This window comes from Sapajus apella, unplaced genomic scaffold (assembly GCF_009761245.1).
Source record: "Sapajus apella isolate SASKATOON/1434 unplaced genomic scaffold, GSC_monkey_1.0 scaffold22, whole genome shotgun sequence".
Taxonomy (NCBI): Eukaryota; Metazoa; Chordata; class Mammalia; order Primates; family Cebidae; genus Sapajus; species Sapajus apella.
In genome coordinates, this window is record NW_022436962.1 from 10,235,818 (window position 1) to 10,306,513 (window position 70,696).

At 48.2% G+C, this 70,696-nt stretch overlaps 1 protein-coding gene and 1 pseudogene across 1 annotated transcript; one reads left to right on the forward strand and one right to left on the reverse strand.

Moving 5' to 3' along the window:
- Positions 1 to 7,832: 7,832 nt before the first annotated feature.
- On the forward strand, positions 7,833 to 55,568 carry MAPKAPK2 (MAPK activated protein kinase 2). Its single transcript, XM_032289033.1, has 10 exons — positions 7,833 to 8,442; positions 49,744 to 49,883; positions 50,070 to 50,134; positions 50,428 to 50,507; positions 51,038 to 51,164; positions 51,715 to 51,790; positions 52,149 to 52,273; positions 52,629 to 52,714; positions 52,832 to 52,912; positions 53,883 to 55,568. Exons 1-10 carry the CDS (start codon positions 8,161 to 8,163, stop codon positions 54,024 to 54,026), a joined length of 1,206 nt encoding a protein of 401 aa, XP_032144924.1. The 5' UTR covers positions 7,833 to 8,160; the 3' UTR covers positions 54,027 to 55,568.
- LOC116559056 lies at positions 17,237 to 19,172 on the reverse strand (annotated as a pseudogene).
- Positions 55,569 to 70,696: the final 15,128 nt, after the last annotated feature.

The window sequence follows — 70,696 nt, forward strand, 5'->3', positions numbered from 1 at the left end:
TGGCCTCCCAAAGTGCTAGGATTACAGGTGTGAGCCAATGTGCCCAGCCAGAATTTCCTCCCTTTTTAAGGCTGAATGATATTACCTTATATGGATATACCACAGTTTATTTATCCATCAGTAGACATGAATTGCTTCCACTTTTTGGCTATTGAAAATAATACTGCTGTGAACACGGGTATATATACACACATATATCTGTTTCATTCTTTTTGGTATATCCCCAGAAGAGGAATTGCTAAATCATATGGCAATTCTATGTTTAATTTTTTGCAGACCCGCGTACTATTTCCACAACGGCTGCACCATTTTGCATTCTCACCAGCAGTGCACGAGGGTTCCAATTTCTCCACATTTTAGCTAACATTTATTTTCTGGGTTTGTTTGTGTTTTAGTAATAGCTATTCCAATGGGGGTAGCCTTGAGAAAGTTGAAGCATCGTGCCCTGGGGGTCATAAATGGGAGAGATATATGCAGGAAGCCCTCATCGAGAAGGTGACATTTGACCTGGGCCTGTAAGGGTGGGCAAAAATTCTCTAGGTGGAGGAGGAAAACCACATAGGAGAAAGGCTTAGCAAAAAAAAGAACAGAGAGAGACAAGAAACTGCATGGCCTGTTTAGAGGCATCAGCAAGAAGATACAGTTTGTGTGGGAGAGTGTCAAGATTCAAGGCAAGAGGCAGATTTAAGGGCTAGAAATTCGTCTCAGGCTTTGGACTTTGGTCAATAGGGAGCTACTGGTAATGTATGTGAAAGTGTTGTGCAAACTTCAACACACTTTATAAATATGAGAATTTAGAATAGCCGGGGTGGTGGCTCATGCCTATAATCCCAGTACTTTGGGAGGCCGAGGCGGGTAGATCACCTGAGGTCAGGAGTTCGAGACTAACCTGACCAACATGGAGAAACCCTGTCTCTACTAAAAATACAAAATTAGCCAGGCGTGGTGACACATGCCTGTAATCCCAGCTACTCAGGAGGCTGAGGCAGGAGAATCGCTTGAACCCAGGAGGCAGAGGTTGTGGTGAGCTGAGATCACTCCATTGTACTCCAACCTGGGCAATAAGAGTGAAACTCCATCTCAAAAAATAATAACAATAATTTATAATAAAAAGGAGGAAAATGTTTTTAAAGAAACAAAGTGTGGCTAGGCAAGGTGCCTCACACCTATAATCCCAGCAATTTTGGGAGGCTGAGGCAAGCAGATCATTTGAGGTCAGGAACTCAACCAGCCTGGCCAATATGGTGAAACCCTGTCTCTACTAAAAATACAAAATTAGCCTGGTGTGGTGGCATGTGCCTATAGTCCAAACTACTTGGGAGGCTGAGACACAAGATAGAGAATCGCTTGAACCCGGGAGGTAGAGGTTGCAGTGAGCTGAGACCGAGCCACTGCACTCCAGCCTGGGCAACAGAGCAAGACTTAGTCTCAAAAAAGAAACAAAAGTACTAAGATCAATACAGAATGCCTATTGTATATTACACAATATGGAAGTAGTGTCTGGCATCTATCTAGGAGAATCCTGGGCCCTCAGGGTGCTGGCACTGCCCTCTTCCCTCCCTGTCAGCTCCCAAATACAAGGCTAACCAAATAGCATAGATGGCCTCCCCCTGTTGACCTCTCTGGGTCAGGAGAGGCTCCTGTTGTCCATCAGATGGGAGAATCATGCAGCCATCACAGCTCTCTGCAGCCTCAACCTTCTGGGCTCAAGCAATTCCTCCCATCTCAGCCACTTGAGTAGCAGGGTCTTAGAGTCACTTTCAAGAGCATTTAGGAACATGTGCTCTGACACATGTGGACACAGGTCTTCCCCATCTGATTGTGTGATGGCTGGTCAGTTAATTAACTTTTCTGAGCCATAATGTTTTCAGTGATCAAAATACCAGAAATACTACTACTTAGAGCATTGTTGAGAGGATTGAATGAGATGGTTAGTATGAAAGTACCTGCTGCATTGAAACTGCTCACATTTATGGAGACCAAGTTTTTTGTGTCAGAGACTGTTGAAAATGTTACTCCTGTATTTAATCTAGGGAATATTATTTCTTCTTTCACTATACAAACAGTACAATGAAGTACAGTTAAGTATAGTAGTGAGTGATGCGGTGGGATTAGAGCCCAGGATTTGATTCCACCATGCTCTGCTGCCTCAAAGTTGTGTTGTCATGTGAAGCTATGGATCATTATACCCTTAGGAAATCTCTACCCATTCCACATACACACGTGTGTATCTCTTCCCTACCTTTTCTACCTTCCACTTCCACTTACTTAAGTGAGGGAGAAAAATCCAGGCATCACCACCAGGTCATGATCCTTTGGGTTGACCCATCTTGATTATGTTCCTAGATAGTTCCCCCTTCCCTTTCCTCCTTTCCCAATCATTATCCAGGCTGTTATTCATCTAAGTAGCAACTGAAACGCCAGATACAAGCTAGGTTGGAGGGCAGTGTTTTTAAATCAAGGACAACAGCCTCGAAAGCCTTCTTGAATACACGTGAATATTTGGCTCTCTTCCCTACATTTCCCATTGTAAACTGTGGATTTAGCATTGGGCATCCTGCAGTCCTAATTACTCTCATTTGTAGTCCCTTTGGACCATATTATGTTTGTTGATGTGCAGAGGTGAAGTTTCTGTTCCCCTTTGGGTACTTCTTTCTTTCTCTTTCTATTCCCATTCTTTGCCACAGCCCCAGATGTTCCCTGCCATGGCATGAAACTGTCAAAGGATAAAGAGCAGATGAGGGCACTGTGGGTGGTGGGGAAGCATTTTTCCCCTCTGAGACGACTTACATAGGGCATTACCAATGGCACTTGCTTTGGGTAGAATTCCTTTCTGTGAAGCAGCCCTTAACACCTTCAGAGAGAAGTCAGATAGAAGGGCTGATAGAGGCCATCCTCTCCAATATTTTGAGGTCACTTTCTGGGTCAGAAATTTTTGTGACTAATGAGCCTTATGTATATATATCTGTCACTTTTGCCTTAGGGAATTTCTCATTTTATCACAGAAATACTATTTTACAACACGAAGACTGTTTATTTCTCTCTGGCTGCAAGCCATTTTTCTTTACAAGGGTGGGTTTTTAGTGGACAGAGCTTCTTCTGTAAATCACACTTCTTGCAATATTTTGTTTGTGGTACTAGCAATGGATACAGAAGCTGCTTTATCTGTGTTCATGTGCAGATCCGCCAGCTTGTGGATGACCCTCTCTCATCAAGAGAGTGTTAGCTGAAAATTTCCAAGAAATCCACCTCCATAAATTTCCATCCTCTGTCACTCATTCATAATGCCACATCATAGTTAAATAGGAAACTTTTACTCCCTGATGGTGTGATGGCTAAGGGGGGGAATCTTGAAGAAACGTATTGTCATAATGTAGCCTATCATATAACCCAGTCATGCAAATCAACATAGACCTATACTCTGCAACAGATTAGGCCAAGATGGAAGGAAATTGAGGTGTGGGAAATTTACGTTGATCTAAAATGGAAAGAATAGCCCATACCTCTTCAGGCGATTCCTGCCCAGCAAAAGCAGTTACCATATTTCTGACATTAAGAAGGATATGTGAGTGTATGTCTGCTCAGAAAGACTTGGGTCCTGTCCTTTGCTACTGGAATAACTCTGGGAAAGTTATTTAATTTCTCTGGGACTCAGTTTTCTTATTTATACAACAGATAAGTGGGGATAACAGTACCGACCTCATACGGCCGTATAAGAGTAGGATAAGGTTTGGCTGTGCGTGATAGAAAACCTAGACCATCAGTCACTTCAACAAGAAGGCCGTTTTTGTCACTCTTTCATATAAAAGGCTGGGTAGGTGGTTCAGTGCTGGTATGATGGATCCAGGTTCACCAGAACACAGACTCCTTCTGTCCTTTTGCTCTGTCTTCCTCAAACTGTAACCTCCACTTCACCATCCATGATGGCTCCAGCTGTGAAATTTTTATTCCAGCCAGCAGGAAACAAAAAAGAAGGAGAAAAAGGACCTACCTCTTTCCATAAACCACTTCCATTTACAAATCATTGGCTAGAACTTAATCTTATGAACGTAACCAGCTGTAATGGAGGCTGGACAATTGGGAAATGTAATTTTTTTTTTTTTTTTGAGACAGAGTCTTGCTCTGTTGTCTAGGATGGAGTGCGGCGGCACAATCTCGGTTCACTGCAAACTCCGCCAATCGGTTCAAGCAATTCTCCTGCCTCAGCCTCCCGAGTAGCTGGGGATTACAGATGTCCGCTACCACGCATGGCTAATTTTTATAGTTTTAGTAGAGATAGGGTTTCGCCATGTTGACCAGGCTGGTCTCGGACTCCTGACCTCGTGATTTGCCCGCCTTGGCCTTCCAAAGTGCTGGGATTACAGACGTGAGCCACTGCACCCGGCCAGGAAATGTTATTTTTATTCCAGGCAGCCTTATGTTTAGCTAAATATGGGGGCTCTTTACTGTCAAAGAGAGGGAAAACAGGTATTAGCCCACCCAACTAGCAATCTCAGCCATGGATGGTCATGAGATTTAAATGAGGCAATGCAGCGTTGGTCACTCAGGAAGCACTCAACAAACATGGTCATGGTCATCATCATCATCACGAGAAGGTGAGGAATACTTTGAAACTGCGACAAGATATTTTCCATTTTCTTGCTGATAAAGTCACCCTTGGCTACCTCCCTTTTAAGACGACTTGAGTTTCATCTTTTATGATACCTTTGAACATGCCTTCATGAAATAAAACTATATAAAAAGGAAAGCAAAAGAAAGGTGAATATAGGACTCAGGATGATGGGGTCTTGGATCAGGGAAATAGAGGGGTTGGGGAAGTGTGTGTGGCTGGTTAGATGTATGTTATTGTCAAAGTTCTAGTCTTTATTTTGGGTAGTGGATTCACAGATCCTTACTGCATTATTAAAAATAATTATTAACTAACTGTATAAAAGTGGAGCTGCGTGGATCAATGAGAGTGTGTCATGATTCAAGGATTATAATTAATCCATTTCTATGTACCTGAGGTCCTTAAATTGCCTTTATGTGTACTGTATTGCATGGCATGTGTGTTTCCAGTTAACAGTAGACAAAAATAGTACTTGCTATTTGGATAGACTTTCAAGTTTTGAAGTGCTTTACACATCCATAAAAGCTGTTCATTAAGTAGTTCATTACAGATGACTGAGAGCCTGGTGTTACACGAATAGGACTTTGGACGGCTTCCTGTGGGAAAGTATTTTATTTTATCTTTGCACAAGCCCTACAAGGTGGGCAAGGTAGATGTTACTGTCATTATTTTATAGATGAGAAGGAAGGACCTGAGGGAGCAAGGTGCTCTCATGAGGTTACATAGCAAGTCAGTATCAGAATGGAACCTAAGACTCAGAATCTCTTGCCCAGTGTGTCTGCCTTTAGCACAACTCACTCCTCAATTATTCATCTCCTAGGCATTTATTCTGTTACATGGCACACCGTGCTTATGTGTTGTGTTCATATATGTGTGTGTTTTCTGGTGCTGTGTGCAGTTCACATAATCCCTATACATTATGTATGTACCCCCAGAGTCCCTGCGTGTCCCCTAGGCCTATTTGGCTTTTGCAACTCCAGGAAGAATCTCAGGTGGGGATTCAGTTGTCCTGTTATTCCTAAATCTTTGGGCTTCGCCATCTCCCCAGAGCTCCAGCGAGGTAGGAAAGCAGCTCTGATATCAGGGATAGGTCCGTAGGCCATGGGAACAGAGCAGAGGAGCAAGCCAGCGATGTCTAAATAATGGCGATATTGAACATTTCACGATAATTTATAGTTTATGCTTTAGGATGTCTTCTCATACTTACTACTTCATTTTATTCTCACTCAGCCCTGAAAGTAGATTTTGTTGTTTTTCCTCTTTTCTTTTTCAGATACTGAGAGACGCTACATGTCTTGCTCAAGGTAACCCAGCTGGAGGACAGCCTTGGCTTCGGCTCATTTGTCTCTAGATCTTGTCGTCTTACCACTGTGCCTTGCTGCCTCTGAAAAGGCAGAAGGAAGTTATCTTCTTTCCAGCTTCGTGTGCCAAGCCATAGGGAGCCTCTAGTGACTCTGTGAAGAAAAGAAAAGACCAATTCAGACTCCAGAGCAGCCTCACACCAGAGCCTGAGCAGCTGGAATCTTCCACCTCCCCATCCCTGCATTCCTCTCGTCCTTGGGCATTGCCTGGGTGTGCTTTGGGGAGGTGACAGCAGTACCATAGAAGTGGTGGGGGAAGGAGTTTTCCCATCCCCATGGCCTTAGGTAGTGTCTTTGTCTTTCAAGAGTCAGGGGAATCCAGGGAGCTGTCTAACCATCTCTATCCTGCAGCCTCAGGGGAAGCTGCTGGCTGCTGCAGACAGAAGGAAATCCCTAAGCTTTGGGCTTCTAGGATTGGGTCTGCCACCCTCTCTGTGCCACTGGTATCTGTCTTCTTCTCCACCAGATTAACACCATCCGCCACTGCAGGGCTGAGCATGGCACCTGGTACACAGCGCTAAGCAGATACTGCTTGAGAAGAGCAAATGTTCATGTCCTGGGAACCATGTCTCTCCTTGGTGGGCCCTGCCTGCCCCAGGAAAGGACAGCGTTGGGAGAGTGACTACCGCCCCTCACTCCTCCCCCCATTCCTGTCTCCACACGCATCTGGTAAAGGTGAATGAGGGAAGAGACACTGGCGCTTGTGCCTTACCTACTTAGGTTCTATCCCGAAGGGCCCCTTCCGCAGGCTCTCTCTTCTCTCTGGAGTTTTGGGGACCTATTAGGGGCCATGTGTGGCCATAGGTCAAGCCTCATTCTCTAACTGGCCTTACCAGGACTTAAGCTGAGGTTTTGTGTTCACCTGTCTGGGTCGCTTGTCTTATTTCTCAACTGCTCTGCTAATCAGAGTGGGGAGGAGGTCGGCAGGGATGGACTTGGTCATCTGGAACCCGATCAGAATGTGTGTGGAGGACTCCGGGCAGCTTCTATGCAGGGTCCAGCTAGACCCCTGGGCTTCTCCTGAGACACACGGGGCTAACCCACTTCTTACGGACTTTTTCCACATCGGAAATCAGAACCCACTCCTTAGAGCCTCCCCTTCAGTTTCGTTATCTCCTCTGACTCTCTCCACAACCTTTGAAAAGGTCTCGCTGTTCTTCCCATGGAGAGAGGGGTGCAAGGCTTGCTCGTCCTCACACAGCCAATCCATGGCAAAGGCTGGCGGGAATTCAGGCGGCCCCAATCTCAACCCATCCTCTTCCCACTCTGCATCCTTTTTCGTTTATTTATATGAAAACATGTTCAAAGGTATAATTACGAAAGTGCTCCTGGTTACACAATAATACGTCTTTACTGAAAAACAGTAAATTCATGAGAAAAGAGATGCAAAGAACTCAGAGGAAAATGTTAAAAGTTAAGAAAACATTTCACACTCCCGCCTTTGGCGCATACCTTTCCCTGGGATGAATGACCCCTGTGATTCCAGCTCGACCCCGAGGTCTCATCTAGCTGGACACCTACGAGCCATCCCTCTCCTTGGAAATACACCCCTCTCCCTCCCATTCGCTGCCGGCAAGAGGCCCAGACAATTGGAGAGGGGTGGATTTTCCATCTGAATTTGCGGCTCCTTTGACACGCCGCCCCTCCCCCTTTGCATGGCCTTGGTTAGGAACTGGGATTTCTTCGTCCCCTCTCCCTGACCCCCAGGCAGCAGCCCCTAACCTACTCCGCGGTCCTCCCAGCTCCGGGCACCTGGCGTCCTCCCCTTTAAGGCCGGCCCCGCCCCCATACCACGCCTCCCCAGGCCCCGCCCCCTCCCCTCCCCTTTAAGGACCGGCCCCGGACGCAGACGAGGCTGTGACGCGGCCGCCGGCTCGGGGCTGGGTACATTGTCGCGCGGCCGCTTCCCCCCGGCAGGGCCCCCGCCGCCCCGCGGTCCCCAGAGCGCCAGGCCCCCGGGGGGAGGGAGGGAGGGCGGGAGGGCGCCGGGCCGGTGGGCGCCAGCGGCTCGCGGCGGGACTCACGGAGCCCCGCGACCCGCCGAGCCTGGAGCCGGGCCGGGGCGGGGAAGCCGGCTCCAGCCCGGAGCGAACTTCGCAGCCGGTCGAGGGGCAGCTGGGAGGGGGCCCGGAGCCGGAGGAGGGGGCGGCCGCGGGCAGCCCGGCCCGCGCCCCCGCGCCCCCGGGCACCATGCTGTCCAACTCCCAGGGCCAGAGCCCGCCGGTGCCGTTCCCCGCCCCGGCCCCGCCGCCGCAGCCCCCCGCCCCTGCCCCGCCGCACCCCCCGGCGCAGCCACCGCCGCCGCCGCCCCCGCAGCAGTTCCCGCAGTTCCACGTCAAGTCCGGCCTGCAGATCAAGAAGAACGCCATCATCGACGACTACAAGGTCACCAGCCAGGTCCTGGGGCTGGGCATCAACGGGAAAGTTTTGCAGATCTTCAACAAGAGGACCCAGGAGAAATTCGCCCTCAAAGTAGGTCTGGGGCCGGGGGAGGGGAGGCGGGGCCGGCCCCGCGCCCTAAAGCTCCGCGGCGGCTGCTGCCCACCCGGGCCTTGCTCGCGGCGCGAGGCGGAGGGGTGGCGGGGCGGGGCGGGGCGGCGGGGCCGGGGGTGCCGAGTGCGGGGCGGGCGGCGGGTCCCGGCGCCCTCGCCACCCAGACCGGTTTCGGCTGCCCCCGTGCGGGAGCCCTGGGACCCGCTCCGGGGACTCGGGGACTCTGGGACTCTGCCATTTTGGCGTTTGAGCGGGATCCAGCCGAGTCGGAACGGTTGGCTTCGGGACTTCTGCTAATTTCACTCCATCTCAAGGAAGTGATTCGGCGGGGGGTGGTTCCCCGTCTTCTCCTCCCTCGTTTTTCTCTCTCTGCGGGCACAAAAGGCCCATTACTCATTGAGCCGGTTGGTCGGTTGGTTTGGAGAAGTCGGAGCGCAGAGGTTTATTTAGCCTCGCTCCTTATTTGGGAGCCGGAATGTGTGATTTCACTTCCCCGAGCCTCGCGAGGGCAGCCAGGCCGCCTTGGGGCGCGCCGGCCGGGAGGTGTGCGGTGGGAGGGTCCGGGGCGCACCCTGGCTGTTGGGGCGGGATTGTTTGGATCCCGGAGCGGGCCCCCACCCACGACCGCGCGGGGCAGCTCCGGAGAGAGGCCGGCGGTGTCCGCGGCCCTGCTGATCACTGGGAACCGAGTAAGTAACCCGCGGCCTGGCCGGTGCTGATTCCGCCTCCCGGAGAGGGCCACTTGCTGTCCTGTACGCATGCGATGATGGGCAGTCAGAGGAAACCTTACCTTTGGGCCAGGGAAGCCCATCCTTTTTCTTTCTTTAAGGGGTGCGGTGGTGGGAGAATAAGGATTCAAGTGAGAATATCGACTTCTGGGCTGGGAGGTCTCATGAGATGGGTGGGTCCCCAGTGAAGTGTGAGCTGGTCTTGCAGGGTCACCAGCAAGGTTTTCCTCTCACAGAGGTTTCAGGTTAAACCAATCTCGAAAGGTGACACCTCAGGTCTAGTTCCCCTGGGGTGTCTCAATGATTGGAGAAGGAGAAAAATACTTCCTGTGTTATATTTTTCTCTTCCCCTTCAGCCCCCACAGCCAGCTGTATTTCAGTTATCGAGTACAAAACTCAGAAATGAGGTATGGGTGGAACTATTGGAATATACAATAAGATGTTTTTAAAAAAGCACCAGTGCTTCGGGGTTGCACAGGGCAAGCATGTCCCATTTCTAGATTTTAAGGCCTCTAGAATTATTTTCTTGATGCTCTCATACTCAACACTGTCACAGTTCTTTGGTTTCTACTGTGAGTTCTTGCTGTGGGATCTCGGTTGTTGTTTAGTGTTGACTGTTGGTGAGGGGTTAAGTATCTTCAACACTTCAATATTTGTGCCTCAGCCTTCTCTTTCCTTACTCATAACTGAAGGGAAAGGAACAAGAGGAGTTGTTGTTTGGGTTGATCGTAGCTCTGACCTTGGGGACTGGAGCTGGGTGAATACATTCTGACCACAGTTAACCTGTATCTTTGAGTAAGTGACAGACGGTCTTTACAGGAGTGTTTTCTGTCCCCTCTGAGGCACCATCTGCTTTCACCTATCAGTAGTTTGGGGACACTGGCTGTTCATTCTCTTGGATATTTGGAATATTATGTAAAGACTTCAGAACAAAAGCTCCCAACTTCTGCTCCATATTCTGTTTAATAGACACACACACACAAAACCATACTAAAAAATGCTTTTGAGTGGCAATTCAGATTTCTTTTGTAACTAACGGGAAAGAGGTTTAGATATTTTTCTACTTTGAATAGTTTTGAAAGGAAAAATCCAGCAGCATGTTAAATAACACTCATAGTTTCTCTCTTTCAGGTTAGAAGTGGGTGAATGAAGTCAGTCTGTTTTGACAGGCAGCCTGCTCCCAGATCTTTTAAGTTGACTCAACTGTTAAATTGTGGATTTCCCACACACGTCTTTGTGTTAAAACTTAATAATAGAGGAAGAAAGGAGAGACAAGGCATTTGGAGACTGACAGCAGTGTTAACAGCACTTCCATATCCAAATATTGGCTGAGACATAATTACAGCTGTGAGGGAAATCTGGTTCTAAGAATCCTGTTCCAGAGACACACACCAAAGAGATTTCTAGATCTTGAGTTTTGAGTAACCTCAGAGTAGTGAAATAGTTTTCAAAACTAGAAGCCTCGTGATTATAAAGCAGGAGAGGAAGATGGAGTGGGGCAGGAGGGATTAACCCTTTGAAGGTGCCTGAGAAAAAGGGAGGAGACCTCTCTTCTGCACAGTGTATAGACGCCAATGCTGGGGGGCTAGGGCAGAGCTGGAGGGCAGCAGCCTGGCCTCTGCTGGGGTTCAGAAGTCTGCTGTGTCACAGCCCTGAGAGTTGATGGGAACTGGCAGCTGCCCAGATGCTCTTCTCCCTGCCTGTAGTCTGGTGACCCCTTCTTAGCTCTGTTAAGTGAAATCAGCATTTGAAAAACAGTCCCAGCTCACCCTGCTGCTTCTCTCCCTCCACCTCAGAGAGCTCCCGTTTAAATGCTTTTGGTGGGTGCTATGACCTCACCTCGCCATCTCTTCTGGCTGCCTTTGCTAACTTTCAGTCACAGTTGTAAGGGACTTGAGAGGTCATTTCGTGTAGCCCCCTGGTTTTGCAGAAGAGAAAACCAAGGCCCAGAGTTAGGGAGTGACTTGCTCAAGGTACCATAGCCATTCACTTGGCAGAGGCAGGATTGGAACCCAGGTTGCCTGACCCTCAGTCTCAGGCTTCTCGCTTACTTCCTAACTGAGCCACAGGCTCAGGGACATGGCTGGCTGCTGCTCCAGGATGCCTCCAGCCTGAGGAGCTGCTCTCTTACCTCAGGCCCTTCTTTGAGGTCAGCAAAGGGGGCTGAGTGGGCATTTGCCGCTCCTGAGCTGGGTCCCCAAGGTTGGCAGGGGAGCTTCAAGAGTAGTTCCATGCATTTTTTTTTTTTTTTTAACACTCCATCCCCCCTTTTAAGGGAGTATTCAATAGAAATCTTGTTATCTTTTGTACAAGAACATGGGAATTCTATTATTTCTTTGATAACGACACCTAATCTCAACCCACTTATGTATTAATTAGTTGTATTCCCTGGGAGGGTTCCTCAGCTGCTTGCCACTTCACTGTGTCATGGTGACCCTTAGGTGTTAGCTCAACAAATTTAATTAAAGACCGTATCGTTGTCCTCCTCTGCTGTGCCATTCTGATTAGGTGAAGCATGTTATTGCTTTATAAAATATACAGTGTTGTCATAACTTATCTCTGTGTATCTTTCCATTGCATGGATTAGAGAAAACAAGGTTCTGTGGTTTCTTTTCCTTTCCTTTCTCCAGCAGTCCTCTCTCTGTAGGTCATGGAAGTGCCACTGTGATGTGGCTTCCTTTGTTCTCATGAAAGGGAGATGATTGGAACCTCTCATGATTATTCTGGATGCTGTTGGAGGGAAATTCCAGAACTCCTGCATCCTCACAGTACAGGCACCATCTCCGCCAGCACACCTCATACTGTGTATCTGTGGAGAGTAAGACAGGTATTGTGGCTGGTCAGAGGCAGTGTCCCAAACTGGAGCTTGCTGGAGTCACAAGGTGAGGAAAGTTTCATTGACCAAACCGGCCTCTTTTATATGCAGTATGGTTACAGGTAGGTAACAGTTTGCTGAGTATCTGTCATAAGCTTAGTTGCATGGAGGATTCACATGTAGAAAGTGGCCTGTAAAATTTTGAGTGAAGAAACCTGTTTGGAGAAGGTGAAATTAACACATGTAGGTTAGGGCTGCACAGTCCAGTTTGGTGGCCACTACCCTCACATGGCAAATTAAAATTAATTAACGTGAATGGATTAAACTAAATTAAATTTGAAAGATCAGTTGCTATCCACACTTCAAGTGTTCAGTAAACATGTGGCTAATGGCTATTGAACAGTGCAGAAGAACATTTTCATCCTTGCAGAAAGTTCTCCTACACTTTGCTGGTCTAGGAGCTAAATCGTGTGGCCGGGAGTGGCGGAGCTTTGAAAGATGGGAATCTGTGATGATTCCAGGAGCTAAGGGAGGCTCCAGCTGGGGTCAGTGGGACATTGCTGTGCCTCTGAGGAGTGAGCAAGTCTGTGAGAGGTGTGGTGACACTGGCCTGGCTAGAACTGAGAGGAGGAACAGGAGGTCGGAGTGGTCAGGGGTTGGCAGCTCAAAATTGAAGCTAACCCATCTTGTGTCAAAGCAGGTTTTAAAGTGTTTGAGGGGCATGAAGGTGTCAAAAAAGGTTAGGAATCATTGAGGTTGGGCTTGCAGAATTATGAAGGAAGGGTTGGGTTTCTGGTTTCAGAGACCCTGTCCCACCTGACCCTGGCCCTGACCCCTGGCTCCTGCAGCATTGCTCTTGGCATCCATTGAGGCAGGATCAAAGCTGGGTCTGCTCGTTGTCCTTTTTTACTTGTGAATTCTTGGGTTTGACTGAGCTTGGAGATAATCTCAGCTAAGATATGGGATCAGTGGCTGACAGGAGGGGAGAGAAAAGCAGTCCCTGGGCCTCAGGGCCAAATATTGGTGGGTGTCTAGGAAACAAAAGAACTCCTTTGTGGGAGGAAGAAGGTACTGGGACCTGGTTTAAGAAGATGTTTCCACTACTTGGGACCTGAGAGGTTGGGCCATCCACAGTTGATGGTTTTTCTAATGAAGCAGGTACAGGGGATTGGGAGAAGGGCCTGGAAGAGCCCAGCCTCAGAACTGCTGGAGGCAAACTTAATTCTGGGGCTAGGGGAGGGGCCAAAGCTCCTGTTACCCGGAGCCCAGGAGTGTGCTGAGTGGGTGCCAGGAAGAATGTCAGCCAAGATGGGGAAGAGCAGGGCACAGTCTGCGTCTGAGCCATTGCACAATTCCCAAGCAGCCTTGCCATGCTCTGAGCTGGGGTTCTTCCTGGTGGCGTGATGTCTGTAGTACAGGATTCACTCAATTCTGCTTACCTTTCCTCTACTTCAGGCCCTGCCAAGGGTCATGTGAAGTCTCTTTTTGCCTCTTTTCCCTGCACTGTACCTTTCCAGATGGTTCTGTGTCCTGGAGGGAGGTGGATGGGCAGAGAAGAACTCTGGAGCTTTTCTTGGTAATGGTTTGAGGCCCAGTGATGAAGCGACCCACACTTCATAGTGACTTAAATCCCACATTCCCTGGTCATCATTCTTGACTCCTTCCACATCACTGAAGAAGAAGCTGGGCCAGTGCAGAAAGGTTTAGTGGCATGTCCAAGGTCTTACATGTTGTCGGCATCCAAGCCACACCTTGAGACTTGGTTCCTTGGGACCTGCTCTTGGTTTGGGCTCCGTTGGTGTTTGGTTGCTAGAAGACTATAGACCTGGTGGAGCAAAACTGAGCTCCATTAACCCATCAGTTAGGGTCTTTCCACACAGATCACCTAGTAAATGGGGTCACTGGTGAAGAGAAGGGGCCATGCCACTGGACAGCATAATAATGTACGCCTGTCTCATTTCAAGTCATGGGGCATTTGAAGTCCACTGTGATTGCTGGTGCAATCTCCGCCCAAATCAGATTGTTGTACCTTTCCTAGTTTTTAGGAAAACACTGTTATTTTGTATTTTAAGATATATATATATTATCTAGATATAGATATAGATATAAATATGTAGAGATGAGCTTGTTACCATGGGTTATGTGCTAGATAAGAAAGCAAAAATAAGTACATACATAGAGAGAAAGGTTCTAGTCTGTATGCTGCTAACAAGTTATATGAACTTGAATAGGTCAGTTAAACTTTCCAGGCCTCAGTACACAGAAAGTTGGCTTGTGCAGCTTCTTGAGCACTCTCAGAGTGAGGCAGTAGAAGGTGGTGCTGCAGGCCAGAGATGGGGGGCAGGCAGGTTAGCTTGCTGATTTTCTCTGGGTCTGACCATGAGCAGTATCTGGGTCAGCATAGATGCCTTTTCGTAGGCTTTATTTCGGGCTCCAGGGCAGCCTGCGTCTGGTTAATGAATAATCATCACTGACCAGCTGCTCCTTCTCTTTTATGAAGACTTAGAAGGTGTTCTAGCTGGTGAGTCGGCAGAGAGGATAGACTATGTCGTTTAGCAGGATGTGTATCTTCTCTTTCCTTAAAATTGGCAGAATCTTAGTGTAATCAAAGTAAAGATGAGGAACTCTGTTGCCTACTTGAGATTCCTTTCCCATTTCAAGTTATGGGGCATTTGAAGTCCACTGTGATTGCTGGTGTAGGTGGTTCCCTGTGCGCAGGCATCTGGTTGAGGAGGTAAGGAAGGTCTGAAGTCTAGTCACTCTCCCCTTGCTCGGCTTTGTCTTTGTTTGTGGCTGGGTTCTTTCAAAAGAATGCCTTCTAATTTACCAAAGGTATAGTTATGGATTTGGGGTTGTTCTGAGGTCAGAGATGGGACTGATTCCCAGAGCTGGTGAGGAACTTAGGGCTTACATTCAGTTGACCCTCAGCCCCTCAGACAGGGCTGAGTAAGAAGTGCTATTGGGAGTATGAGGAAGCGGGAGGAAAAGGGGGTGCCTGGTGATGTCTGTTCTCTTTCTTCCTCTTCCTGCCCCTGCAGAGCCAGAGCAGTGGTTTCAGCTCTGGAGGTTTGGACTTTGGGGTCCTATGTGCTGGACCATCAGGTTTGGTGGGAGGAGGAAGAGAGCCACAGGAGAGGGAGACATAAAGTTGGGCTGGGCCTCTGGCATTGAAGCGTTCTTGGGGTCTTTATTCTCTGATCAGTAAACATCTCTGTGTGCCAGAATGAGCTGGGACAGGGCCCCAAGGTCAGCCCATATTTGTGTCTGGTGTTCTTCTGCAAGACCAGCCAATGTGCTCATTCTGCTGGGAACCTGAGCTCTCCAAAAGGGTCATATGAAAGGGCATCTTATTCTTGAGGGATGTTTCCAGGCATCTCTATGGCCAGTGTCCATACAGCACTCATCTGAGAGGTGAAGAGTGGTGGCCAGAGGTGGAAGCTAGGGGTTGCCCGATGGAAGCCTCTTCTGTCTCAGAGCAGACGAGGGAGCTAAGGGAGCTGTACTATTGGTGCCTTCTCTCTGGCTCATCTCCATGAAGATTCTTGTGAAACAGAAGCAAAGGTGAAATCTCTCCGAGGGGAAGGGATGAACAGGAGATCCACTGACTCCCCCTGCTTACTCTTCCACCTTCGTCCTCCTGTGGGGTCTCCTTACCCTCCTGCTTGTCTATAGGGAGATGATCGAGTTGATTATTTGCTGCCATTTTAATGATCCATATTGTTAATGAGGCTCCCAGCACACACCAGACCTTGGCAGCCTGGCCTCCTACCCAGAGCCCAGAACTGTTACTCAGCCCCTCTGCCCAACAGCTAAAAATAAACCTGCCACTGCTGCAGTCTCCCCTCACAGCCAGGCCCTGTTAGCTGTCTCAGTCCTTCCTGCCACACTGCTGACCTGTTTCTCTCCCTTTTCGCTGATGTTCTCTCTGCTTGCCCCTTTCTCTTCCAGTTTGAGGGATTTGGGGCTAACACTCTTCTGAGTGCCAGGAGATGCGCTATGGTTTTTGTGTTTCCTGGTGTTCAGATTTGTGTGTATGAAAGCTCTGTGAAGCTGTCCTGCTTATTCCCTAGGAGGGAATGTGTTAGACAAAAAGGAGGTTGACCCAGCTCATCAGAGTGGATCAGACCTTCTACTGTGCTTGCCTCCAGCCCTGGGTTCCTCCAGGCTTTACCTCCAAGCAGGCCTCTGCCAGAGTTACATAGGGATGCATAGGACAGCCCCACATGGGCATGGTCTGCCGCAGGACTTCACCCCGGCCGCCCTGTCACTGAACATGCTACCTACCGTATACTCCTGCCCTGTTGCTACGTTATGTTCTCCACCTTCGCAGTGTAAGGCTTTGGGCTACCACATTCAAAAGCGTGACCTTATCTTGTCAGCTTCCAAGAATAACTAGGCCCTGGCTCTCAGGACCTCCTTCCTGAGTCAGGCCATGGCACCTTTGGCCCTCCCAGCTCAGCCACGTGCAGAATGTCACAGTGTGCATGGGTTCCTTCCACCTCTTGGCTACAATACTGATGTGTGTCCATGGAGGTGTGGCCTCTTCCTCTGCTCCCCAGGGATCCTGGAGACTTGGAGAGCAAGATGAGGAAAGGGGCTCAGGTAGCGAGCATATCTGCTTAGCTGACAGATAGTGGGCAGAGTCTGATATTGGCATTCTGTTCTTCAGTTTGACGTTAGTATTCTTTCTGATTTTTCTAATCCCTGGACAGGTGGTGATACTAATCGTGGCCTAGGAGGGCTCTTTGTCTGCTTTCTGGGATTAGGGTTTATTTGGGGGAAGGGGTGCATGGTAGAGAGTGATGGCAACCGAGAGGTAGGACTTGAGGAGCCCTCTGCCTTCAGCTAGAGTTACATACTCTGACCAAGTCTCCATGGCCTCCTTGTCCCATCTCTCCCCTCTGGGGCCTCTTTCCTCTGCAAGGAAAGATTTATCTGCCAGGGCCCATTTGCCTGTGCAGGGGAAGAGTTAGGTATAGTTGCTAAGAGTTTATTTTTAACTCTGACAGAAGAAACCCCTGTCCTCAGAATAGCCATACCCTCTGTCTTTCCCTATCCTGACTGCCTTCCTTGGCTTCTGCGATTCCTGGGAGAAGGTTAGTAGGATTCTAATGGCCAGACTTCACAGGAGCTGGAGAAAGGCAGCCTCTCTAAGTGGGGAATCTGCAGATTGCTTGTCATGCTTGGCTTCTGTAGAGCTCAAAGGGTCCTTCAGGGAGAGCCCTGGACACTAAAGGCCATGTGCCTGGAGCTTGGGGAATCCTTGGAATGCAGGTGGCCTGAGGAGGAGGCTGCATGCGCTCTGCAGCTCGGAGCAGCCTGTCTGCTCTGCTGAGCCCGAGAGCCCGGCAAGGGGCCGTCCCATGCCTTCTCTCTCCTTACAGACACCCAGATCTCTGGCAAATGGAGGCCACAGGGAGAAAATGAGCATGTGTAGTAACCTTTCTTGGAAATGCTTGCTCTTGCAGACACGCCGAAGGCTGTCATTCCCTCTGAGTGCCAGGCTCGTGAGCACCATGCCCTTTCCAGCAGAGCCCACTTGGGACTCTCAGTGACTTCATACTCTTTGTGTTCCCTTCCCCTGATGTGCTCTAGTGACCTGTGCTCACAGAAGGGAGGAGGTAGGGCAGCAGTGCCCCCTCTCTTGGGTCTCAGACTGTCCTGACTTCATGCATTTAATTTGGCTACCTGGGCTCAGATTCTTTAAAAGAAAATAAATTTGGGTTTGAGGTGTAACCAGAGAGGGAAGGAGTAGAAGTAGTGGGGGCGGGATGGGCGGTTGAAATGTGTGGCTAACTCTGAGAACCCTCAGCTGTGGAATGTAGGTCTTGCCCCCTTGATTCTTTGGCGTTCAGTGGGGATTAGTTTGCCTAGAGCCCAGCTCTGATCATGTAGCTTCCCAGCTTAAGTCCTTCAGTGGGTCTCTTTGTCTGCACAATACATGAGATATCCAAATCCTTCCCAGATCTGGCCTCAATCTGTTTTTTTTTTTAATGTATACTTTTTTTTTCTCCCCAGCTTAAGTGGCTTATACATGTTGTTTCTTTCACAGAACCTGCTTTCCATCCTCACACTCAGCATCAGTCCATCTGTATCTTCTCTGCACTGTGCCCGTCTCCCGTCCTGTCTAGATCTACCTATTCTACCCTGCAGTGATGCTGCTTTTCCAGAGCCTTTCACACCAAAAGTGGGCCTTCCCATCCTTCCCCATCAAACTTGCCGATACACCTTTACCCTTTATTTCACTGTTTAAGTGCATTTCTTTCTTTCTCTCTCTTTTTTTTTTTTTGAGATGGAGTTTCTGTTGCCCAGGCTGGAATGCAGTGGCGCGATCTTGGCCCACTGCAACCTCTGCCTCCCTGGTTCAAGCAGTTCTTCTGCCTCAGTCTCCTGAGTAACTGGGACTACAGGCACACACCACCATGGCTGGCTAATTTTTTAATCTTTACCTTTATTTTTAGTAGAAACGGGGTTTTATCATGTTAGCCAGGATAGTCTCGATCTCCTGACCTTGTGATCTGCCCACCTTGGCCTCCCAAAGTGCTGAGATTACAGGCGTGAGCCACTGCGCCCAGCCTAAGTGCATTTCTTTATGTATAAGGCATCTCTCTCTCTCTCTCTCTCTCTGTGTGTGTGTGTGTTTTTTTTTTTTTAAACAGGAATGCAATTTATTAATGGAAAATATATGAGGACTCCTGTGCACAGACAGTGACTACGGCAAACCCTTTCCTGCAGGTGCTGTCAGAGGGGTTGGGGTGACATCCTCAATCCGTTCAATCTTCATACGGGAGTGGGCAAAGGCTCTGAGGATTGCCTGGGCCCCAGGTCCAGGGATCTTGGTTCTACTTCCTCCTGTGGCTTAGAGTTTGATGTCTAGGGCAGCGATACCCAGCTCTGGGCCACATCCTGGCAGCCAACATAGCAGCATGTGGTAAAGATTCATCTCAGTCTGCCTTCACCTTCGTCTTACCAGTCACACGGCAGATGATTTCTTTGCCGTAAAGGTCAGTGATGTGGTCGGTGACAGAAAGGTCAGTGACAGACAAAGTGTCGTTGAAGGATGCAAAAACATGGCAGACACCAACTACATTCTCTCCTTCAGCCACCTGAGGTCGGAGGCTGATGGCCTGTTCTTCCTTCTTTTCCTTCCCTTTTCAACATGCCATTTCTGCACATTGTCTCCAGATTCCACACAGGAATGCGAGGCATCTCTTTAGATAGTGGATTGGATTGTAAATTCCTCGAAAACCCGCATCTTCATTATTTTTGTATCCTCTTGTTTCCATGTAGTGACTGTATGCCCTCATTAAAAAATTCAGGCCAGGTGTGGTGGCTCATGCCTGTAATCTCAGTGCTTTGGGAGGCCAAGGTGGGACGATCTTTTGAACTCAGGAGTTTGAGATCAGCCTGGCCAACATAACAAGACCCAATCTCTAAAAAAAATTAAAAATTAGCCAGCTGTGTTGGCACATACCCATAGCCTCAGCTACTTAGGAGGCTGAGGTGGAAGGATCATTTGAGCCCAGAAAGTCAAGGTTACAGTGAGCTATGATCATGTCACTGTACTCCAGCCTGGCTGACAGAGCAAGACCCTGTCTATGAAAAAAGAACCCTAGAGTATTTTGGCACTGTGCGTTATACTTAGCTGCTGAATAAAGGTGTGATAACTGAGTAATTGCGGAGGCCACTGACATAAATGTAATGTACTAGTGGTAATCCTCAGAGTTAGGGGCTGTGGCAGCCCCAAGGGTGGGATAGTACTGGGCTATGCGCTCTGAGACTGAGTTGGGGTAGAGTGATGATCTCTCTCAGTGTCTGTCCCTGTTCTTCCTGCTGCTGAAAAGCTGCTCTTAGGCAGTCTTCTGAGCATTTCTTCCTTCTACCCAGTTGGATCTGCTGACTCAAGCAGGCACCTTCTATTTCTGCTAACAGAGTTCTCATTCTTATAAGGACTCTGACCACAGTTTCCCATTGATGTCTCTCCTTCTTCTCCCCCTTCCAGGGCCCGTCCTATTCCTGTTCCGTCATGGAGATGACCCTTTTGCCCTTTGGAGAACTTTAACTGAGGGAGGGACAGATGTGGAGCTTGCCAGCCTTCGTACAGCTCTTGGCATTTTTTAGTTAGCTATAAACACGGCACAGACATGCAGACGCAGTCTGTGGTTTTCTACCTGCTGGTCATGCTCCTGTGTGTTGCAAGAGGGACCAGTGTTAAACACTGTATCAGTCCATTTTGTGTTGCTATAAAGGAGTATCTGAGACTGGGTAATTTATGGAGAAAAGAGGTTTATTGCTGACAGTTCTGCAGGCTGTACAAGAATCATGGCACCAACATCTGCTTCTGGTCAGGACCTCAGGAAGCTTTTGCTCATGGGGGAAGATGAAGGGAGGAGCAGGCATATCACATGTAGAGAAGAGGAAGCATGGTGGTGGGGGAGGCCCTCGATTCTTTGTAACAACCAGATCTTGCATGAACTTGGAGTGATAACTCATTACCATAAGGAGGGCACCAAGCCAGGGATCTGCCCCCATGTTGGAAACATCTCCCACCAGGCCCCACCTCCAACACTGGGGACCATACTTCAACATGAGATTTAAAGGTGTCAAATATCCAAACTGTATCAAGTACCCAGTTGCTGGAACTGAGGTAGGAGATTTGAACCTCATGGGGCTGCTTAACTCCATGCCCCAACAGATTTGCACAGGAAAAAGAACCTGACACCAGACTGGAATCTGAGAGACCTGGCTGGTAACTCTACCTTTGTGGCCCCAAGTAAGTCCTAGGACCTGCCTGGGCCTCACTCAGTTTCCTCCTTGGAAATCAACAGGACCAGACTTGACCTTGAAGCAAGGTCTGCGCTGAAGGCCTTTCTTCATCACTGTTGTGTCTGCACTGCTGGGAAAATAGCCTGATGCTGGTAAACAAGTGGTCAGCCTGGGTCCCAGGGAGCCTCGGGGACTGAGAGCCACTATCTCTGTCCTCTGTTTCTGCAGGACGGTGTTACTTCACCTTTCTCCTGGCCACAGTGTTTTTATTCACTCAGCTAATGTTTATAAACGTTTATTCTTCTACATGCCTGCCTCCTGTCTTCCCTGCTGAGTGGCCATCAGGAGGCCCAGATGGCAGGATTAGCTTGGAATGGCAGAACAGTCAAGGGTCATCCTCTTGGGTTAGACCCCTTTAATACCTCTGCTATATGAGATGAGAAGAATTTAGAACAATGATTCATTCTAGCAGCTTAGACTAGACCCCTGCTTTCTAAGCAGGATTTGCCTGTGGGTGCCTTCTATACCCTTGAGATCCAAAACAACTTACTACTCAAGAAAATTAATTAGCAGTGCCAAGAGTTACTTGTACAGCTTCCCTAAGGATAGATCAAAACAGCAGATTGTCTTTGATGCAATATGACAATTTTCTGTCGTTCGGATCACTATCGGAAACTGAACAACTCTGTGAAAGTTTCCCAGATTAATAACAAGTCTTTATTGAGCAGATACTATGTATCAGCATTGTTTTAGGTGTTTTACTTACATTCTTGTTAATCCTTAAAATAGTCCTTTCACTGCAAAGTGAAAGTCCCCATTTTACAGAAGAAACATGTTCAAACATATACAGAATAATTCATTCATTAGCAATTATTTATTGAACACCTACTAAGTGCTAAGCATTATCTTGGGCTCTGGGTATACATTAGTATTTAAAACAGACAAAAAAGGTACTTGGTGGGTGGGAAGGGGGACCAGGTAGAGGAATAGCAATTGCAAAGGCCTGAGGCTTATTAATGAGTGTGTCTAACTTTAAAACCTAGGCTCTCTCTGGCTCACAGTATTGCCTCTCTAATGGTCCTTTGTGACTCCATTGTAATGGGGTACTTAGATGACCTGGAATTTAAGTTTATCATCCAGTATTTATGGAATACTTGTTTTGTGCAAATCACTACGATGATAAGAATAAGTTGTAGGCCCTGCCTTTGGAAACTTAGAGTTTAGAGAAACGAACACCGGTGTGTATAAAATGAATGAAAGGAGACTTCCTCTCAGAATCCAGATTATATCACTTCTTGCATTTTCTCATTTGACCCTTGTAGGCCAGGTGGTATGGTTCCTGGTTTTATATCTGAAGGAAGAGGTTCAGGAAGTGGGTGGGGGATAAGTGTCTGGGCACCAGGGTGGCCTGTAAAGGACGCAGAGATACATGTTGGGCTCTTCAAGGTGGGACGGAGAAGAGTGGGATCACTGCGTGCACGGGCAGAGTATACTCATGGTGGCACACTTGTGACACACCCAGGGGAGGGTACAGATGAAAATATGGCCTGTGGGGTGGTTTCTAAGGAGAAGTGTGAGGGACTCCACTGGGGCTCCCATACTTTGTCTGGCTGAGGAGGGAGAGATGCTGCCTTTCTGAGAATCTGGGTAATAGGCAGTGCTTGAGATTGGTGTGAACCGACAGTCACATAGAGCCAGGGAGAAGTCGCAAAGGAGGCATGAAAAAGGAATGGCTGGGCTGAAGCTGTGGCAGAATCCCTTTTATCCTCCTTTGGGCCCTCATATGGCTTCTCTTTTGCTCTGAAGAATCTCTTCCTTTTTGAGTTTAACTTTCTAGGTGAAGGAGTGGGAGATTGCGTGCAGGGAGATCGGGAGGCCAAGTTTGTGTCTTGCAGCTCAGGAGCTGAAAGAACAGAGGTCAGGGCTTGGGATGGAGCTGACGATTAGTGCAGATGGGAAAGTGAAGCAATGGGTCGAGTCTGTTTGTTCCTGAGCACGTGCTGTGACAACGGAAGTTGCAACATGTCTTTCTTCTCTGTTTTTCTCTTTCTTTCTCTCTTTTTCTCTGTTTCTCTCTCTCTCTCTCTCTCTCTCTCTTTCTTACTTTATAAAGAAAGAAGCAGGTAAAACCGTCTTCTTGGAAACATCAGAAAAAGTATCTGGTCTGTAATGGGTGGTTTTTGCCCTTCCCCCTGCAATGCTTTTCCTGTGTAGTTTTTCTTTTGCCCTTTGTTTCCCACCCACACCTTCCACTCTCCTTTCCTCTGAGAGATTGTGTCTTTGTAGCAGGCCAGCAATGTCTCCAAAGGGAAGTAGTCAATGCGTAGACTGAGGGAACCTTGAAGCACCATTGTCCTCCAGGTGAGAGAGCTGTTGCACCAACTCATATGTGGAAGGTTGCTGGTCTCCTCCCTAGACACTGAGAGCTGTTTAAATGTGACAGGTGCTTCCTGATTCCCACCTGGCATTTTTTGCTGCTGCATAGGTCTGTGTTGTTGCGTCTCAGAAGGCTAAGGCAATACTTACATCTCAACTCAGTTACCACTTTGTTGGTAGATTCAGTGTGTGTCTGTGTCAAGGCAGATGCTCGGAGAAACGGCCCAGAATGTTTATGAGGTGTAGAAATCAAGGCTAGAAGATGCCACATGTTAATCCGGAGTACTTGGTCAGGTTTGATTTTGGCCTGTGTGCTATAGCTGGGAAAGAAACCAGTTGTGTTTGGAAATGTACAGATGATCTATTTTCCTGATGAAACCTTTGAGGTCTGGAATAAACTTAGCTTACTTTCTGTCTTTGGAGATTCAGTTTCTGTCCCTTGGACTTCCATACCCCAGTAGAGCCAAAAGTTCTAGTACAAACCAGTTTTGAGACTCCAGTGTTAGTCAACTAAGGGATGTTCTAGGTCATCCCTGAGATCGACGGCTGCTTGCTCCGGGGAAGCTGGGAAATGGCACCAGGTGTCAGGCCCTGCTGCCCAGGATGGGGTGACAGCTGCTGGTGTTAATTACTTTTCTGAGTGGAACAGGGTGAAGTCCTTGGGGGTGAGAGTTTTTGTTCAGCCACCGTGTTCCCTGTACCTGTTGCCTCTGGTACAGCTGCTGCAGAGCCCCTCCTTTCCTGCTGTTGTCTTTGAATTAAATCTCTCTGTGATCAGGTGGATCTCTTCAGACTGGAGATGAGCTCAGAGGAGTGGTGGAGGGAGTAGGGCCAGAATTTACTTGTTTGCCCGGATCCTACTGAGAATACAGAAGCTCTCTTTTACAGAAAGCTGCACTGGCCTCTGTGGTAGCCACTGGCCATATGTGGCTATTAAAATTAAGTATTAATAAAATTTTAAATTCAGCTCCTCAGTAGCGCTAGCCACATTTCAAGCACTCAGTAATTAGCTAGTGGCCATGGTTTTATGCAGCACAGATCTAGACAACATTTTATCATCACAGAATATTCTCTTAGACAAGACAAGATTCTGAGATAATTTTTCTAATCATTGTAAAGACTTATCTGTGATGGAAAGGGGTTTGAGGAAGGACACAGGGAGAGGTTTTGAACCCAGGTGAGAGGGCAAATAGAAGGTGTTCATTTAGAAAAGGATCTTGAAGTATTTAGTTTGTAAGGCCAGGCGCAGTGGCTCATGCCTATAATCCCAGCACTTTGTGAGGCTGAGGTGGGCTAATGGCTTGAGCCCAGGAGTTGGAGACCAACCTGGGCAACATGGGGAAACCTTGTCTCTACAAAAAAATACAAGAATTAGATGGGCGTGGTGGCATACGCACATGGTTCGAGCTACTCAGGAGGCTGAGGTGGGAGGATCACTTGAGCCTGAAGGTCAAGGTTGCAGAGATCTGCTATTGCACCACTTCCAGCCTGGTGACAGAATGTGACCCTGACTCAAGAAAAAAAAAAAAAAGAGGAGTTCATCTGAGTTCATCTTGTTGAGGACTACTCCCTAACAGATGGTCACGTGGCCCAGTGGCTCCCAAACCAGGATGACTGTTAGACTCACCTGTGGGTAGCATTTCAAGTACAGATTCCTGGGTCTCACTCTTTGTATCTAGTTGAGTCCAAGAGGAGGTGATCTGGAATGTGCATTTTTAATGTGCTCCTCAAGTGATCATTATCTGGGTTTGGCAACCACCAATCTATCACATCTGTGCTTAAATTCTTCCAATGGTAAGGAGCTTTCTCCCTTTTCAAGAAAACCTTACCATTAAAGAAAAATGTGCTGTTGTTAAAGTTCTATGTTTTTCGAATCTTGAGATTTGGTTCCTTGAGTTTGTGAAATCCTTTGGTGCTCGTTGCTTCTTCAGAGCCTTGCAGAACACATCACCTTCATCTCTGCACTCAGTCTTCAGCAGGTGTTTGAGGACAGCTGTGGTGTGGTCCCCGCCACTCCAAGTCATGGCACATGTATGTCAGAGTGCCTGATCTGCCAAGGGCTCTAGGGAGATGCAGAGATGCAACATCATTCCAGGATCCTTTCAATTGTCAGGCCTTGCTGAGAGCCAGAGGAAAGGTCTGAATCCTTGTGGAGCCCTACAGGGACAGCCCAAGGGCCATCCAGCTGGTGTGGGCTATGTGCACCTCTGCCTCTTTGCATCCTGCTCCATAGGGAAGTGTCCCTGTTTCTTTGCATGTTAACACTTGTTAACACTGACCTGGTTTTCTGCAGAGGCAATGAGAGATTCAGCCATCCATTCCTGGTGATGGCAAATGTCATTTCTATTTAGAGACCTTCAGTAGCCTCCCTTCACCTCCGTGTACAATTCAAACTCCTGAACGTGGCATTCAAGCAAGCTGGTTTGTCCTGCCTTCCACTTTCTCCCTTCCAGGAGAGCACTCCTTACCGCTCTGCCATGCATTTGTCTGCTTCCATACCTTCTCTTGGATCTTGGCTCATCTTATGTTTTTTTCTGATAGAACTGTATTTATCCTTTGAGGCTTATAATAGATTTTACCCCCTTACTCCCCTGCCCAATTCTAGGTGGAACTGCCTCCCTCCTCTGCCCTGGTGACAGTTCATTCTGCCTGCACGAATTACAGAATTCGTAATTGAATTACAGCCCCCTGCCAGGCCCTCCCCTGCTAGACTGAGTTCCTTGAGGACAAGATCTATGTCTTACTTGCTTGATATCCCCAAGTGCAAGCAAGCACCATGCCTGACACTTCGAGGAGGTGCAGCCATATGCACAGGAGTAGATCAGTTTCCTGCCTGTTTGTCTTTTTTGGGTTTTGATGAATGCCAGTGCTGGAGCCTCCTTTTCCAGCACTGGCATCCTTACCCTCAGTGACCCAGAGGTCATCAGCTCCAATGAGAAAAGTGCTACTTAGCAGCTGATAATTAACAGGCAGGACGTGAGGTTTGGCTGCCTCAGAGGCAAAACTGGTATTTAAACAATAAGAGTTTTAAAAAATCAAGCATTAAAGTGTCAGCTTCAGAAGCAGCTACTTCCAAACATAATCCCACCCAGTTAGAGAAGATAAATGGAATAATGAATGGGACAAAAGAATTCTCTCTGGCCTTGAAAAGAGTCAGAGGGAAGAGGCCTGGGTGGGGTATTGGCAGGAGCTTGGAAAAGGGGCCTTCATGTTTCTTCTCTCTGGGGCGGGGCTGGGGCTGCTTGGAGAGCAGGTGGGAGGGGCTTCCCTAGAAAGGGCTGTCTGTGTCTCTTCCGTTCCCAGTTTCTACAGATTGAACTAATTTTGCCAAATGAGCAAAAGGAAAAAAATTAGCTCCGGCATTTATCCTAAGGTGAGGCAGCACACACTTGTATTTAGTGATAGAGACTTTTCCGTAATGCCTGGCAGTTTCTCATCATATTTTCTTCTGATGCTTCTGGGGGCAGGAGGGGTAAGCTGACACCAGAGCCTCTTCCCTTGTAAGTCACAACCAGAGCATGAGGAATTCCCCAGCCCCTTGAGGTACCCAGACACTAACCACAGTCTGCATCTCTGCTGAAGGCATTGTAAGAAACATGCAGGCCAGGAACAGTCAGTGGCTTCAGAGCAGGGGCAGCCTGCTGAAGAGGCAGAGGCTTCTTGTGAGGGTGGGGAGCTTGAGAGTGCCCTGCACCCCATCATAGGTGAGGTAAGCATCTGTTTCTGGGTTCAGCTGCCTGCAGAGGTCAGTGGGAGACACCTTTTCAGGGTCTGCTTCATTATGAATGAAGCAAAAAGCCTATCCCAGGAAATTGCAGAGGCTGCTGGGTATACCCCAGAGTACACAGGCTATATTTTTCCAACCCAAAGTTAGGGTCTGTCTGACAGTTTTTCCTGGGGTTGGGGAGCGGTACTGCTTTCAGATCCAAAAGAAAATCTGAGATACGTTGTTAAATATGAAAGCACTAGACTTTTGGGGAAATGTCAAAGATTTACGCCTGTCTGAGTGTCTCTCACTCATTGTTACCTGTCCATTTGTTATCCGGTCCACGGAGGGAGGAGGGTTGGTTGATGGAGTCTCCCAGGGTCCCCTTGCCAAACAAGCTTGGTGGGCCTCCCTGCTTTTCCTTTCAGGTTGCTGGAATTAGTGGTGTTGGTGGCTCACTCACCCAGACCATGTGTGATGGTTACAGTGGTGACTTCTCACTGACTGCTGTTGTGTATAGTACACTGAAAGCAGTCACCAAACTTCTTTTATAGCCAGATGCAAAACAGTGAGTGAGGTCTGGGTGGGGGAGGATTTGATAAGGGAATAAAACCAGCCGGCTCATCTGGGGGCTGATAGCTGTCTGTGGTGTGACATAAGCACAGATGATCCACAGTCAAGGTTGACTTGAGGGTGTACATGCGTTCAGTCCCTTTTATGAAGACTAATGGTCCTTGCAGAAGCTTCATTACCACCTGAATTGAATAAGAAGATGAGTGCACCAGAAGTGTGTGTGTGTGTACTTATTAATCTGTCCATTCATCTGTGCACTGCAGGCTTATTGAGGGGGAAACATGTAAACAAGGTATTTCTTATGTACTCTAGTGGTAGAAGAGCTATGTTCAGGGAACTAGGTGAAAAAGGAGCCGTCCATTTCTCCAAGCGCAGCACCAGTCCCAAGACACCCTCATAACCTAAATTGGGGAACAGTCTGCAGTGCACATTACTGAATTAAAGGCTCTGAGAAGTTCTGCAGTGAAAGAATCTGTTTAACTTGGTTTAACCTAATGTTTCTGCCATCTGTATGACACCTTTTTTAGTTAGCGCTTATTAACATCCTACGGAATACTGTTTGAGAAATGGCAACAGTCTCCCTGCTCTGGGAGAATCAATGATTCAGAGCAAAAGTCACCTGACTCTGGGTCAACACAAGTTGGAGAGGTTTGAAAAAGGTGTATGTATGTTTGCATGTGTGTGTGCGGTGGGTCGGGGGGAGGGGTGTGGCAGAGGAGGGGCCCCGGCAGGTGGCTTCTATTGAAGTCAGCCCTGTCTGCCTCCCTGTCGGCTTTGTGCTTCTGGAGAAGCTTTTGTCCTGGCATGAAAACACTGAATAGCGGCTGCATCTGTCATGCCTGGGAAGCAGCAATGTGCAGCGTGGGGGTGCATGAGCAGACAGTCCTGCTGGAGGGCCAGGCTGCCGAGAGTGCCTGGGTGTTGGACGAGGGAGGGGCTGGTGATTCTGAGGCAGCTGCTTGCTAATCCTGGAAGTGGAGGGGAACAAGATTTAGCTCCCTTATCTCTCTGCCTTCTCCTTTCCGATGGGGATGATTGTGCTGACCCTTGAGGGACAGCCAGGAAGAAGCAGGTGGGCTGGATGCTTTCTCCTCTCTCCACCAACCCAAGGGCATCTGAAGGGTGGACCAGGGTGGAAAGGCCATTAGTTCTCCATTACCCAGGGGAGCTGAGAAGAATTTTGGGTTAAATTTAAGGAGGAATTCAGAATTGTGAACTGGAGTTACAGAAGTTTGTGGGATTTTAAAATTTGAGAGTCCTGGCTAGACTTGTGCTCGGAGTGTTGGTCAGAGGTGGATATGAATGATGGGTCCTGCAGATGGTATTTCCCTGAGAAATACCTGGGAGACCTTACTGGATTCTTCGCTTGGAACAAACCCAGGCCTAGGGAATTCCCAGAGCCTGTTGCATGCCTCAACACCCTTCTGGCGCAGCTTTGCTGTGAGGCTGTGGTTATTTCCCAGGAAACTGGCAACCGGGAGTAAATGGGAGTGTGGGGTGGGAATTAGTTATTCTTCCTGAGGATTATACACTTCCAGTGTAATTAAGGTGGGGCCAGGATTTCCTATCTCTGTTTTATTTATTTATTTATTTGCTTAATTATAAAAGGCTACTTTCCCCCTCCCAGTCTTCCCACAGGGATGCAGTCAGTCTGTTCCCAGAAGAAACTAGGGGAGGTGTCCTTCATCTCCCAGTCTTTCTGGCCTTCTCCCTACCTTTCCCGGACCACAGCCACAGAGACCCGGAGTCCCTCAGATGGGGGAGGAGCAAAGCCAGTCCCTCTGATCATTGCCGCTTTGTGAGTGGAGAAAGGGCAGATGCTGCTCTGCAGTTACCCTACCCTGCAGGACGTCTGGGTGGGCCGGGCTTTGGTTTGGGAAGCAGGAATATTAGCTGTGGCTGCCAACTGGGCTTGTACTTGCAGACTCCCAGGCTCCAGGCTCTCTGGAGGGACGAGCAGCTCTGACCCCTGTGGGCTTGCTGTGGTCCCCAGGGAGCAAGCCCTTGCCAAGAACCTCTGAGCTCACCGAGGTGAGTGTGGGGTAAGGGTGGAGAAGGCCTGGGGAGCAGGAGAAGTGTGCAGATGACTCCCTCCTTCCCCTCAGCTGGGGATGCATCACCGCTGCTGGGAAGATGTTCAGGCCACTTCTAGACAAATCCGTCATTATGGAAATTTTCTTGCCCCTGGGTGGGGCTTTACTTCTTCAGAAGAGGCTTCAGCTATGCTCTTTCTAGGTCCTGGCTTGAATGCTGAGCATTTACCTGGTGCCCCTCGGGGCTAGAAGGCAGGGCAGTGTCTGAGCCCCTTCCCTACCCCTCGTTCATTCTCTCCCCTCACCTGTCGTTCCATCCATCAGCCCCCATCAGCTTGGCAGCCCTGTGGCTCCAGCTGGAGCATAGTAGGCATGTAGTTGGAGGAGGGGATGGCACTGCAGCTACGCCTTTCTCTCCCCCATGGGTCTTATTCTTTTTGGGCCTCCACTTCCTGTCAGGGCCCTGCTTGCAGCTGTGGCACATCTGGACCTAGACGGGCGTCCTGTTGTCCTGCATGAGGAGGATCCCAGATTTCCCCTAGGTGATGACCACAGTCATTCCAGGGCAGGAGCAGGACTTCCCCCACCCCCAGGCACTCCAGAGACTTCCTCCACACTCCCACTTCCCAGTGTTGACCCCAAAGTAGTCTGTCCCCAACTCCACCTCCCCCCGTGGAGAATGGTGGGAAGGAAGTCCTGCCAGAGGTTGTTTTTGGTTTGTGAGGTAATAGACTTTGGTTTGAGAAACATACATCTTTCCTTCTTCCTTAATATCTGAAGCACTACACTCTGGTTTCCTTGGAAACCAGAGTCCCAAAGGCAGAGATAGAAGGGGCTGGTTATAGGCACTGAAATTCAGGAGGGTTCTCTGGGGCCCAGCACTTTTCCAGGGAATCCCTGTGGTCTGCCCAGGGCCCTGGGTTGTAGCCCTCACTGTGTTAACGGGCTGTGTAACCTTGGTAAACGCCTGCAACTCTCTGCACTGTGGTTTCCACCGAGATGCCTAAGGTGGGGAACATGTTGGCTCCACTCGGATTCTGTGCCCCAGAATTCTGCCGGGTGTATGTAGGGGTTTGGGGGGAGGGCAGGGGGCTCCTGCTCACTGATTTAGTGTTTGCTGTGGCTGAACTACAAAGTGGACAGTCCACCTGCAGACAGTTGAGAGCTGCTTGCACCCAGGCCCTTTCTTTGAGAATACAGTGATGTAACAGGAGGCTCCTTCGTTTTGCCTGTGTGAAACTGCCTGGAGCTTGCTGAAGCTGCAGTTGTGTCTCTGCATTCTTTGATTCCTGTCTTAAAAAAATGGTTTCCACAGATGCTGTGAAGAATAGATTGTCAGAGCTGGAAAGTGTTTAGTAGGATCCTTTAAATGGATCCCTGCATTGCACATTCATTCCTTCAACCAAAGCCAGAGGAGGCAGGACTTACTTGCCCTGACCACACAGTTGGATAGTGATAGAGCTGGTCCCACAGGAACAAGAACTTACAACAGTAAAGGTCTGAGTAGCAGCCTCACATGTGCTGAGACTCCCTATTAGCTAAGATTATCTGTTCCCAGGTCACACTGGCCTTTTGCAGTTGTGCCCTTCATAGGCCCCTATGTTGGCTGAAACCAGCCCTCTTCCTCCCCTTGCTCTCCTCCTGTGACCTCCCAGCCACCTCTTGTTTCCCTTGTGGTGCTCCCCACTGGTTGCTGCTTCCTCCTCCTCACGGCTTTTTATTATGAAACATTTCAGACGTGAAGCAAACTTGAAAGAATTGTACAGTGAACACCATTATACGCAACCACCTGGATTCTACCATTAGCCTTTTGCTATGTTTACTTTATCACGTCTCTGCATGTTTCAGTCTCTCTGTCCGTTGACCAGCCCATCTTATTTTGGGGGATGCATTTCGTAGTAAGTTGCAGACATCAACGTACTTTGCTGTCAAACATCTCAGCTTACGTAGACATTAATTCGAGTTCAATATTTGTTCATGCATTTTTTTGGTGATAAAATCTATATAACAATGAAAAATGTACAACTCTTAAGGTATCACCTGATAAGCTTTGATAAATGCCTCTATCTGTGGAACCCAAACCTCTGTCAACTATAGAACAAAAAGTTTTATTACCCTAGTTAATTCCCTCTTGTGTTTCCCAGTCACTCCAACACCTACCCCCTTGGAGGTAATCACAGTTATGTTGTTTTCTTACTGTGGATTAGTTTCTGGAACCTCATATAAGTGGGATAATCAGTATGAACTCCTTTGTGTGAATTTCATTTGCATGGTGCCATGTATTAGTAGTTTCTTATGCTGAGTAGTATTCCATGGTATAGATATGATATAATTTGCTTCTCCATTCTGCTGTTGATGGACGTTTGAGTTGTGTCCAGTATTGGGCTATGATGAATAAAGCAACTGTTGACATTCTTGCACAAGCCTTGCTGTGGATGTAATGTTTTCATTTCTCCTGGATAAACAACGAGCAGTGTGATTGCCAGGTTATAGGAGGCTGTTACTTCTTGTTCCTATCTGACTTTCTGCACTGCCCTCTCATTGTACTGTGCACCCAAGAATTTTAGGACTGTTACCACATCCAGTTCCTCCGTTGCTCCTTCAGGGTTTCCCTTCTTCTGGCAAATTACCCCAGTTGATTGAACTGTTGCTCATATGTTATGCTTCTCAGATCTTTTATATCCTGGTTGTCCTCAGGAAGTATAGTACTCTTTTACAAATGTGTTGTCCAGAAGTGAGCACTCACTGCTCGATGTGGTCCACATGTGGATTCTAGGTATGGCAGAAATACAGCGTGGGTGCACTGGATCCCTGTCTTGAGCCAGGTGCTTGATCTGTCTGCGAGCTGAAGGCGAGATTAACTTTTTGGCAGCCACATCATGGCATCAGATCAGATGAGTTAATGTTTGTAAAAATACCACAGATCTAACTCATGTTAAGATACCCATTCAGCTTGAAGTCAGTCAGAGCCTCCAATACTAATGGCGTTTATTGTGAACTTTCTATTTGCCATTGTGTCATTTAGCCTTTGCTTACCACTTGGTGAGAAAGATACTATTCAAATTAGCTTAATAAAAATTCTTTGATTTAAACAAAGATTCTTTGATTTAAACAAAAATAAGAAGTTCTTTGGTTTAAACAGGGGTACTTAGCTTTGGCACTGTTGACCTTTTGGACCAGACAAACCTTTGCTGTGAGGGATTTTGTAGGAGTTAGCAGCATCCCTGGCCTCTACCCACTCAATGCCAGTTGCAACCATCTACCCATCCCGCCAAGTTAGGACAACAGAAAATGCCTTCAGACATTGCCACATGTTCCGTGGCGGACAAATTAACCCATGTTGAGACCTATTCCTAAGGTGTAGAGCTTAGTCACTGAGAAAAAATTTAAACAGCATAGCTCTTCCTGAAACGTAATCACTGTTAGCTCTTTAGCGTATATACTTACAGATGATGCTCTTTCTATGGACAGTCCTCATTTTTCATGGTCCTAATCTGCATGAATTTCAGTTACTATGGTTTGGTTAAATAACATCAGTCCTCCAAGAACTTGTCTCAAATTTGAGTTGCCAAGATACATGTATTATGAGTAACTGCACAGAGTACAAACTTTGCTGTTAGCTTCAGTCCACAGATCACTATGTACATAACAGATGTTCTTTATGGTCACTGACCAATCATGTTCTTTCTTTAACAGTCTTTTGGTGATTGATCACTGCTTGTTCGCTTCATGCACAGACAGGAAAGTGTGTAGTTGTGTTGCCTCCCTGTCTCCTAGTGGGAAACTCGTGTGACGTTTTATAAAAATGGACAATTGATAGAGAGAATTGGCCAACAAAGATGAAATTTCAGCAAATAAACAAAATGTGGTAATTCTGGTAGTGAAATTCAAGCCAAATGTAATAGAATTATATTCAAAATAGCAGACTATGGGAATGTGGACAGTGCCACTGCTCAGGTGGCACATGCAGCCTGGGAAACTCAGTGCAGGTGGCATGTCAACATAAAGAGGCAAAGTGGTTTGATGAAAAGGATGAAGAGGGCCCAGAGGAGGGGACGCTGGGGAAGGAAACTTCACGTTAAAGGCACCCTTGAAGATATTGCACAACATCGAAAGTGCAAAGGATAAGATGTTAGAAACGGAGCCAAACCTAGAGAAGAGGATGACAGTTTGCAAAGGCATAGGAAAGATACTCATTTCATGTTGGATGTTAAACAACGAGAAGGCAAGTGCTGTTCAAATTACTCGGGGTACATTTTTTTTTTACAAAGAAATACACTAATTCTCAGCAACTCTAATGTTTTAAATTAGAGTATACAAAATAAATAGTTTTACTGTTTTCTCATTTTCTTATTCATTTATAACTTGACAGCAAGAGAATTCTTAGTGTTTTGACAGAGATTTTTAAATGTCATGGAAAAACCATAATTTTCCTCCTTGATAATTAAGGTTACTTTGCATGGTCATTTCTATGGTTCCACATTACTGTGCAAAGCAAGAGCTGCCTATAGTTACTGCCTCTGTTTACAAGAGCTGCCTATATTTACACGCATGCATGTACACACACATGCTTTTTCTCTTTTTAAAACAATTTACAAAATGGGATCAGACTATATGTATCAAATTGCAGCTTGCTTTCTTCAAGAAAGATTTTTTTTTTTTTTGAGATACTGTCTCTCTCTCTCTGTTGCCCTGGCAGTGGCACAATCTCAGCCCACTGCAACCTCTGCCTCAGAGTTCAAGTGATTCTCATGCCTCAGCCTCCCAAGTAGCTGAGACCACCATGCCTAGCTAATTTTTGCATCTTTACTATAGAAGGGGTTTTGTTACGCTGGCTAGGCTGGTCTCAAAGTCCTGACCTCAAGTGATCCACCCACCTTGGCCTCCCAAAGTGCAGGATTACAGGCGTGAGCCACTGCACCCAATAGAAGAATGTAGTTTTGAAGAACTTTTGATTTCAGTATGTCTTAATCTACCTCATTCTTTTTTTTTGAGACAGGCCTCACTTTGTCTCCCACACTGGAGTGCAGTGGTGCGATCTCCGCTCACTGCAACCTCTGTCTCCCAGGCTCAAGTGATCCTCGTGCCTCAGCCTCCCAAGTAGCTGGGCTACTGTCCTGTGCCACCACACCCAACTAGTTTTTTCTGCATTTTATTGTAGAGACATTGTTTCATCATGTTGTCAAGGTTGGTCTCAAACTTCTGGGCTCAAGTGATCCACCTGCCTCTCAAAGTGCTGGGATTACAGATGTGAATCACGATGCCTGGCCCAGTTTTCTATTAATAGGTATTTAGTTTATTTCCTTCTGCCCCTCCCAATTTGAAATAATGCTAAAGTGAATATTTTTGACTGATACTATCATAAACTCCATTTAATTGATGAGCTCAGTGGAGATTTAGAATGTGAAGTAACTGGTTAAGGTCAGGCAACTATTAAGCTTAAAGCTGGTGTTTGAACTTGGGGCAGTGTAATTTCAGAGCCCTTGCTCTTGATCACAATGCTTTACACCTTCTCTTCCCTGTTCTTAGAAGCAGCTTTTAACAACAACAGCAAATAATAATGAAAGATCTTACTGACGTAGGCACAATTCTACGTGCAATTACGTTATTATTATTCACTAAATAACAACCTGTGAGTTAGATACGTTATTATCTCTGTATTACAGTGAAGGAAACCAGAGGTCTAAGAAAGGAAAGATGCTCAGGGTCCCACAGCTGGTTAATGGAGGAGCTGGGACTGCCCCCAGGTAGTGTGGCTTCAGAACCTTGGCCCTCACTCATGTTATAAAGATGTGGCTTGAGAAAAGTCTCTCTTTTTTTTTTTTTTTTTTTGGTTAGTTTTGGTGTTTATTTTCTCCTACTGTAATCTTTTAAAAATCTACTACCTAGCACACACTGCCTCTCCCATTGCTTTTTTAGGGGGTGTTACTTGGAAGTTTGATAAGCTTGCTATACTATATGTCTTTAGTCAGCTTGTTGGTAAAATATAAATACTAGGCAAAGACAGCCTGGCGTGGTGGCTCACGCCTGCTATAATCCCAGCACCTTGGGAGGCTGAGGTGGGTGAATGATTTGAGGTCAGGAGTTTGAGACCAGCCTGGCCAACATGGCGAAACCCATCTGTACTAAAAATACAAAAATTAGCTGAGTGTGGTGGTGTGCACCTGTAGTCCCAGCTACTTGAGCGTCTGAGGCACGAGAATCTCTTGGACCCAGGAGGCGGAGGTTGCAGTTAGCCAGGATCGCACCGCTGCACTCTAGCCCAGCCTGGGCGACAGACAAAGTGAGACTCCATCACACACACGTGCAAACACACATACACGCTAACATACACACACACACATACACACACGGCCAAGTCAAGGGTAGCTTTCCTTGGTTTGCCACTGAAGTTGTTCTTTGGGTTTAGTCAACAAGCAGATATTTATTGAATACCTCCTAAATGCCATGTACTGGGCCTAGGATTTGAAATCAGAAGACGATCAAGACATTGTCCCAACCTCCAAGAGGCACATGGTCTACAGTGAGAAGAGAAACAGTTTTTTATAAATCACACTGGTGAGTGCTGAAGTCACAGTTTAGCAATAGTCTGTGGGCACAGAGAGGCAGAGGGGCTGACTGCCTGGAAGTGATCAGAGGTTTCACAGAGGAGGTGACATTGCCATGGTTCTTGTAGGATGCACAAACCTGAAGTCATGACAAGGCCCAGCTTGTCTGAAGTTAGGAAGTGTGTTGTAGCTTAAATATAGCAGATGTGTTGGGAGGTGAGGGTAGCGAAGATGTGGGTAGGAGCTAGGGATGAGTAAATTACGGAATTTGGATTTTATCATGTTAGCCAGTGGAGATGTTTAAGGAAGAAAATGTCCTGCTCAGCTTTGCCTTCAGCATCTGACCTGGGATGTACTGGGATGGAGTAAGTCTCCCTTCTAGAAACCAATTAGAAAGCACACAGGAGTAGGCCGTGCATGGTGGCTCATGCCTGTAATCCCAGCACTTTGGGAGGCCAAGATGGACGGATCACTTGAGGTCAAGAGTTTGAGACCAGCCTAGCCAACGTGGTGAACCTCCGCATATACCCAAAAATAAAAAATTATCTCAGGCATGGTGGTGCATGCCTGTAGTCCCAGCTGCTCAGGAGGTTGAGGTGGGAGCATCACTTGACTCAGAGGGGCAGTTTGCAGTGAGATTGCGCCACTGCACTCCAGCCTCAGGGACAGAATGAGACCCTGTCTCAAAAAGAGAAAGCGCACAAGAGAAAAGGGGGATACAACCCAGTAAGCGACAGCAGGACTGGGAAAGGAAAGATGGATTTGGGAGATCTTCCCAAAGACAAAATTGGACTGGTTCTGTGGATGAGGGAGGGAGAGAGGCTGAGGATGAGTACTCAAGATTTCTATCTGTGAGCCTGACTAGATGGTGATGTCACTGCCATTTACTGAGATCCGGGAGCAAATTCAAGGGGCAGTGAGTTCAGTTTGGTGCGTGTTCAGCAGCCTGTCCTAGATCCACTAAACAGCATTTTGTTATTGGTCATTTGTAACAACTGCAAATATGATCTAAACGCTTTGTCATCTCACTGCCTCCTCCTCTGTCATCTCTAACGTCTGGCAGGAGACTGTGTTCATATACTTTATAGAGGTCGACCCCCTGTGTCTGGCATTCCTTTGGTCTATAATTCAGTAAACTCGCTTAAAAGGAAATGAGACTAGCTTGCTGTGGCCTCATAGGGGACCCAGGCTAGCTTGTATGGTTTAGATTATGATTTGTTCTAGAGCTTTTCCAGAGACAGATGTTAAGCAGTTCATTCTATTTGTCCCCCTCCCTTTAAACAAACAGAAGTGCCAGCTGAGTGCAGTGGCTCACGCCTGTAATCCCAGCACTTTGAGAGGCTGAGGCAGGTGGATCACCTGAGGTCAGGAGTTCAAGACCAGCCTGGTCAACATGGTAAAACCCCATCTCTACTACAAAAATAAAAATTAGCCAGGTGTGGTGGTGGCGGGCACCTGTAATCCCAGCTACTCAGGAGGCTGAGGTGGGAGAATCACTTGAACCTGGGAGGCAGAGGTTGCAGTGAGCCAAGATCACACCACTTCACTCCAGCCTGGGTAACAGACTGAAACTCCATCCCAAAAAAAAAAAAAAAAAAAAGAAAAGTGCCAACCCCCCCAGTTTTTTATATCTTCTTAGTCATCATAGTTTATTAACAGTTTTGTTTATATATTGCTTCTTTTTTCCCCTTGGCTTGACTGTGAACCTTGAAGCCCTGTGAGCTTGGTCTAGTGCCTGAAGCATTGTGGACACTGGGTTCCGAGAGAACATGTGCTGCCAGAAAGCAGAACATCACCCCTCCTCTCCCCTCCACTCCTGAACCACTGCCAGCAGTAGTTCCGGAATCATCCCGCACTTCCCTTCTGCATCCTGGGATGTAATTCGGGGTGATTGTAAGTTGTTTCATGGTCTGGCTTAGATTTGAGGCTTCTCTTGAGAGAGAGAGAATGTGTGTAAATGTTTAGCTTGTTCTAGTCTTGTAGACCATTCTCCTTGATAGAAAAGATGGGAAATACTGGAGATGAACATTCCCCCATTCTCTGTCACCTTGTGTATTAGAACCTCTGTCCCCATCACGGGGCCACTTCGTCCCTGGTTCTTCTTATGGCTTTGGATATAGCTTGAAGGCATGATCCTAGTAGCTCTTGCATTTTCCGAAGCTCTACTTGTTCTGTTTAGCGAGCCCAGACTGCTCCCTTTGGGCCTGTCCTGGCTTATGGGCAGTTGCTCGTGTCTTTGCACACATCCTTTACTATCTGAGCTCATCGCTTCTCCCTGACATGTGACTGTCTCCTGCTTTCTTCCTCAGGGGACTATTGTGGTTTAGATGATCAGAATGCACTTTTAGAGACTTGGACCATGTCTTTCAAAATGTATTCCCTTTTAGGATTTCTGCCCATCGTTCTCCTTGGTCTTAATATCTAAATATTGTTTTTCTTTTTCGTTTTTTGTTTGTGAGACAGGGTCTCACTCTGCCGCCCAGGCTGAAGTGCAGTGGTATGATCACGGCTCACTGCAGCCTTGACCTCCTGGGCTCAGTGATGCTCTTGTGTCAGCCTTCTGAGTAGCTGAGTAGCACAGTCTTGTGCTACCATGCCCGGCTAATTTTTTAAATTATTTGTAGGGACGGGGTCTTCCTGTGTTGCCCAGGCTGGTCTTGAACTCCTCCTCCTCCTTTTCATATCCTCTTAGTCATCAAGCCGTCCTCCTGCCTCAGCCTCCAAAGTTCTGGGATTTCAGTGTGATCCACCGCACCTGACCTAAATATTGGTTTTCTTGAAGTCTAGACTAAACAATTGTCTTTGTCTCTCTTTTTTTCCCCTCTCTCCTTTGAACTCTGAATTGACGAGGTTACTTCCTCCCAATGTGCTGTTCTTGTTATTATTGTTTTTACTAGTGGAAGTATTTTTTTTTTAAATTATTAACATAATTTACTAGATTTTTCTTCCTGGTCAGAATTAAGTTCAGGGTAATAGTTCCCTTCCTTGTATTTTCAGCTATGTGTGAGGTGATGTAGAATGAGAATTTATCAGGTGCCCTGCCCATAGGAGAAGATGTGACCTCTCTCTCACAGGTGACCTTGTGTTTTTGTTAGGTTGCTTGAACTCACTCTTGTGTCTGGGTCATTTCTCTCACTATGTAGGAAAGAATGGTTCCTGTCTTCTCCCTGGCCATGTAACCTGCTGTATGTCACTACAACAGTGATCCATTTTCTGGTTCCTTTTTCTTCTCTCCTCACCCAGCTGTCTCCAGTCTTAGGCATGTGGAATTATGTACCGGGTAGGGGATGTGTGTTTGTGTGTGTGTGTGCGTGTGCGTGTGTGCGCACACACTGCCCTCTTGAATTGTAGGATCCTTCTCTTCTTCCACTTTCTCTCGCAATTCCCCTCAACCCCCGTTAGATCTGTTGACTCAGGTACACATTGCCGAGTCTCATTCTGCTCAGCTGGGATGACAAAGGTGAGATTGCGTTTGTTGCTTCAAAGTAAAATTTTAGATTTGTTTTGGCAGCAGCACAGGGTCATATGCACAGGGGCTGCTTAGGCCAGAGGCAGCGTTCCTGACCTCCTTCTGTCTTAATTTCTCTTGTTAGCTTGCCCATCTCTGTGGATTTTTAAAAGTAGATACTAGTAATACCTACATACTACTAAGAACATGATCTTTTTCTTCTTGCCATTTGGATCTTAGCTTAAAGCCAACTTGGAGCATTTAGGGTGTTTCCTTTCTACCGCTGTCTGCCTTGTCTCCTAGGGAAAGATGCCTTGTATCTTGTTGTGCTGGTGTACAGTCCACCCTTTTAATCAGTAAATATTTATTGTGACTTTTCTGTACTGGGCTCTGGCCCCGGGCCTGATGCGAATAGGGTAGGCCTGTGAACAGAGCAAAGATGGAGTTACTTAGGAGGGGATGAGAGAGGCCAACAGTAAACTAATAGCAGCTCAGGGTTTATTTGTTAAAGCCTCCCTTGTTGTGAATGAAAGAGACTGGAGGTTAGATATGAATTGGGTCTGACTCCTGGCTTTAGCACATACTGGCCATGTGGCCTTGGGCAAATTATTAACACTAACTTGGGCCTTGGTTGCCACACCTGTACAATGGAGTCAGCAATCGATCCTGTTCTGTAGGGCTGCTAGGAAGCTTAAATATGGCAATATTTTCTATATTTAAAGTGCACCTGGCACACGATCAGTGTGGTTTAAATGAAAATTCCTCTTTCTCTTTCAAAGTCATTTGCTAGAAGAAACAGAAATATCTCTGTCCCTGCCTTTCAGTTTCCTACCCAAGACTCCTGCATGGTTGACATCACGGCTTTGTGCAGTGTTCATGTCCATATAAGTCAGAAGTGGTTTGCAGCAGTGGTTTAGGGCTTTGGGGCCTCTGCTCACTCCTTATCAATTCTGAGAGTTACATCCTCTGGGAAGATGCCAGGCCTGGTCAAGTGTGGCCTCTGACCTAGAGTTACGCAAGGCCTCTCTTCTTCCTGTGGCCAATGTGAAATCTCTCTTCTCCCGCTAGCAGGAAAGTTGGCCTACATTTAGGGCACATGTGTGTCATTGTCTCAGGCCAGGGTAAGGCCTGAAGCATACTGCACCTGAGAATCCAAACCCTTTCACTTAATTTTTTTTTAAAAAGTTCATGCAGATGATAAAGATTCAAACAATACATAGAGATATCAAATAAAAAGAAAAATCATACACACTTATCTCTAGGACCTATTCCACCGTAGTCAACACTGCCACCTTTTTAAAAAAATTTTTTGGGTAAATTCCTCCAGAAAAAAATTAAAGCATCTAAAATTTCATATATCCTCTCCTCTCTTCCATAAAAAAACAAAACATTAACAACAAAATACTCAAATGGGATTATGCTATATATTTTGTTCAGTACGTTTTTGTTTTTGAAAATGTAAAAAATATGCAAAAGAAGAAAATGTTATCCATATTACTGCCATTTATAATGAAACACTAATTAACTTTTTGGTGTGTTTGCTTCTTGTCTTTATGAATATACTTTAAAAGCTACTTAAGTAAGGTGGAAGCAGTTCCATTAAAAAAATTAGGATGTTAAAAAGATAAAGCCAAAGTATTATATCATCTGGGTCCTTATCTGCTTTCCCATTTAATAGCATCCTGCTCTCCCCGTCGCCGCGTGTGGGGAGCTGCCTCATTCTTTTATGATGCCGCACGTTGTATGGATTTGCTGTCATTTATCTTACCAGCCTCTTATTGGTAGGCATTTAGGTTGTTACCAGTTTTTTGCCATTAAAATGATTTATGAATATAATTTGTAGGATGGTTTCCTGCTGGGTAAATACTGGGTCCAAGGTTTGAACATTTACAATTTAGATAGATACAGTATTCCTCCCCAAAAAATACTAGTTTATTTTCCTACCAACTGAGAATGTAAGAATGTGCCTTTTCTCCCCAGATCTTTGCATAAACCCAGGAGTTTTGTTTTGGTCAAATGTTAATTTTTTTTGCCTGTCTGGTGAGTGATCATCATTGTTTTTCCAAACATTTCTGTTAGAGCTACACTGAGCGTCTTCCATTCAGCCATCTGTGTTTCTTTTGCTTTGAACTGCCTGTTCTTATCCTTTGGCCATTTTTATATTGGGTTGTTGATCTTCTACAATTTATTTGTCTGAGTTAAGTTAGCCTTTTATCCATCATGTGTTGCAAGTGTTTTAAAGATTTGTCATTTACAGTGCGATTTTTAGGCCTCTTGACTTTTTGCTGAGCCCCAGGCTTTTGCGACTGCCTGTGACCACTCTGCAGAGGGGGCGGACAGGGACGGTGGCCTGCACTGGAGCCAGGCCCCATCTTCTGGGCCACGTGGTGGTTTTAAGGCTTTTGATACTGGGATTCCCCGTTGTAAGTTTTAGCGTTGTTTTGGATAGGGACTTTTCCCCATCATGTTAACGAACATTAATAACAAATAGAGACTTGCTTTTGCCTCCCAACCAGATATTTGGGAATGTGTGCGTCCACCTGAAGGGTCTGTGTGGCATCTTTATCTCATCAACCTTCTAAGGCTTTTTAAATCTGTTGTTGGATTTATGTTTAGATCATGGTTCTGGGGGAGAACCATCAGTCAGTCCTCACTGAGCTTTGCCGAGGCTCTGAAAGGAGGACATCTTCTTTTCCCCCGTCAATGTAGAGGAAAGTCAGTAGTTCAGCCAAGATTGTTCTGCCTGCCACCTCTCACACTTCCAAGCTGGGATAATTGAGAAGTGTGACATCTCACTCCATCCTGTAAGCAGCTGTCTGTAATTTTGAGAGATGAGAGGGATTCTCCCTTAAACCATTGCTGCTTTTATGGCAGCATCTTCTTTCTTTCCTTTGCAGCATAAGTCACAGTGTATAATTAAAACTGTTTTCTTTGAACCTGTTTTTTACGTATGTTCTGCACTAAAATGTTAAGTCCCGTTGCAGTCACAGGCCTTATTTGTCATGTTTTCTATTATACCCTTGGCATCCTCTAAACCAGTGTGTGGCACATGCTGGGCATTCTGCGGGTTCGCTGAGTGATCCATTCTGTGAGGTTGGGATCCAGTGCTTGTATGTCTCCTCCTATGTCCCCCTCTGGCTCCACATCTTCCATCTGGCAGGGCTTCTGGAAGCCCCAGAGATATACTCCATGGCCATAGGGCCTGAGGCGTGGATGGCCATCCTCTGACTAAAATTTGGAGAGCTAAGCTTCTTTGTTTTTTTAAAAGGTAACGTATACTAATTGTAAATCGCCTAGAAAATAAAGACATAATAAAGGAAATTAAATCTCCTGTGATTCTGTTTTTCAGAGATCATTACTATTAACAACTCATTGAGTCTTAATGCCTTTATTTATTTTTATTTTTTTGAGATAGAGTCTCGCTCTGTTGCCCAGGCTGGAATGCAATGGCGGGATCTCAGCTCACTTCACCCTCCGCCTCCTGGGTTCACGTGATTTTTCCCACCTCAGCCTCCCAAGTAGCTGGGATCACAGGTGCGTCCCAGCATGGCTGGCTAGCTTTTTTGTATTTTTTGATAAGAGACAGGGTTTCACTATGTTGACCAGGCTGGTCATGAACTTCTGACTTCAAGTGATCTGCCTGCCTTGGCCTCCCAAAGTGCTGGGATTATAGACGTGAGCCGCCACGCCCAGCTCCAATGCTTTTATTGTTTTTATATACAGATCCAAATAAATATTCATAGAGCACTGAGTTTATAGTATACATAGGGTTTGTAACTTCCACTTAACATCAGACATGTTCTGATAACTAAAGGAAGTATAGATTGGGATTTGTGATGCAAACAGCTGTGAGCCAGGTACATCTTTTGTTTATTAACTACCCAGTCTCAGGTATTTCTTAATAGTTTGTTTGCCATTTCTAGTAAAAGTAAATAACTCTTGAGATGTATATATTCTTAAAGATACACCTATGATTAGTACCTTAGGGTGAAATTCTCAAAGTAGAATTTTAACATCAAAGGGTTTGCACTTTAAGATGTTTTCAGCCTCCATTTCTGGCTGTTGCTGTTGTGGACAGTCTTGGGCAGATTTTGCATTCTTTGCCTTACTGTGGAGTGGTGGAAAGGAGGCTTTAGGAGCAGCCACAGCAGGATTCAAATTCTAGCCCTGCCAGGGACAACTGGCCACAAGGTCGTGAAGTAATGACTCAATGAGTTTTCTCATTTATAAAACAGGATATTTCCTCCCAGGGTAGGGGTGAAGTCAGTGAGATGACCCATTTGAAGTGCAGTTGACCCTCGAACAATGTAAGGGTTAGGGGCACTGACCCCTGAGCAGTCAACAATTCACATAAAACTTTTGATTCTCCCAAAACTACTATTAAATAATAGTCTACTGTTGACCCAAAGCCTTACTGATTACGTAAATAGTTAATTAACACATATTTTTTCTGTTCCATGTATTATATCTTTATTCTTAGAATGAAATAAGCTAAAGAAAATAAACGTCATTAAGAAAATCACACTGAGTAGGTTGAGGAAGAGGAAGGGTTGGTCTTGCTGCTGCATGGGTAGCAGAAGTGGAAGAAAATCCGTGTACAAATGGATCCACGCAGTTCAAACCTGAGTTGTTCAAGGGCCAACAGTACTTAGGAGCCACTTAGCACAGAGCACTGCCAGCGCCCCTTGACCCGCAGCCTGCTCCAGCAGCACCTTGCTAAGAGGTTTCTGGGGCTTACCTGCAGCAGCGGCCCTCCCGAGACTGCCTTCCTTTACACCCTGTGGAGCACCCTGGCCAGCCATCCTCCATGTGGTGCAGCAGAGGCACTGGTGGTCCAGGGACCGGAGTGGGTGGCCCTGGCCTGGAGGCATGGTGGGTTAGTGCGTGACACATGTGGCTTTCCTCCTGACCCCCAGCTGCCTCCTGGGAGTGAAGAGGAAGTCTTGTTTGACAACACGTACCACACACTGCACCACACACCCACAACACACTTGGTGCCAGAATCAGCCTTTTGCATCACTCTTGGCGCTGAATCAGTCTGTCTTGGGGAGGGATGTCTTCCTTTTCTCATTACATGTGCACCCCACCCTCAGCTGCCCAGCCTAGGTGGTGTAGTGAAGGAGTGTGCAGGGCTGGGATGCCACAGCCTGCTTTCCTCCTTGTGTCCCGGGGTCCCCCCTCTGCCCATTGCCCAGAGCTATTAATGGCACCTTCATTGAAATGGGTGTAATGGAATCCCAGTTGCCCACCCCAGTGGGTCTCCAACACATGGGGAGTGGGGAGCAGAATAATAATAGCAAACACGGATGCAGTAAACTACATGCCAAACACCATTCTTAGTTGTTTACATCATGCACGTCTATTAACTTGTGTAAAATAGCAACCCCATGAGGTAGGGGCTATTACTGTCCTATTAATGGATAAGGGAACCAAGGCTCAAAAGGCTTGGAAACTTCCCCAAGTTCACACAGCTAGTGATCAGCGGGGCTTGTGAAGGGGGTCCCCTGAGGCCCTGGGGCCTGCTCCTTCCCAGTCTTGTCCTCATTTCCGCCTTGCTGGTGAGTAGCACCTCAGGCCCTGGGTGCCGGCTGCTTTCCTTTCCTCTGGCCCAGCTAGGGTTCAAATGGTGACCACTCCTGAGCCTTTCCATGTGGCTCCACGATGGCAGACTCGTGGGAGGGGATGAGGGGAACCATGCACACTCTGAATAGGGGGAGAGGTCCTGTCCTTCTTCCCCTCAGGTTCTGGCAGAGACAGAGAGGCATGGGACTGTGTTTAGGCAGCTCCTACAGCTCCCTCACTGCCACTGTCCTAGAGATTCCTCCCCAGGCAGTGGGCTCTGTAGCCTGGCCCCCTGCCCCTGCCACAGTTGGCAAGGGGCCATGCCTGTTGGGTTGCAGCCAAGCACATGCAATCGTTAACCTTTTCTATAGTGTAAGAGAATTTCAGGCACAAACTGCGTGGGGCTGAGGTGAGTCACAATGTTGGACTGGGGCTTAGTTTGGGCTTAAAGTATTTCACAATTCCTCCAGGCATTCTTGACCAGCGATCTGTGGCTTTTTAGTAGGAAGACCCTTCCTTCTTCTAGTCTCTGGTCCTCAGAGCTGTGTTCCAGGGCCTGTTGGCCTCCACGGCCTATGGCCATGGCTATGCCCAAGGAGTGGGAGCCTTGGCTTCTGGGTGGACCTGCTGCCTCACTCTGCTGGTGGCCTCTGGCAGTGCCCTAGGAGTCCTGCTTTCCTTCCTCGTCTCTTCTCTGGCTCCGCGCGCAGGCCATCTCCCCTGCTGTTCTTTACTTAGCGCTGTACTCCAGATTAGTGCATTCTTGGTTTCCTCCCTCCAGGCTTTCTGCACTCCTCACTTGTCCACAAAGCCACCTGGGTGCTTCCGGGCTGTGTGCCCATGACGTCAGCCAGCCTGCCTGACCCATTTGATGGTCTTTCGTTGCTTGGGTTGATTTTCCTATCCAGTCAGGGATTTCTGATAAACATGCACCTGGGTATCGGATGTCAGTGACCAGTCTTCATGGGAAATTCTTGCTGTGTTTCTCTAAGAAATTAAAAATACTACCTTTTCCAATTTACTTCAGGACAGAGAGGACAGCTCACCTCACTCAGTCACTGGGGGAGAGAGTTTAGAAGGGAGAAGACGCAACAGAATGAGGGGGTGTGGGCTCAGTAATTCCTAACCACCAAGTGAGGGAAGGAAGGGGGAGGGAGTAAACAGAAATCAAATTAGATCTTGCCCACTGGAAATACAGTTAGGTTGGGGAGATAAGGCATAAATATGCAAAATGGTAAGTTTTTTGAAAGTGAAAAGTACCCTATATAGAGTTTTTGAAGCATCTTCAAGGATATTGTTTTATGAAGTTGAATCTAATTTTATAGATGAGGAAACACTTTTCAGGAATATAGATGGCCTTGCTTGATACAAGCTAGGAAGTGCAGAACCAAGATTGGAAATGCATATGATTCCAAAGCCCAGGTTCACTGTGCTGCATCCGTCCGTCTCCTCTAATGGGAAGAGATTTTGTGCAAGTCTGGAAGTGCAATGTGAACCCAGCCCTTCTTGCTGCAGTCTCTCCTTTGCCTTGTGCCATGCGCTCTTAACGTGTCTAGGGCAGAAAGCATGGAACTTGCAATGGGCTCTGGGAGTTCAGGGGGTGTCAGGGTGCATGCATTTGGGTTTGGACCTTGGTGCATCCCATTTAGCACAGCTCTGGTTGGCAGATGTCCTTGTCGTGGTAACTGGGCTGAAGACAGAAACCCAGCCTATACTCTTGCTGGTAACTTGTACTGGTTACATCCACATGCTCCAGGCTCAACTCACTGGTGACAGAGGGACCTCCCTCTACCGTGGCACTAATGGTACTGGTTGACAGTGATGAATGCCTTTCTGATAACAAAGCATTTTTAGAGGTATTATTTCATTAGATGCTCATGATGTTTCTGTGAGGGGGAGGCTAGGCAGATATCATCACTCCTAAATGCCTGTGGCACAGGCTCTGAAAGGTAGACCTCTCTGTGAGGCTGTGCAAGAAGAAATTGACAAATTTCAGACCGGGCCAAGTCTTCCCCAGTTGTAACTCTACAACCACACATTGCCTCTGAGTAAATTTGACAACTTGATTCTTCTCTGTGCTCCAGTTCCTATGTGCCTGTAGGGGGCGATAGAGGTTATTTCTGCTTAGCTGCTGTGGAAACCTTGTTCCTGAACCCTTGGGAATTTAGCACTCTTACAGCATGTAATCTCACTGGATTTTAAGCATTTTTCTGTGTCTCCCCTCGTATCTTCTGACCCCCCGCTAACCTAGGCTCTTCCAGATCAGGACCCCTCTATTTGGTTTTGACATTCAGTGCAATGCATGGCCCATAGTAGGAACTCAGAAAATGCTTGTTGGATTGAACAAAAGAAATTGGCCAGTGCCTTCTCCTCTTAGAGCATGCGAAAGTAAACTTTTTTCCTGGTACATCCAAATGTATGAAGTTGAAGGATGGGTGAAGTGGCTCACGCCTCTAATTCCAGCACTTTGGGAGGCCAAGACGGGGTATCACTTGAGACCAGGAGTTTGAGACCAGCCTGGCCAACATCATTAAAACCCTGTCTGCTAAAAATACCAAAAAATTAGCTAGACATAGTGGCTCACACCTGTAATCCAAGCTACTCAGGAGGCTGAGGTGGGAGAATCGCTTGAACCTGGGAGGGGGAGGTTGTAGTGAGCCAAGATTGTGCCACTGCACTACAGCCTGGGCAACAGAGCGAAATCCTGTCTCAAAAACAAAAAAACCCGAATGAAGTTGAAAGTGGCAGAACTCAAGACCCATGCGGTGTCCTCATATGGCCACAAGGTGGCAGTGTGACCTCGTAGGAACCTTGACTCCTGCAACTATGGGCTCCAGCCAACCATGACTCCATGGGAGAGACCCAGTTATCTTGTCATTGATTCCCTCTAGACACCTGATGGGGAATGGCCTCTGCAAAGTCAGTCTGAGAAGTCTTGGCTTCCAACCTCCTCTAAAAGCTAGGTGGTATGGTGGAAAGACTTGGTCTTTGGAGTCTACCAGGCCTGGATTCCAGCCTTGGCTCTGCCTTTTCTCAGAAATGTAGCCTTGGGCATGCTACTTTCCTGAGCTTCACTTTCCTCATCCTGCAAAATGTCAAATGTTGTACAGTTAGGAAAAGCCCAACACATCATGGGCCATAGCATAAATGTATGCCATCCTTACTGTTGGAAATACTTGTTTGCCCTTCCCTGCCATCCGCCATCTCCACCTTGGCCATCTGATCTTATCTGCAAGCTTCAGACACTTTGCAGCAGGTTCTCGGCCCTCCCTACTGTATCATCCCAGCTCCACTCCACCTCAGTCAGTCAGTTAGCACCTGCTTCCTACGTTTCCCCCCGCCTGGATGCCTTCCCTGTGCCTGTCCATTTTCTTCCCAGCCTGTCTCCTGGACACCCTAGCCCTCTGCTTGTCCAAAGCAGCTGGAGTGTGGACTGCATCTTGACTTCCCATGAAGATGCTAGATCTGTGAGTGTCCCTGTCTTAATTATTTTGGCACCTGTGCTTGCACTTAGCAGACGATCAGTGATAAAAATGACAGCTATTAGTGAGCACATGTGACCTCACTCTGTGAGGTGCTTTGTGGAGATATTCATTTAATCCTTACAACAAATCTGTGAAACAGAAGCCATTATCCCCACTTTACAAAGGATGGGTAGATCAGGATACTTTTGGCCCCAAGCAATAAAAATTTTCATGAAAAGCAGCTTAAACAGTAAGAAAAGTTTATTATCTTGTCAGAAAGAAGTCATGAGGTATCCTTGGTTGATGTCAGCAACAATCCAGGTGGTTGCCATCTCTCCTGGTGGCCTTCCTCAGTGCATTGGTTTATCCTCTTAGGCCCCCCTTACTGGTCATGATGTGCTTGTCACGGCCCCAGTTGCCATATACAGGAGTGATGATATAGGCTTCCTGTGCTCCCTTTAAGAAGTCTCTTAGCAGATTTCTTACAAAGATCTTGGTCAGTTGGGTGGTAGGCTTGTTCCCAAGCGAGTCACTAGCAAAGGAATTGGAATTAATGAGACTGGCTTAGACAAGTCAAGAGTGAACTCCTGAGGCTGGTGAGGAGCTAGCCTCCTGTAATACTCCCAGCCAACTGATCCAGGGATAAGAAGGGGCATCAATGAGGCTCAGCCAGTTAAGTTACTTGCTCAAGCTTGCCGATCCAGTAATAACTGGATTCAGACCAGTATCTGGCTGACTTCCAAGGCCTTCTGTTGCTTGGTTGAAGTCAGCCACAGAGGTAGAGAGGACATCGCTCTGGATTTGGTGTGCTGGGGCTGAGTAATTGCGGAGGTACCTTTTCCTATGGACTTTGGAGTCTCCCCTTGCTCTAGTCCCCTTTCCAATGCTGTCTTGGTTTTTCTCAGTCTGCCTTTCTCCCCCTAACCCCTTCACCCCCTGCTTCCCAGTACCTGACTGCTGCTTGCCTTCTGGAGCAGACGTCATGGCCTAAACTGAAGATAGGCCCTAAGCTGGACTGAATGGTCCGAGGGCTGATCTCAGTGTAGTTGTCAAGGCCCCAAGAGGGTCATGGTGAGATTTCATATAGAGCAGATAAGGAACTGCAGAGGCCTCAGGAAATGTGCCGGGGGGCTGGTAGGGAGTGGCCAGCGGGAGTGGGGGCTTTGTGGTATGTCGGTGGTGATGCCAGGGCATGCGGGCCAGGGGCTTAGAGCAGGCCCATGTGAGAGTGCAGTTCCTCAGGAAGTTGTTTGGCCTGCAGATGCTTCAGGACTGCCCCAAGGCCCGCAGGGAGGTGGAGCTGCACTGGCGGGCCTCCCAGTGCCCGCACATCGTGCGGATCGTGGATGTCTATGAGAATCTGTATGCAGGGAGGAAGTGCCTGCTGATTGTCATGGAATGGTAAGCAGCCACTGTTCTGGTCCCTGCCCAGCCTGTCCCCACTCCCCACCCAGGTGCCTTGCCCTCTGAGGACAGCCCAGGAGTGGGCCTGAAGCCTGGAATGTCACCACTTGATTTCTTTTGGGGGCAGTGGAGAGTGGCGTCAGGATGCAGTGTTCTCTGGATCTCACTGTGGCTTTGTTTCAGTTTGGACGGTGGAGAACTCTTTAGCCGAATCCAGGACCGAGGAGACCAGGCGTTCACAGAAAGAGGTAGAAACGATCTGCTGCGGGAACAGGTGCAGGCAGGCAGGGCAGTGGAGGTCTGAAGGGGCCTCTGCAGTGCCTGCTCTCGGGGAAGGGTGTGGAGGCTGATACCCCTCCAGCATGCTGCAAGGGGTGCCTCAGCTGACCAGGGCAGCTCCTGGTGGCTTTGTTTCTGGGGTGGGTGGTGGCTGTGGGGAACCTCAGGCTGCACAGAGGTGGGACTGGTGCACTGGGCTTTCAAGTCTAATGATGTGTCTTCGTGACTTTCTTTCCCACTCCCCCTTACCTCCCCTCTACAGAAGCATCCGAAATCATGAAGAGCATTGGTGAGGCGATCCAGTATCTGCACTCCATCAACATTGCCCATCGGGATGTCAAGGTGCCAGCTGTTCACAGCCCTGAGCCCGAGTACTGTGGGAGCAGCAGGGGGGCTATGCCACCCCGGGGATGGTTGCCAGGCCACCCTGCATCCTTACTGCCTGGTTCCTGAGCATACCATTCTCTGCCCTCTCTGCCCATGGGCAAACCCATAAACCCAGTAGTGAAACATTCTCTGGCCACACTCAGCCCTGTGGTTCTCCGCAGGCAGAATCTCACAGACACATTCTTGGTTTCTCTGTCCCTGTGGTGTTTACTGCGGGTTCTGTGTGTCAGTCTCTCATCTCCAGGCACTCTGGAAACCCAGCGGAGGCAGACACCTGCCCACAGAGAGCTGCCGCTCCTCGTGGTGGGCAGCACATGGGCCAGGCAGACACCCATAGAGAGCTGCCGCTCCTTGTGGTGGACAGTGCCCGGGATAGGCAAATGGTTGCTGGATGAGCAGAGGAAGGGAGGAACCAGGACCCCTTTGGTTTCTGACAGCCCCTCCCAGCTCCAACAGGGTTGTTATTTTTCTCTCTCTTTCTGTAGCCTGAGAATCTCTTATACACCTCCAAAAGGCCCAACGCCATCCTGAAACTCACAGACTTTGGCTTTGCCAAGGAAACCACCAGCCACAACTCTTTGACCACCCCTTGTTATACGCCATACTATGTGGGTAAGTCCACAGGAGGCCCAGGGACCTAGGCTTTTCCCAGAACTTTTCTCAGCCCCCTCTTCTTGGCTCAGCGGGGGGGCCGCAGAGCCTAGGAGAGTTGTGTCTGTATGACCCCTTCTGGTGCTGGTTCTGCTGGGACCTGCTGAGAAGCAGGGCTCGTTAGAGCGAAACTGCAGTGGAGGAAGTGTAGGGAAGACTGTACCAGGAGCTTTCTGAGAAGAGCCATGGTTTCCATCAGATTCTCAGTGGCGTCTGGGACCCAGGTCTTGTTCTGGGCTCATTGGCATGGAAGAAGCTTTCAAAGCGTGTTCAGAGTGTCTCAGATTAAATGGATGGCATGAGACTTAAGATCCTAGTTCCAGGGTTTCTCGTGGAGAACGGTGTCTGTTCCAGTCCTGGGGCTGGGCTTCGGCTCTTCCTCCTGCGCCCCAGCTGCTGCCACCTCATGACAGGCTGAAAGGCTGGGAGGGGGAGCATCTTTCACAGAGAAACTGAGTGGATTGCAGGGTTCTGAGAGCCGGGCCCACCCATGTTGACCTTTGGTTTACAGCTCCAGAAGTGCTGGGCCCAGAGAAGTATGACAAGTCCTGTGACATGTGGTCCCTGGGTGTCATCATGTACATCCTGTGAGTGTGCTGGGGAGGGGACTGGGTGGGGCTGGGAGTCAGGGCAGGCTGTACATCTCCAGGTCAAGAGGAAGAGGCAGATGTTAGCATTCTCCTTTGGACAGGGGAGTCCCCTGCGTGCCCCTTCTCTCAGTTCCCGTAGCTAAGTAGCATTGTAAACCAGCTCATGGGTGCCTTAGATACTTGCTATGCTAGATTCCTGGGCCCAGTCCTTGACTGTATGTTAAGCCTGTTCAGTGAGCCCCGATTTCTCTGTGACCTTTACAAGGAGAAGAGCCTGTTTCTCATTCTGTTCCTGGTGCAGGGTCCCTAAGTAACAGCTGCCTGGTCTCCCACTTCCTTCCTCTTGTTGATGCAGGCTGTGTGGGTATCCCCCCTTCTACTCCAACCACGGCCTTGCCATCTCTCCGGGCATGAAGACTCGCATCCGAATGGGCCAGTATGAATTTCCCAACCCAGAATGGTCAGAAGTATCAGAGGAAGGTAAGAACCAGGTTTTTAGGACAAGGGGAATAGCGCGCGTGCGTACGTGCGTGTGTGTGTGTGTGTGTGTGTGTGTGTCACGTGTGGGCCTCCATCTCATGTGGTGTAACTGTGGGTTAGCACCTGCACCCACACCTGAGGGGTGCATCCTGCCTGTGTGGAGGGCTGGAGGCAAGGCCAAGGCTGTGGGTCTGTGTAGTGCCTATAAGTGGTATAGCCATAACAGTCCTTGGGGGAGTTCCTTGGGCAGTCTGCCTCCATGCCACCTCTCTTTGAACCCCATGAAAACTGGGAGAAGGAGCAGACCAGGGAGAGTGGCCCCTGAGCTGTCCCTGCCCCCTGTCCCACCCCGCAGTGAAGATGCTCATTCGGAACCTGCTAAAAACAGAGCCCACCCAGAGAATGACCATCACCGAGTTTATGAACCATCCCTGGATCATGGTAAGCTCGGCAGGCTGGGGAGCCTTGGGTCCCACGGGACTGTTCCGCAGGACAGGGTCTTAGCCAGGACTCTGCCCACCCCAGGCTTTGATTCGGACCCCTTTTGTCTCTTCTCAGCAATCAACGAAGGTCCCTCAAACCCCACTGCACACCAGCCGGGTCCTGAAGGAGGACAAGGAGCGGTGGGAGGATGTCAAGGTGAGGGGCACCACTGGGTGAGAGGGGATCCAGGTGGGGTGGGCGGCTTGCGGGGAGTGCCCAGGTGTGAGGCATGGTGCTGGCAGAGGAGAGCTCGATTCTGCATCTCTTACCCCAGGGGTGTCTTCATTACAACAAGAACAGTAACTGGGCCACTTGGCTGATCAGGTTGTGAGCAGAGGATTCTGTTCCTGCCCAAACTACCAGAGCTGTTTCTTTTCTTTCTTTTGAAATGGAGTCTTGCTCTGTCACCCAGGCTGGAGTGCGATGGCACCATCTCTGCTCACTGCAGTCTCCATCTCCTGGGTTCAAGCGGTTCCTCTGCCTCAGCCTCCCAAGTAGCTGGGAGGCGTCCACCACCACACCCAGCTGACTTTTTGTATTTTTAGTAGAGATGGGGTTTCACCATGTTGTCCAGGCTGGTCTTGAACTGCTGACCTCAAGTGATTCACCTGCTTTGGCCTCCCAAAGTGCTAGGATTACAGGCATGAGCCACCATACCTGGCCACTGCTGGGGCTGTTTCTTTGAATCCCTTTACTCCCTGGGTCTCTAACGGGACCTTAAAGACCATCAGATATAATCATCTTCTAATTTTGCAGAAGAGAAACCGAGGCCCAGAGGCAGAGGCCAATGTACTCCAGGTCACGCAGCTGGTGACTGATGGGGGCGGACCAGATCCAGGTTTCCTGACTCCTGGTCCAGGGCTCTTTCAGCTTTCCTGCTGGGTCACTGGGGGCCTCTGAGGGAACAGCAGCAGTGCTGTAGCCAGGCTCTCTGCTGGCCGGCACTGGGGTGAGGCTGCCGTCAGCAGCGTGGACCACTAACCAGCCCATCTTCTCTCTCTGCTTCCACCCCCGCTGCCCTCACCCTGCCCTTGTCATGTCTCTGCCTCTCATGTCTCTCTCCTGCCATCTCTCCTTCCTGTCTTCTGGCTCTCTCTGTGCCTTTCTGGTGCTGCTGTGGCCCCAGGAGGAGATGACCAGTGCCTTGGCCACAATGCGTGTTGACTATGAGCAGATCAAGATAAAAAAGATTGAAGATGCGTCCAACCCTCTGCTGCTGAAGAGGCGGAAGAAAGCTCGGGCCCTGGAGGCCGCGGCCCTGGCCCACTGAGCCACCACGCTGCTCCTGCCCGTGGGAGGACAAGCAATAACTCTCTACAGGAATATATTTTTTAAACGAAGAGACACAGAACTGTCCACATTTGCCTCCTCTCCTCCTCAGCTGCATGGAGCCTGGAACTGCATCAGTGGCTGAATTCTGCCTTGGTTCTGGCCACCCCAGAGTGGGAGAGGCTGGGAGGTTGGGAGGCTGTGGAGAGAAGTGAGCAAGGTACTCTTGAACCTGTGCTCGTTTTGCAATTTTATCGGTAATCTGACTTAGAGTTTTTATGAAACCTCTTTTGTTGTCCTGCCCCTACTCCTCCTCTCCACCAGACGCCTTCCTCTCTGGATACTGCAAACGCTTGTGGTTTGTTAGAGGGTATTTGTGGAAACTGTCATAGGGATTGTCCCTGTGTTGTCCCATCTGCCCTCCCTATTTCCCCACAACAGCCTGGGGTCGTCCCCGCCGGCTCACGCGTTCTGGGAGCTAACGGCCATCTTGGAGGAGGATGCCATGCACCTCCTCTCTCAGAGCCCTCAGACATCTCCAGTGCGCCAGACAAATAGGAGTGAGTGTATGTGTGTGTGTATGTGTGCACACGTGTGTACGAGTGCGCAGATCTGTGCCTGGGATCGTGCATTCGAGGGGCCAGGGGCAGGCATGGCTGCAGAGGGAGACGGCCCTGCTGGGGCTTAGGAACCTTCTCCCTTCTTGGATCTGCCCTGCCCATGCTGAGCCTGCCACAGTGCCTGGGAAGCCCGTCCAGATTCTGTCTCCGTTAGCTGAGTTCTGGGAGGCAGAGAGGAGTGACCGGGCACTGGCACAGCGATCAGGAAGACTGGACCCCCAGCCCCCAGGGCCCCCTTTCCCCCACTTAGTGCTGGTCCTAGGTCTTCCGTGGCACTTATCTACTGAATGACCTCTCTGCTTCCCCTTCTTGCCATTATTAACACATTTGTGTTTATTTTCCTTAAAGTTCTAGCCATTTCTCCATGGGCCGCCTCTCAGCTCATGTGGGTGAGCCTGGGCAGCTTCTGTTGACAAAGCTTTTGCATTTCCTGTGTCTCCCCTGGTTCTGGGGCATCAGCCAGCTACCTTATGGGCAAAGGCAGGGCCACTTATGAGGTCTTTCCTCAAATTTCCATTGTGTGGCCTGGTGGGTGGGGGGGAGTCTTTGCACCAAAGATGTCCCGACTTGGCTCCCTTGCCCATCAGCCATTTGCCATCACCCCAAACAACTCAGCTTCGGGGCCGGTGAGGGGAGGGGCCTCCCCCAGCACAAATGAGGAGCAACTGGGGATAGGCTCCCTGTGCCATAGCCCCCCACTCCCCCTTCCCTTGGAGGGAGAGGTGGCAGGAAGACTTCACCTTTCCTCTCCCTCAGGGGCAGGTGGTGGAGGGGCGTCCAGGGTCGTCTTTGTGCATGGGGGAAGGCGCTGGGTACCTGCAGCATCTCCCTCGTCTCAGATGGTGTGTCCAGCACTCGATTGTTGTAAACTGTTGTTTTGTATGAGCGAAATTGTCTTTACTAAACAGATTTAATAGTTGAAAGTTTTTTTTTTCCTCTTTCTTCCTGGGGCTCAGGCCTAGCCCCGACTGCCTCCATGTGCAGAGGGGTTTTGTGGTGGGGGAGGGTGGATTGGGGGCCTTGGGAGAGGAGGTGAGGGCCTCCTGGGTGAGCAGTCAGCACCTCATTGGTGAGGACCTGGGCAGGATGTGTGTAGGGCATCCTCAAAGCAGGACAGGGAGGCTGCAAGGGTTTCAGCCCATCTTTTACCAGATTCAGAATCAGGAGCCAAGCTCTTTTTGGCATATGATTCTTTGACCTGCAGAGCCACCACCAGGTGCTGGCACCTTTAGCCTGCAAAAGCCAGCTGGTATAGGGTCCAGGGAAGAGGGGTTGGTGGTGAATTGGTTGAAATCCTGGCAAAGAGACCAGGGGAGCAGGTTAGTGTAGCACCTGCACGCTCCGGGAGGCGGCAATGGGCGTCATGCGGAAGCCAAATGCTCCACCTCCGAGCTGGAAGACCTCAGAGTTCCTGTGGCCCATTCTCAGTGCACAGAGGAGAAGACTGAGGCCCAGAACTGGGGCCACGTGATGAGCTGACCTGCAGCAGAGTCTGAAGTAGAAACTGGGCTGCCTGCCCCATTGCACTCCCTCCGGGTCAGGTGGAGAAATAGCACATCCTCCACTGTGTCACCCGCATTTTCTTATGTTACCCTCAGAGCTGCCAGGGAGAGGCTATATAGGGTGGCTGCTGATTTCTGTTTCATGTGTGAGGAAAGTAACTGAGAGGGCGAGATAATGTGCTAGGGGGTCACGCAGCTGCATGGTGGGATTGGAACTCAGATCCCTCTCCCTGCTGAGAGACTTTCTTGTCCCCTCTGCCGCCAGAAGAACTACGTCTCCACGCTCAGCTCATGAGGACAGCAGGCCCTGGACCTCCCCTCTATGACAGTGGGTTGCTGAGTTTGATTCCCACCTTGAGACTCGACTCATCACTCTAAAATCACTGCTCAAAACAAACCAGCGTGGGGTTTTGCTTTCAGAGAAATCCATGTACTTTGTTTGCACTTATGAAGGTGTTAGAAGCAATGAGAGCTCGAGAAGGAGGAATGAGGGGTAGTAGGAGGGAGTCAGGGAGAGAAGGAGAGGAAGTTGTCAGAGCTCTGCTGTCTTAAGAAGCTGTGTTCATTTCCTGTTGACAAAGCCTCTGCCATATAAATCTTAATGGCTTAAACAACACAGATTTATGATATTCCTGTTCGGTAGGTCAGGAGTGGGATAGGGTCTTACTAGGCTGGCTGGAGTCCAGGTCTCAGCAGGGATGCATTCCTCTTTGGGGGCGTGTTTCCTTGCCTTTTCCAGTTCTGGAGGTTTCCTGCATTCCTTGGCTTGTGGCCCCCTTTCTCCATCTTCAACCAGAAACGTCACATATTTCTGATCCTTCTGTGGTCACATCTCTCTGACCCAGCTGGTGTGATAAGATTGAGCCCACCCAGATAAGCCAGGATAATCTCCTCATTGCAGGGTTCTTAACCATAATCCCATCTGCAAAGTTCCCTTTGCCGTGTAAAGGAACATATCCACAGTCTAGGGACCAGGACATAGGCATCACTGGGGGCCAGGATTCTGTCACAGAGGCCCGTCTCACAGCCTCCTTGTCCTCATGCCCAACGTTGGCCCTTGTGTTTTGCTTCCTTCCCTGACTCAGCCCAGTTCAGGAGGATGCTTTTGTGGTCAGCAAGGATTTAGCCTGGGGTTGGCTTTCAGGGAAGATGGCTGGGGTGAAAGGCCAGGAGGTGTCTGGCGTGATTAGTGGGGTCTTGCCACACCTTTCTACTCCCCGTGCCTATGCCCCTGACCTTCCATGCTGGCATGGCCCTGTGAGTCCCTGTCCCCAGAGAGAACCTAACACCTCTGCTAAATGCTGGGGTGGGATCCCCCTAAGGGCAGATGCTGGCTTGTGTGGGTTCAGGGGCAGGTGTGCTTCTGGAACACCCTTAAGTGGTGTGAGATGTAAAGAGCTTACAGACACTCCTGGGTCCCTGCCAAACGCCGATGCTGGGCTCTTCACCTCAATCTCTTCACCATCATCAGAACACTCTGAGGTAGTCATTCTCGTCTACAGCTTATCTACAAGAAACTCCGGCTCAGAGGAGTAAAGGGAATTGCCCAGTGTCACACAGCTAGTCAGGGATTCTGACCTGGATCTCCTGTTTCCAAGTTTAGAGCTTCTTTAAGAAAGCACAGCCGGGCGCGGTGGCTCAAGCCTGTAATCCCAGCACTTTGGGAGGCCGAGGCGGGTGGATCACGAGGCCAAGAGATCGAGACCATCCTGGTCAACATGGTGAAACCCCGTCTCTACTAAAAATACAAAAAATTAGCTGGGCATGGTGGTGCGTGCCTGTAATCCCAGCTACTCAGGAGGCTGAGGCAGGAGAATTGCCTGAACCCAGGAGGCGGAGGTTGCAGTGAGCCGAGATCGCGCCATTGCACTCCAGCCTGGGTAACATGAGTGAAACCCCGTCTCAAAAAAAAAAAAAGAAAGCACATGGACATTGTCTTGGCAAGGGAGTGCGGAGGGGGTGGGGAGGAGAGGAGATAGGAGGCTGGACTCCACTCCACTGAGAAAGGTCTAGTTTTCTTTGCTAGGGAATGAGGGTGATAGTCCTAGGCCCGTGGCTGTTATAAGGAATTCAGTGAGATGGTGGATTGATTTATTTGAAATGGAATCTTACTCCATCACCCATGCTGGAGTGCAGTTGTGCGATCTTGGCTCACTGCAACCTCCGCCTCCCAGATTCAAGCAGTTATCCTACCTCAGCTCCCCAAGTAGCTGGGATTACAGGTACCACCATGCCCAGCTAATTTTTGTATTTTTAGCAGAGATGGTGTTTCACCATGTTGGCCAGGCTGGTATTGAACTCCTGACCTCAAGTGATCTGGCCGCCTCAGCCTCCAAACTGCTGGGATTTATAGGCATTAGCCATTGCACTCAGCCTAGATGGTGGATTTAAATACTTTCTAAAATGCCAGCTGTCAGGTGGCCTTTATCACCAGGAGGGTTCCACCCCTCAGTGAGCTGCTCAGCAGTGGGGGCACAGGAAGCCCAAGGCTTGGAGTCAAGTCAGTGGCCTACGCTTGGTCCATGCTCCTGCTCTGAGCTTCAGGGCGGGGTGGGCGGGGGGGAGGGGGTCTCTGTTTCTTGTGGTGAGCAGGCAGTTGGGTTGGTAAACAATAACAGTAAATTTGGGGTTTTCCTTTGACTGGGTTGGAGACAGGAAATGCAGGAGGCTGTGAATGACGAGTGGGTAGCATAGCGGTGGGTTGGTCGACTGCGTAGCAGGTAGGTCGGGCCTGCTCAGGGTGTGAAGGAAATTCAGTTATTCAAGGGAGGAGGGTGAGGGTGGTGAGGCTGGGGAAAGTGGCTGGCCCACTTACTGGTGAGTGTAAACAAACCCTCTGGGTACTCTCCTGGTGGGGCGGAGTGGGGACAGGGGAGGCTTTGAGGGGCAGCCACTGCATCATCAGCCCTGAGACTGTAGCCTCTTCTGGCTGTATCTCTGGAAGCCTACATTTAGGGGCTCCAGCCACCCCAGGTCCTTTTGCTGACTTCATCTCCCTGTTGCCATCCTACACTGTCAGAAGACAGTGTGGCTCTCCAGCGTACTCAACTACTCAACTGCTAGATATCCAGACACTTGGTGTGTGCCCTGTGCTTTGGGAGAAACAAATGAAGTGTAGGACCCAGTTCCTGCCCTTGAGAACCTAGCTGAGGAGATACGAGATGCCTGTGTGCAGCAGCAAGTGGCTTGTCTTTCCCTGTACCCACAGGCCTGGACACATTAGAGGCTCTTCCAGACTGTGAGCAATGTGTCATCCAAGCCCAGGTGGCATAGGGCAGCCTCTTAGGGCCCAAGAGGTTTTGAGATGAGCATGAGTGACATAAAAAAACAGAAACCAAAACAAAAAAGCAAACTACACCCTGGATCCTTGTCCTCTGGACAAAGACCTCATCCATGCCTTGTCGGGGAGCATTGCAGTCCTTCCCCACCCAGGCATGTGAAGATTAAATGAGGCTGTGCCAAGACTGAAAAGTGAGTGATGCACAACTCATGGGCATGCAAAGATAGGCCTGCGCCCCGGCTCTGGGCCACCATTCAGCGGTTCAGTGCTTTGGCCTTTTCAGCCCAAGCTGTTCTTTGAAAAGAAGACCCTCAGCCACTATCCAAATGTGAAAAGGCCACATTTTCAACACATTCAGCACATCTTGAGCACCTCCTGTGTCCCGGCCCGAGCTTAGGACTTTGTAGACACATGGATGAGTCCAGAAGCGGGTCTAGCCTTTGTGGAGCTCACCGTGGAGGAGTGGCGGGCGCTGGTGTAACAGACTGAAAGCAGATGCGCTCCAAAACAGGAGCAGTGGTGGGGGGCGCATAGGTGGAGCTATTCTGTCAGAGACCCAGGAGAGCTTCCTAGGAGCCCTTCAAGCTGGCATCTGACTGACGGTTTTGATGGTAGAAAATGGAACAGCATAATGGAGATTTCCCCATTGCAACTCTCCTCTGGCTTCTCTCTGTGAGAGCTAGGTCCTTCTTGGACAGGTTCATCACGCCTCCTGTCTTTTGGTCTGAACTGCTGTCTGCTCATCTCTATAGCTTGACCTTTGACCCCCCCCATGAATTCTGCTCATGGAAATATGATTTACTCCCCTCTGTGGGGTGCCCATGGTGTTTTCTGTCCATTTTCCCTTTCCAGCCCCTCCCACTTGGATTCCCCTCATAAATGATGTTTGCTCCCCGAAAACCAAAATTTGAGAATGTGGTCTGATGGGGATCTTGCCACATCTCACTCAATTCATTAATTTTTAAAAAAGTCTTACAATGTTACACCTTAAACTTAGATCCTTTGTAGTTAGACCCTTTGTGAATCATCATGAAAAATGATGACATTACACGAAATTGGGAGCCCTTCTGGAAGAGCTCGATGAACAGTTGTCAGGGACCTCCTTGCCCCTCTTCCCTCTGCCACTAAAGAGCCTTTCTTATCCGTTTGTCCTCATGGTTCTTACTCCACTCATTTTGGAAGTGGAGCCCTCGGGAGCCTCCCTGGTGTTCACACACAAAAATGTCAATATACTTGGTGTCTACCCTTTCCATTTTTAACACACCACCATCTGGAACTTACTTGTTCCCAGGTAAGATTACCTTGGAATTCACTTGTCTCCTCTCTAGAGGGAGTCATAATTGCCTGGAGGGTAAGTTCCCGTCCAGAGCCTCTGGCCAGGAAGTATTTTGGCTGTCAAGCCTGCAGGATATCAGGTGGCGCTGCCAAGGCAGTGGAACCTGTGTATAGTAAGTCATTTTTAGGGACCAGGGCTGCCATGCAAATGCATTTGTTTGCATAACTTTCTTGCCCTTAGGGACAGTAGTTTCCTACTGCCATCCCACTCCCCTGCCAGGATTTGCAAGTGAAATACCGGGCCTGACTTTCCCCTTTCCCCCTTCAAGAGTCCTCCTCCCTTCCTAACCTCTCCCTTCCCAGCCCTCTCCTACACCTGGGTTTTGGTTTTGTCTCTGAGTTCCTGGGTGACCAAATGCTAGTCGTAACCTCTCTGATCCTAGGGGAGTAGTGTTCCCAGGACCCTGATAGGCAAAGTTTCTGTATGAGTTATGCAAATAAGCATCCTGTCTGGGAGGCTTGGGTCCTAGCCCAGGGCAATTACTAGCTCTGACCACTGCTGTGGGAGTGTGTGAAACGTGATCTTGCTTCTTCCTCTGTCCAGGCAGCTGTGGGTCTCTTGTTCCTCAAACAGCTGCTGCCTCTTGGGGTAATAAGGCCTCAAGTTTCAGAATGAGCTGGGTTCTCCCAGCCCTTACCCTCTGATTTGGAGACATGTAGTTCTGAATTCACCAGTCAAAGGTTTACCGTTCAAAGAAACCACGATCTCATCTAAGTCTAAGACAGAGACCTTGGTTAGCTGGAGTCTGAGGTGCAGGGAGACTTGGTATTTGTAGTAAGACCTAGAGGGGCCTTTGGTTTTCTGGCACTCAGCTGTCTCCTATTCTGGTCACAAAACTGTTCTGAGGAAATGGTCTTCATAGTGAGACTCTAGCCTTACCTCTCATCCTACCCACCCACAGGAGGGTCGAGGGCAGGAGGGGAGGGATGACGGTGGGGTGTTCTTTGAGCCAGTGTACAAGGAAGAGAAAGCGTTGATGAGAAATTCAGTCTGATCTGTTTATTTCAGGCTCTGAAAATGACAGCTGACTCAGGGTAGGTGCTTGGTATCTGTTGGATAGATGAATTCGTCTAAAGGAAAATTCACACAAGTAATTTTAGTAACTCAAACAAGACATTATATATCCATATACAGACATACAGAGTGAGGTGTGAACCTTTCTCTTTATAACCTCTCCACCTCAGTGATGCCAGTTCCCTCTCCAGAAAAAACTTCATTGAACAGCTTTTTTTTTTTTTAACTTTTTATCCAAAAAGTTTCTCTTAATTTATCTAGATACTAATATACTTATAAGCACAACTAAGAAATTTCTTTGGCAGTTATACCAAGTATAAATGGAATCATTAGGCGTATTGTTCTGCAACCTGCTTTTTAAAAATTGTGATGAAATCCGCTTAACTGAAAATTTACCATCGTAAACATTTTTAAGTGTACACTAGTGTGTTCACATTGTTGTGCAACTGACAGAACATTTTCATATTCATTAAGCAACACGCAGCCTGCTTTCTCAGTTAGCATATATTGTGAATTTCCACGACCAAACTCATAGAACCATCATATTCTTTTTTAAATAGTTGCAGGGTATTCTATAGTGGGGTGTGCCACAACTTATCTGCTATGGATGGATATTCCCGGTCCCTTTTCTTTCTAATTTATTTTTTAACCTCATTTGCATTGAAGGACTACTCTCCTCTCTTTTTCTACTATTGATTTAGATCCCATAAATATCTTGGGTAATATCGTTGAACACATGTGTAAGGATTTCTGTAGTATAGATCCCTAGTAGTGGAATGGCTAGATCTAAGGGTGTATACATTTTAGCTTTTGATAGGCACTGCCAGAAAAGGGAAAGACAGTATCGATTTATGAATGAATGAATGCACTTTGCATACTGTTTTCCAAGTGAGAGCTTTATGAAAGTATTTGCTGCCAGCAGCAGACCTGGGGGTAGAGTCAGCCAAGAGTAAAAGGACATTTGCAGCACTTCCCAAAACTGATAGATGCGGACCCTTGCCACATTGTGGGCGAGTGGAAAAGTCAGATATAGAGGGGTTTAGGGGATTCCTTTAACCTCTCCCCGTGTCAGTGGCCCTGCTCACTCAGTTGTGGTTATTTGCATATATTTTGGGCGTGTAGGCAGAATGACTCCAAGACAAAAATCTGAGGCTCAGCCTTGTTCAGCCTCCTGGTGTTTGACTTGACTGGGCTACCTGACCTGCTTCTCTGACTGGCACGCAAATGTCTGTGGGGGACGACAGGTGTGCACGTAACATAAGTGACATAGGCAGACTCTGGTGGGTGCTGTCAGGCCCAGCGTGCTGTGGGAAGTTATGGAGGGGGTGCCCCTCTGGTTAGGAATAGCAGGGAGGAGGTGGTGGCTTTGACTTGGGGTCCTAGGTGTTGTGGGGCACACAGGACACATGCAGTTCCCACTAGACAGGAGCTCAGCCACATTGCCTCCCACTGTGACACTGACTGTGTTCCCAGCCCTCTGTGGGTACTGAATCTGAGGCATCAGTCCTGGGGATGGCTTGGGATGTGGTTGTCAGTAGCTCAGTTGCAGACAGCACAAGAGAAATCTTTGGAGTTACTCTAAGCTGGGTCCCAACTAGGAGCAGATGACTTGTCCTCTCTGAGCCTTAGTTTGTCAACCAGTGAAATGGGGATAATTATCGCCATGAACATGTGCCCCACAGACCTCCTATTATGGGGAGCTTAATTGTCCAAGGGCCCCAGCTGCTGCACTCTGAAATTCACTGTCTCCTTTGTGTGGAGGTCACACTTCCTTCCTGCTGCTCCCAGTCAATAACAGTACAACAGTAGTGGGAAGGCACACCCATTCCCAGGAGAACCAGGACTCGAAAGATGGCCAGCTTTGCACCTGGTAACTTCATGGACACTTGTGCCTGGGCCCCTTGCACCCGTCCTCCTCTCCCTCTTTCTTTAGTGGGGTCACCCGCTGTCTGGTGGTTCCCCCAGCCTTGCTTCACACTGCCTATTTTCTCTCATAAAGAAATTTCCCCTGACCGATCCCTTGTATGTGTAATCCTGTTTTGGCATCTGCTTCTTGGAAAACCTAGGCTATAATATTATCACTAACCTAACAAGGTGGTGAGGACCAAATGAAAAATCAGGGAAAAAAATAAGCATGTGAAAGCCTTAGTGTAGTTAAATCATGTAAACCATTATGGAAAAGCCTTAGCCTGGCACATAGTTAGCTCTCATTATTATCATATCTTCTCTCGCATTGTGTAGTGGGTACTGTAGTCATGATTGTACCAGTGTAAGCAGGCTGATTTCACTTAGGAGATGGCATTTGAGAGTCCAGAAGCCTGCTTTCCTGCCCCTTCCCTGCTTCATCATCTCCTGAATTCTCTATACCCTCACATGTGCCATTTGTTTGTTTTCTTTTGAGACGGAGTCTTGTTCTGTCACCCAGGCTGGCGTGCAGTGGCGCTATCTCGGCTCACTGCAATCTCCGCCTCCCACATTCAAGTGATTCTCCTGCCTCAGCCTCCTGAGTAGCTGGGACTACAGGTGCCTGCCTCCACACCCAGCTAATGTATGTATTTTTAGTAGAAACAGGGTTTCACCATATTGGCCAGGCTGGTCTCGAACTCCTGACCTTGTGATCCGCCCGCCTTGGCCTCCCAAAGTGCTGGGATTACAGGAATGAGCCACTGTGCTTGGCATATGCCCTTTTAATAAGAGTGGTAGTTGTCAGTGTTGATGCCCTAGGCTGTTCCCAGACCCCTCTTTGCGGGATAAAGGTTATTAACGCTGTGTGGCTTTCATTGAGAAGGGAGGCTGCTACAAGGGTCTGCTGCAGGGGCATTCAGTCCCAGTGGATTTGTGGCTCTTTAGCCTTGCAGAGAGGAGCCCTTGCCATGCTGAGCTGTAGGCTTGCTGGGAGGCAGCAGGAGTAGGTGGGTGGGTCATTGAGGGGTGCTGGCAGCTGGGCAGAGTTGGCGGTGGGGGCCAAGGGAGGATGATGGGAAGACAGGGTGCCTCCGAGTGAAACAGACCATGAGAGGCGAGGTGAGTCACAGGTTTCTCTCAAACTCTCATGCCCATGGTCTCTACAATGTGCTCAAAATGGAGCACGCCAGCCCCAGCCTAGGCCCCAGTTCTAAGAATGCCTCCCCTTCTCTCCCTCCCACAGTTGCCAAAATTAATCAGGCCCTTGGCTTTGGGGGGTACCGTTCTCTTGTAAGAATTCGACAGAGAAAACCGCTGGGTTCTATCCCAGCAAAGGAGACCACAGAGATTAAGGCTGATTGGAAGGAAATGTGAGAGCAGCAGTGTCTAGTTTGGGTTTTAGAACCTGGCTCTTCCCGCTCACACCACCAGAGGAAATTTGGCTTGAGAGATTCAAGAGAGGTTGTGTGGTGCGTAGGCTGGAACCTCCGACTCCTACAGATCTGGATTCATGGTCTTGCTCTACCACTTGACAGCTCAGAGCCCTCAGTGTTTGTATGCCTCAATTCCGCACTTAGTAAGAACAGTGATTTAAGAGTGTCTTTGTCATAGCGCTGTTGTGAGAGTAAGGTAGCGCATCAGTGTTAACCTTTAGCCTAGCTCCTAAATGAAAGCCCCATGATGAGCCTTTCAGCTCAGTTCAGAGACTGCCAATTCCCCTTTGTGACCCTTTGTTTTGTATTTTTGATCCCCAATGACTCCATAAGGAAGTAGAATAATTATCCCCATTTGTAAACTGAGGCTCAGCTTGGTTAAGTACCTAGGAAACAATCCTTTGTAGTTCACTGGAGGTTTATCACCTCTTGGGACACTGCCCAAAGGCAAAGGGGAGACAGTGAAGGCATCTGAAGCTCAGAAAGGCTCAAGGCCAAGCCACAGCTTAGGGACCTGCAAAGTTCATGGACCTGCAGAGCTGGACGGGTGCAGCATAAGCCGTTCTATTCGTCCTCCAGGTCCCCACGGCGGAACACTCCTCGGTTATCAGCAAAACTCATTTGGAGTTTTGTTCACATGTCACTTTTTCTTCTCTCTTTTTTCTTTTCTTTCTTCCTTCCTTTCTTTCCTTTCTCTCTTTCTTTCCCTCCCTCCCTCCCTCCCTTCCTTCCTTCCTTCTTTCTTCTTTCTTTTCTTTCTTTCGAGAAAGACTCTCACTCTGTCTCCCAGGCTGGAGTGCAGTTGTGCAATCCTGGCTCACTGCAAACTCCATCTCCCAGGTTCAAGTGACTCTCGTACCTCAGCCTCCCAAGTAGCTGGGATTACAGGCACCTGCCACCATGCCTGGCTAATTTTTGTATTTTTAGTAGAGATGGGGTTTCACCATGTTGGTCAGGCTGGTCTCGAACTCCTGACCTCAAGTTACCCACCCACCTCAGCCTCCCAAAGTGCTAGAAATACAGGCGTGAGCCACTGCTTCCCGGCCACATGCCACTTTTTCAATGACACCTACCCTTATTGTCTGTTTTAGAACTGCAATTTTCCCTCCCACCTTTGATTCCTCACTCTGGGCACTGTCTATAACCCTTCATGGCTCTATTTAAAAAATCATTTTTATTGAACTACTCTGTACATATACAAACTTATCCTCCTTAACTTTCCCCCATAGATCTGATCACCTTCTAGAAATCTGTATAACTTGTTTATCATGGCTTGCATGTAAGCTCCACAAGGGCAGGGATTTGTGTCTGTTTTATCCACGGACACATCCCAGTGCCTAGCACATAGCAGCCCTCGGATACTTGTTGAAGGTTGGTGGGAACCTGCTGGCATTCAGTACTCTTTGAAGAGAATGAAGATGAACTTCCCTGACTTGACAGTTTCGTGGAGAACAACACAAGGCCCTGTATGAGTCAGTGTCAAGGGTTGTGGTAGAAACAGCAGCACGTGCTGGGGCCAGGAGCAAGTGCCCAGAAGTCTGTGAGATCCAGGGAAGCCCTCCTGGAGGAGGTTAGTTGGCACTCCCATTTCTTTAGCTCCCCCATCAGCTGAGACAGCTCCCCCTACTCTGATAGAGGGAAAGCTTCGCTCTGTCAAACCCTGATCCGTCCTGCTCTTTCTGCCCATTTCCTCTTGTTCTGCCCTCCGTGGGTCCTGTGGTGGTAACCGCACTAACCATTCCAGCCCATCTCATTCCTCACCCCGCGGTCCCAGCAGACTGCGTATGGGCTGCTGCAGACAAATTGCCCATAGGCTTGTGCCGCCTGGGAGGGGCAAGCAGAAGACAGCTTGCTCTTGGAGTAGGGTTGAACCCATGGATGCACAGTCTGGCACTTGTCACGAAGCCCAACACATAGATGATGCTTAGTAAACATAGGATGAGTAGATGGATAGAGATGAGGATTAAAAGATGCCTGGAGGCCAGGTGCACTGGCTCATTTCTGTAATCCCAGTGCTTCGGGAAGCTGAGGCAGGAGGATTGCCTGAGACCAGGAGTTCAAGGCTGCAGTAAGCTATGATAGCACCACTGCACTCCAGCCTGGGTGGCAGTGCCCTAAAAAAGAAAAAGAAAAAGAAAAAAAAAGATGCCCTGTGAAGACATTTAAATGACTCAGCCTTTGTCTAGACACAACATTGGTATCATTTAAACAAATTTGGTTTTTTTTCACTTTACTATGTGTTCATATTTAGCATTTTGTTTTTTATGTCACTTTTTCCTAAATGGAAGCTTGCATGATTGCATTCTGTGTAGTACAAAATCAAGGAAATAGGAAAATAAAAATGAGAATGTAGAGAGAGGAGGATACATACCAAAAGTTCTCACTCGGTGGAAGCAGGTGGAGCTAAAACCCGGAGAGTAAAGCCTGCTGTTGTCTAGGTATTCAGACCCCTGCTCCTCCAATGAGCCATTCTGAGGACAACCCTGGGCACAACCCTATTGTGGGGTTGAGGGTATGTCCCTCACTCCTCATCCTTATAGGGGAAGTGGAGTGTCACATTTCTTAGGGGTCCTAATTCCTCTCTGGGTTTACATTAATATCACATGTCCCTAAAAAGGCATATTGAAGCGTAGGTTGAGACGTGGGCATTCTGGGGTATTTCTCAGTCATAGAACCTCAGGGCTGGAGGCCTACAAAAGGATACTTTTGTTTATTTCTCAAACTTCCTGAAACATAGATCACCAAATTATAGTATTTGCCATGCTCCACCCCTGCAAACTTTTTACTTAAATTATATATCCTTACTCTAAACCTCTGAATAGCCACATATAGAACGTAAACCACGGGGATGACATTGTTTTAGGTATTGTGGTTGCAAAGAGATAACATTTCATCAGTCTTCACTAACAGAACATAGAAAACCATATTATTTTTCCCAATTCTCATAGCACACTTGCAATTGTTTTCACAAGATCAAGGCTAGAATTCCATGAACTCTATAATTGAAGTCACCAATCCCAGAATGCACTCACTCGCAAGAAGGAGTTCTGCAGCCACACTGGAAACTACACCCCTTTCTTCTTGATTTGTCCCCATAGGACACGAAGAGTGGTTGGTGATGTCTCTTTAGAATCATACTGTGATAACTTACAGCAGGAGGCCTTCACGGGGAAGCCAATGAACCCTGAACTTCAGAGCCTTGACTCGTGGCCGGGTGTGGTGGTGTACACCTGTAATCCTAGCACTTTGGGAGGCCGAGGCAGGTAGATTACCTGAGGTCAGGAGTTTGAGACCAGCCTGGCCAACATGGTAAAACCTCTTCTCTACTAAAAACACAAAAATTAGCCAGATGTGGTGGCTCATGTCTGTAATCCCAGCTACTCAGGAGGCTGAGGCAGGAGAATCACCTGAACCTGGAAGCAGAGGTTACAGTGAGCTGAGATCATGCCGCTGCACTCCAGCCTGGGCAATGGAGTGAGATGCTGTCAAAAAAAACCACCCCAAAAAGCAAAAAACAAAACCAACAAAACAAACAAAACAGAGCCTTGACTTGCAAGGACTCTTTGCTAATTTGGTATGTGTAGCTTTAATTCTTTTTCTTGAAGATAGCTTCCAAATTATTCAAGCTTTGGGCCCCACAAAACCTGGATCCATTGCTGCTTCTATTCCGTCGTGGAAGAGGCTGACTCTACACTCAAGACTCCTTAGCCCTTTCGTAGTTGTTGTTGGGAAGTGACTGCCTAGCCAGTTACCTTTTCTAGCCTCTCTTCCATCTAGGGAACTTGGTCCTAGCCAGTGGAATGTGGGCAGAAGGGGTATGACCACCATTCCCAGGCCTGACTTATTGAGACCTGTGCAATCCTCCGTTGTCCCGGGTTTTTTTTTTTTTATTGTCTGGATGCGTGCTGACACCTGGGGCAACATTGGAAGCCATGCGCTGATGGCAGCAAAGTGCAGTGGAGCCTGACTCTGTGGTGTTTGTTGGCAGCTTTCAAGCCCACCACTCTCCTAACCCCATAACTCTGCCCCATAAGCTGAAAATGAAACCCCATGAGCATTTCCTTCTTTGGCACTGGCAGGAATTTCAAACCGTGCAAATCCAAGCCTGGGAATCCTTAACCCTGCCCCTTCCCCTAACTATCATAAAACCCAAGCCAGTTGCCCCTGTCGTCTTTCTCTCAAGCCATTTTTGGACCTACCTGGGAACCTGCCCAGCTCTCCCTAGAAAGCCCCATTATGTGAGCAAAGAACTTTTTTATAACTTCTTGGTGCATGTATGGCATCATCTGTCTTGACATTTGAAACACATTTGGGGTGTGTGGGCCCATCTTGTTTCTGAAGGGTGAATAACCCAGAGCTTCCATCAGCATGAGTGACCGTGTGGAGCAGAGTTCTTGCTCGTACCTCGCCCTGCCTCCCTCACTGCTGCCACCCCTCACTGCTGCCCCCTCCACAAGTATTCTTTCTGGGAAGGAGAAATAAACTTCTGTGTGTTTAAACCACAGAGATTTCAGGGCTTATCTGTTATAACATCTAGTGTTACCTTAACTAGCATACCTGATGATAAAGCTGACTCTAGTTCTAATCGTTTTCTGTCTAATTAATGCCAACATCTCAAGTAGCTTTTGGGAAATTAGAAAAAAGAAAACACTGGGTATTTTCCTTTTTGGCTACAGAGAAGGTGCTGACTCTGTCTTGCCAAGAGATTGTGGATAGTGAAGACTTGTGATTCAGGATACAGGAAGGTGCCCCAGTTCTGGAATGACAGACCATTTCTTTGGTTTACAGTAGTAATATGTCTTTATTCATTTGTGGTATTTTCCCATGGAAAAAAGAGGGGAGGGAGGAGATGGTTAACATGTGTTATGAAACAACAGGGGAAGGAAAGGAAGAACCCATCACAGCAGAATCAACCATCAGATTAAACATACCCCAGTAAGGGAGTCACCCAGACCCAAGGGAGCTGCAAGTCAGGGATGAAGGGAAGGTATGGATCCAAACAGGTACACACTTCCCCACCCTCCTTCCTTCTATACTGAACATTTACACAAAGCTTTGGTTTCTGTCAATAAACATTACATACATTTGTACCATCTTTGGCTTAACAAGCCTCAGCTTCTGTGATATGTTTCTCACATCAACAGAACAGTTCCAATGTGAATGCCCCTTTCCTTTCTCAGTCTCCCACTCACTCCCAGTTTTTTTGTGGAAGGCTCCCTAATGCTTCTTTCCATCGTAGGAATAGAGTGGAGTGGAATACCAGATTGTTAACCCAGTGGCGTGTGAGCAAGCAGAAGAGAACCAACAGTCGTTAGGATCCAGTCGGGTCCTGCCTTTAAGGCTGTGAATGCCACCTGTTGGGACTGTGCTTAGGAGACAGTGCGTCAGGAGGAGTCTGTAGATGTGGACGCAGAATCAGATTTCAGAGGAGCTACTACAAGTCATGCCTGTTAAAACACCTCAAATGTGAAGATTGAGGCAAGAACAGAACAAGTGGCATAGTTGAGGGGTCAGGTTATGGAGCATAGAGAAATTGAGGTTCACTCCAAATGACTGACTTGTGTGGAGAGGGCAGACTTAA

Excerpts from the sequence above, each read along its gene's own strand:
- MAPKAPK2 (XM_032289033.1), top strand. The coding sequence starts at position 8,161 with ATGCTGTCCAACTCCCAGGGCCAGAGCCCGCCGGTGCCGTTCCCCGCC. Across the intron at positions 8,443-49,743 it reads AGGAGAAATTCGCCCTCAAA|ATGCTTCAGGACTGCCCCAA; the intron begins GTAGGTCTGGGG and ends TTTGGCCTGCAG. Across the intron at positions 51,791-52,148 it reads GGTGTCATCATGTACATCCT|GCTGTGTGGGTATCCCCCCT; the intron begins GTGAGTGTGCTG and ends TTGTTGATGCAG.